We start from the raw sequence: 72,089 nt of genomic DNA, 5'->3' as shown, positions 1-72,089 counted from the left end.
ACCATCTCAAAATGGCAGCCTATATTATCAAAATCCCACGCTCTCATCTCATTACTACCATTGGGAAGGAGGTGCAGAAGCTTGAAAACCATGACCACCAGGTCAGAGTTTCCCGATGGGCCATGCAGCACAAGGTGGAATGGAGGAACTCAGGGGGTCAGGCAGCATTTGTGGAGCGAATAGTTTTAGACAATAGACAATAGACAATAGGTGCAGGAGTAGGCCATTCAGCCCTTCGAGCCAGCACCGCCATTCAATGCAATCATGGCTGATCACTCTCAATCAGTACCCCATTCCTGTCTTCACCCCATACCCCCTCACTCCGCTATCCTTAAGAGCTCTATCCAGCTCTCTCTTGAAAGCATCCAACGAACTGGCCTCCACTGCCTTCTGAGGCAGAGAATTCCACACTTTCACCACTCTCTGACTGAAAAAGTTCTTCCTCATCTCCGTTCTAAATGGCCTACCCCTTATTCTTAAACTGTGGCCCCTTGTTCTGGACTCCCCCAACATTGGGAACATGTTTCCTGCCTCTAATGTGTCCAATCCCCTAATTATCTTATATGTTTCAATAAGATCCCCCCTCATCCTTCTAAATTCCAGTGTATACAAGCCTAATTGCTCCAGCCTTTCAACATACGACAGTCCCGCCATTCCGGGAATTAACCTAGTGAACCTACGCTGCACGCCCTTTGTGTTGGAACCCTTCTTCAGTAGTCTGTTAGCTGTGGGGAAGAAGTTGTTCATCAGTCTAAAGAAGGGTACCGACCTGAAACATCATCTATCCATGTTTTCCAGAGATGCTGCCAGACACTCTGAATTACTCCAGCATTTTGTGTCCTAGTTATTCTTAAGCCTGGACATCCGAGCTTTGAAGCTGCTGTATCTTCTTCCAGAAGGTAGAAGAGAGAAAAAGGAAATGGCCAGGGTGGCAGGCGTTGTTGATGATATTCCCAGCCTTCCTCAGCTAACGTACCGTGAAGATGGACTGGTTGAAAGGACGTAATAAACCAGCCGGTGATGGACTGGGTTAGTGTTCACCACTCTCTGCAGATTCAAGCAGGCACAGGCAAGGTCAAATGGACCTAAAGGGGAATAAAGCTCCAGAGCCTGATGAGATGTATCCCAGGCTGTGACCGGAGGCAAGGAGTTTGCTGGGCCCCTGACAGATTTAAAAATCCACAGCCTACAGGTAACATGCCAGATGTTGGATGGAGAGAGTAAATGGTATTTTTATTCAAGAAAGGCAGCAGGAATAATGCAGATTATCGCTGGCCTGTAAATCAGTGGTGGGAAAGTTATTCTGAGGGATAGAATTTATCTATACTTGGAAAGGTCGAGATTAATCACAGATAGACAGCATTGGCTTTATTCGGGTTAGATCCTGTTTGAATAGTTTGACGAAACATTTTGAAGAGGTGATGAAATGCATTGATAAAGGCAGCCCAGTTGATGGAGTCCATATGGATTTAAATAAAGTCTTGACAAGTCTCATATGAAAACTGCTCCAAACGATGAGAGCTCATGAAATCCAAAGCAAGTTACCAGTTACCATATGGAATCTAAATTTGGGTGGCTATTCGGAGGCAGAGAGTGGTGGAAGGTTGTTTTAATGACCAGAAACCTGCGACCATTAATGTACTACAGTGATTAATGCTAGGAACCTGTTGTTATATATATTAACAATTTGGATAGCAACATAGGAGGTGCGATTAGCAGGTTTGCAGAGAAAAATTGGTGGTGCTGTTGATAATGAGGATATTCGCCATAGGATTCAGGGTAATACTGATGTTAATAAAATGGGAAGAGCAATGGTGTATGGAAGTTGACTGCCTTTGGGAGGACCATTAGGAATAGGGCAGACACAATAAATGGTGCGGTCCTATGGAGTAGCAAGGAATGGGGGACCTTGGTGTCCATGTCCAAGGACCCCTCAAGGTGGCAACACAGATAGATAAGCTAGTGATATAGCATAGTAGTCTTCTTTAGCCAGCACACAGAATATAAGAATGTGGAGGTTTTGGTCCAACATTATAAAATATCTGTTAGCCCACAGCTGCGTGCAGTTCTGGTCACCACACTGGCACGATTGCACTTGTAATGGTGCAGAGGAAATTCACCAAGATGTTGCATGTTTCAGTTATAAGGAAAGTCTGGAAAGGCTGAGTTTGGAGTGAGGGAGGCTGAGGGAAGACCTGATAGAGGTATAAAAAATTATGAGAAATTAAAGTACATGGTAGGATTTTTTTTTCCCCAAACCAGAGGAACCTAAAACTGGAAGACATAGATTTAACGTGGGAGATTTAGAAAGGTTCTGAGGAGGACGTTGAGGGTGGTTGGCATCCAGAATGCACTGCCTGAGCGAACGGAGGAGGCAGGAACTCACACATTTCAGAATTATCCAGACAATGATTACCAAAGCATAGAGGATTGGGACGAAGTGCTGGAAAACAATAGTCATGCAGATACACACTTGATGGTCAGCATGGATACGATGGACTGAAGGGCCTATTTTTGTGCTGTATGACTCGATGGCTCGAGAAACTGTGAGGCAGTAATTGGCATCAGACATGTCCAGATACGCTGTTGGTGAACTTAATTGTGAATCCACCAGTGCGAATATTAAACTCCACTTATTTTAATGGGACATGAATACATATCCAGACCTAGGTTTAATTGATAAAGGATCTGTGATCCCAATGATTTAGGGGTGGAGAGGAAAGCAATGGGAATTGTAAATTCATGACCGTTATTATATTTTAGCAAGTTTGATTTTTATTTTAAAGTTTTTAATTGCTTATTTCATTTATTCGTTTTATATGTTTCTGAATATTTGGAGAGATTTTAAACTGGTGATTTTTAATATAATTTTTAATATAAAATCTAAGCAAGCATTTTATTATGATATCACCAAGTACTCGAAGAAGAGCACGTCTCTCAAAGAACTACAATTAAGAAATTGCTCCTTGTAATTTTGGATCATTAATATTTCAGCATTACAAAACTAACCCAAAGGCACCACAACCTAGAAGCAGTTACGTTTTAGGTTGATCTCCTGATCTCCCGGTGGCTCAGCACTTCAACTCCCCCTCCCATTCCCAATCTGACCTTTCTGCCCTGGGGCTCCTCCATTGTCAGAGTGAGGCCCAGTGCAAATTGGAGGAACAGCACCTCATATTTCGCTTGGGTAGTTTACACCCCAGCGGTATGAACATTGACTTCTCTAACTTCAGATAGTCCCTGCTTTCCCTCTCTATCCCCTCCCCCTTCCCAGTTCCCCCACTATTCTTCCTGTCGCCGACTACATCCTATCTTTGTCCTGCCCCCTCCCCTGACATCAGTCTGAAGAAGGGTCTTGACCCAAAACGTCACCCATTCCTTCTCTCCAGAGATGCTGCCTAAGTTACTCCAGTATTTTGTGTCTACCTTCGATTTAGGCTACGTGCTATGCTAATCCTCCCAATTCACCTTTGGTAGTAAAGATAGACGCAAAGTACTGGAGTAACTCAACGGGTCACGTGGCATGTCTGGAGAAAAAGAATGGGTAACATTTTGGGTTGGGACCCTTCTTCAGACAGAAAGAAGGGGGCGCGGAGGGGGGGGGGGGTACTATATGCACTGCCAAATCAAGGAAGAGAAACAAGCTCATTGGAGGAGATAGACCCAATGCAATCATTGATGTAGCAGGTAAAGAGATGGGGAATAGTGCTGGGGTACGTTGGGAACAAGGACATTATTCCAAATGTACTCTGGCATGATCGCCCAACTCTTTATCCACCACACCATCGACAACACCAGGGCTGCTTCCTACACCTGAACAGAATTTGTTGATATTATCAACTTTACTGCTAACTTCAACCCTGCCCTCAAATTCATGTGGACTATCTTTGACACCTCTCTTCCCTTTCTCTTACAGAGTGTTGAATCTGTGGAATTCTCTGCCACAGAAGGTAGTTGAGGCCTGTTCATTGGCTATATTTAAGAGGGAGTTAGATGTGGCCCTTGTGGCTAAAGGGATCAGGAGGTATGGAGAGAAGGCAGGTACAGGATACTGTACGTTGGATGATCAGCCATGATCATATTGAATGGCGGTGCAGGCTCGAAGGGCCGAATGGCCTACTCCTGCACCTACTTTCTATGTTTCTATGTTTCTCCATCTATTATCTCCATCGTAGGGACCAAACTATTGACTGACAAAGTCTGAGGAAGGGTTCTGACCTGAAATATGTCATCTGTCCATTTACTTCACAGATGCTGCCTGACTCGTTGAGTTCCTCCAGCACTCTGTATTTTGGTTAAAAATAAATAACAGATTTTGTTCACTGAGGCACTGAATCTGTAGCTAAGGTAAATAGAATGGCTGTGTTTTGCAGGATGCATGTGTGGGGAAATTTTAATGAAAATGTAGAATTATTATTCGAGTGATCAAATACTTCAAAGTTTCTGTAAGTATTGAAACGACAGATGGTATGGATCTGATACATTTAAAGATTGAAATCACATAACACACATGCAGTTAAATCATATGTAAATTTACCGCATGGGGTGGGGCCATTCGGCCCATTGTATCTGTCTGGACACATTGCTAGTCCAATCGTAAACTGGTCCCACTCCCCCACCCTCTCCCCTTGAAACAAAAATAATCACTAACGTTGAGTTGATGTCAATTAATTTGACATAGTGCTTGCAAAGCTTTTTAAAAATAAATTTTATTCATAATTTGATTGACACCAGTATGATTGTTATCAGGCAAGTGAATCATCCTACCACAACCAGAGAGCAGTTCTGAACGACTATCTACCACTTTCTTGATCCTCGGACTATCCGTGATCGGGCTTTGCTGGCTTTACCTTGCACTAGACGTTATTCCCTTATCATGTATCTCTACACTGTAAATAGATCGATTGTAATCATGTATTGTCTTTCTGCTGACTGGATAGCGCGCAACAAAAGCTTTTCACTGTACCTCGGTACACGTGACAATAAATTCAACTGATTGCTCAAATTACAAATTACAAAACAGAGATTGCTACCTCAGGTTGCACTTTGTTCACTGGACAAGCAGAGCTTTGAGAAGATGAAGATTAAACAGGTTGCCAAACAGAAAAATGAATTACAAAAATGACTTGACAAAATGTGCACACTGGAGTATCGAAAGCTGATTGAGCTTTTGATACTCCAGACAGCTTGCGTCTACATGAAAGATACACCAATTGCTATTAAAAATAAAGGTTACATGCCTCATCTCAATTACCACAAAATTGAACTCTGCCAAGTACACAATGTTACCTTACAAGATTGAATTTTAATATTAATTTGAGATGAACCCCGTTAATGGAGTGAAATTGATTGTTTTTAACAGAAGTACAGAGGTAAACAATTGAAATCATTCAGCATGTTTTCTTGGTTACTTTTAAGAACTATTGTTGCAAGCTTCATAACCCTGAGTTCTTATTCATTAATTACAATTGATTGTCTGATTTGTTCCTAGGGATTCAAGTTGCTGAACCTGGATGATACACCCAGTCACCACGCTATGTACCAGTGCACCCGTGGAAGTCCAATAGAGTATTGATTGATGTTGCTAACAAAATCTTCATTGTGCTAGAACATTATGGTACATATGCATTTGACACTAAATTCAACCTGACTTCAAGTTCTTGCTTTTGTTTTTGTGTGAGATGCTGCATGGAATCAGGTGCTTCGGCCCACTATGTCCACCCTGACCGACCGTAGATGAACTGTTCATACTAGTTCCATGTTATCCCACTTTCTCACTCACTCCCTGCACATTAAGGACAATTTTAGAGAGGCCAATTAAGCTGCAAGCCAGCAGGTCTTTGTGATGTGAGATGAGCCAAGAGCACGCAGAGAAAACCCACGTGGTCACAGGAAGCAAACTCCACACAGACAGCGCCCGTGATCCGGATTATGTCCCCTCAGTAACTGCACCAGTCTCTTCTAGTTGTGTTTTCCCCCACAACACAAGAAGGTGGTGTTTGGTAGGATAATTGGCTGCTGTAAATTGTCCACAGTGGTAGAATCTGGAGAGGATGTTATGGGAATTGGGGAGAAAAGTCAGATCAGTGTAGGCTTAGTGTAAAACATCAGCACTGACCCATTCTATATGACTCTATGAACTCTGACGACTGAATAGTGTTCACACACTCAAATCCACCTATCTCCCTCAACAATTAATTAGAAACATAGAAACATAGAAAATAGGTGCAGGAGTAGGCCATTCGGCCCTTCGAGCCTGCACCGCCATTCAATATGATCATGGCTGATCATCCAACTCAGTATCCCGTACCTGCCTTCTCTCCATACCCCCTGATCCCTTTAGCCACAAGGGCCACATCTACCTTCTGTGGCAGAGAATTCCACAGATTCACCACTCTCTGTGTGAAAAAAAAGTTCTCATCTCGGTCCTAAAAGACTTCCCCCTTATCCTTAAACTGTGACCCCTTGTTCTGGACTTCCCCAACATCGGGAACAATCTTCCTGCATCTAGCCTGTCCAACCCCTTAAGAATTTTGTAAGTTTCTATAAGACCCCCCCTCAATCTTCTAAATTCCAGCAAGTACAAGCCGAGTCTATCCAGTCTTTCTTCATATGAAAGTCCTGCCATCCCAGGAATCAATCTGGTGAACCTTCTCTGTACTCCCTCTGTTGCAATTCTGTTGCCATTGAAGACTACACTTTGATCTAACCCTCCCGGGAGCCTGCCATTGTCATGATGTATGTACCCAACCTAAAGCCTTCCTTGCACCCTCTCACTGTGCACATTTATCCATGTTCTAAAATGTCTGTGTTACAATGCAAGCACCAGGAACAGTTGGGTGGTGCACACTACATAAGTGGAGATGTAGAAACCTTCAGCATCATCCTATTAATACATTTATTACACTTTCTACCCCCAAAGCACAATATTATTTTATTAGAATATTGTAGGACATTCATAAAAACTTAGTGTTTTAGGAGGTGTCCATTTCTACATTTTAACTTAGTCCAGCCAAGCTAACCCTTTACATGCTATACCTAAGAGTAATTTAACTTTCAAATTATTGGCTACTATTCAGAAACATCATAGAAAACACTGAACAGTACAGCATAGGACGGGCCCTTCAGCCCACAATAACAGTGCCGAATGTGGTTTGAAGTTAAACTAACCTCCTCTCGCTGCACATGATTCATATCCCTCCATTTCCTGCCTATTCATGTATCTATCTCAAAACCACTTATATGCCAGGGGTGGTCGTATCACCCGGGCAGCATGTTCCAGGCACCCACCAACCCGTGTGTAAACAACTTGCCCCGCTCATCTCCTTAAAATGTTCCCCCCTCAGCATAAAGTTTTACTTTCTCGACTTTGACATTTCCACCCTGGGACGAGGGTTCTGACTATCTATCCCATCTATGCCTCCATCATTTTACAGGATTAGCAATTAAAGAGTGGTCAGCACAATAAAAAAATAAAATTCAGATAAGAAATGCTGGGAACACTCAGCAGACTAGGCAGTGCCTGAGGAGCGAAAATTGCGTTAATATTTCACCTCGATGATATATTAAGGAAATATATTCTTAAACCAAGTACCAAAGTTATATGGGAAAATTTATTTACTTAAATTATTAAGCATTTCAGCCAATTGCGTTCAATGGAAATTTCTCAATCTGAAATCCTTTGTAGCAAATGTAATTGATATCATTTTAGTGGAATCCACTCAGAATTCTAATTTCCATATGAATTATATTTCAACATGGGAATTTAAAGAAACAACAAGCGTTGCTTTTTTTTTTTTTTAATGTCTTACCGACATAAGATGAGGTGTTGAGGCAGGATATGGCAAACTGCGAATTTAATCTCCCCCCTCTGAATTATATCCCCCTATTAATCCTTGTGGTCCGCACTTTTGTTTATTTAATTGTAATTTTAGTCTGCTGGTGCCGGCTCCTTGCTTTGTTATTCAAATGGCATCTAACAGGTTCAATGACTGCCTAGTTTAAGAATTGCATGCTGAGAGTACTAAATTGTCGGTCGTATTTGGAATTGACTTTCTTCCTGTCTATCTGTCTCTTGTTTATCTGTCTGTTCCTCCCGACACTCCAGCTGTGCTGTACTATCTAGCTTTAATTTCAAAAATCGCCCAGCACTTTGACTCTTGCTATTGAGGGCGTGCAGCATATGTTTACTAGGTTAATTCCCGGAATGGCGGGACTATCATATGTTGAAAGACTGGAGCGACTAGGCTTGTATACACTGGAATTTAGAAGGATGAGAGGAGATCTTATCGAAACGTATAAGATTATTAAGGGGTTGGACACGTTAGATGCAGGAAACATGTTCCCAATGTTGGGGGAGTCCAGAACCAGGGGCCACAGTTTAAGAATAAGGGGTAGGCCATTTAGAACTGAGACGAGGAAAAACTTTTTCAGTCAGAGAGTTGTGAATCTGTGGAATTCTCTGCCTCAGAGGGCAGTGGAGGCCAATTCTCTGAATGCATTCAAGAGAGAGCTAGATAGAGCTCTTAAGGATAGCGGAGTCAGGGGGTATGGGGAGAAGGCAGGAACGGGGTACTGATTGAGAATGATCAGCCATGATCACATTGAATGGCGGTGCTGGCTCAAAGGGCCGAATGGCCTCCTCCTGCACCTATTGTCTATTGTCTATTGACTCAGATTAGCCGAGTGGGTGTAAGTCACATTCCTCGGTTTATTTTTATTAATATATAAAATGTAAAGTTTCGTCGTCCCCTCCCAAAATAAAACATGTGCACTGAACTATACAGTTGGACATCCCCCGAGCAATGTTGTTATTCTGGTCATTAGCACATTATTGTTGGTGGAGACCTTGTCGAAAACTACAGTTCAAAACTACCCAATTGCTTGCAGCATCTTGTTGCAGGGAATATTTGATGGACCGTAACTAACTTCCACATTCACCCGAGTTGAACAACAGCGATAAAGCAAAGGTCTGTATCCCGGCAGCCAATGTTCTAATGGTAGGCTCAAGGTTTGTCCTGCTCCGTATTTTAATCCCATTTAAAATGATCATTTTTGGAGTAGACCATCTTTGGAGCAGACTTTCGCACAAGTTACATTCTTAACTGAGGTGGAATTAAGATGGAAAAGGAGAGTTGGGAGAAGAATGGTCCTACCTCCCTTTCCTCCTGCCACCCCCCCCCCCCCTCCACTTGAATCCCTCCTCTAGCCTCACAATTCACACTTATTCCCGAATCTTACAGACCTTTGCCTCCCTTTCGTCTCTGGCATTTGTCTACCCATCTGCTGATGACAGAAGAAGGATCTCGACCCGAATCATCACCTATTCCCTTTCTCCAGAAATGCTGCCTGACCTGCTGAGTTACTCCAGCATTTGTTGCCTATCTTCACAGTAAACCAGCATCTGCAGTTCCCTCCTGCACATGATAATCGAGCCCCCTCACTTGCATCCACATATCATTTGCCTGGTTTTGCCCGCCCCCACCTCTCTTTCGGCTTTCTCGCCACCACTAAAATCAGTCTGAAGAGGGATCCCGACCTATCCACGTTCTCCAAAGATGAAGCCAGAGTGGCCGAGTTGTTCCAGCACATTGTGTATGTTTGTTTTAATCTTGTAAATAGTTGTGGCGCTCTAGTTTCTTCTCGCCCCCAAAACATTACATTCCACCAACCTAATTTCTCTGCCCCACTCCAACACAACATGGGGGCCTTCAATGACACAGCTTTCTGTGCGACATGAACAGTGTGTTCGCGAGGCCCCAAGATTGCCAGTATTCAAAACTACCACCCATACTCAAGTTCCAATTTGTCAAGCAAAGGCTCCCAACAATGAGAAATCCCGCCCGGCCTGGACAAGTGGATTTAGGCCGGGATGTTAAACTTCTTCACTCTTGCATTCTAACAAAACCAGGATTAAAACTGGAAGTTATGTAAAACGAAATAAATGTATGGTGTTGATTTAGTATTGCCACGTGTACCGAGATACAGTGAAAAACGTTGTGCTCAGGGTGAAGTTTCTATTTAGTATTTAACGGGAATTGTAGATTTTAAAGTGACCTGCGTCATATTAAATATATTTTACATTTCTGGAGATACGGCTTGTCCGAACGCGATACACAAAAAGGTGATTTTCAGTTCCCGGAGTGCCTCCTGCTCAAAGGGGAATCTTACTCGAGGATGCAATCGATGTTTAAAAACTGAAATTGCTGTAACCAATCAGGTCAGACGTTTGCAGCGGGGGAAAAAAAGCAAGACTTAATCAAAGATCTGTGTGAAGTGTATCCCAAATATTCACAAACATTGCCTGCCCGCGTGTACGTTCAACATTATCTCTATTTCGATTTCCACTTTCCACCGAATTGTGTTGTTTTGTTTCAATGGTCGAGGAATCATCTGATTCAGCACATTCTGAACACATAACATTATACATTTGTTTCCATTTAATAATTACCTCCCCTCCGTACGAGTTGAATTGAAAAGCATATTTCACGAAAAGATAAAACCCGAGTTAAAAAACACGTAGACCACGCGGGGAAAAAACCCTCATAATCGTTGGAGAAGAAAGCTCAACATTAATGACACCTGGACTGCTGGAAATCTTCAATTCATTTCACTTTAATTTTTGCAGTTTTAACATGGTAATACAATGCTCCCAATGTTTTACATCTCTTGGTTTAGAGTGTATATAACCAACAATTTAAACTTTGTGAACAACTAAAATCATCAATTATTAGTATTGATACTGGTTTATTATTGTCGCGTGTACCGGCATACAATGAATGGCCACTTCGTGTTATCTATCTATCTATATATATATATACACACATACACATATACACACACACACACACATATATATATATATATATATATATATATACACACGCACACACACATATATATATTCATGCATATATATATATACATACATATATATATATATATACACATATATATATATATACACTCAAATATGTTGTGTGTGTGTGTGTGTGTGTGTGTGTGTGTGTGTGTGCGTGTGTGTGTGTGTGTGGCTCGATTGACCAACACGTGCCTGGATCGCATATATATATATATTTATATTTATATAACTTTAGGAAGATCAGGGGTGCGATCCAAGTTCTTGTTGGTCAATCGAGCGATAGTATCTCCATTGTTACCCTCCTTAGACTTTTAGTTCGGTTGCCACTCACCAGATCAATAGATCTGAACAACACTGAATGAACCACTCTTGACTCTTGACTAATGCTGGGTCCGAGCAAACTTGCTTCACGCCGAGGGATCTGACCTTCTTTAACTGCTTGAGGTTGGGAATTGGCGAATTTGTTCCTAAATCAATTGGCTGCGAAAGGGAGAACGTCTTGGAATGAATTTGTCCTGGGCTGCTGCCACTTCACCAAGGGTCGTTGGGCTTCAATGGGTCTGCGAGGGTCGAGCGCCAGAATCCCGGGTTATTCTGCAAATATCTATAAGATTTAAACATGTTTGTTTAAATTAAAACGAGATGGCAAAATTGCACCATAATTTTCAGCAACAATTAATGATTTGGCATGGTAGCCTGTGCCGAATATGTTTAATTATCACGAGTGCGGCTTACCGGGCTAAACAGTCGACACATTCATCTCGCCTGTCCCCATTAGGCACAAGGGAAGGATGTTCAGCCTCTCGAACCTATACCTTTCCATCGGACCATTACTGCCTTTCCTCGAGCTTCATCAATTCCCTTTTACCACGGAGACGCAAGGAACTGCAGATGCCGGAATCTTGAGCAAAGCAGAGTGTGCTGGAGGAGCGGGTCAGACAGCGTCTGTGGAGGGAAGAGACAGGTGGGCCCCACCTTCGGGCCTTGCAGACATGTGTCTATAAGTCACTTTGAAATATTCCTCTTGATCTAACCTCAACAATTGTTTGAAAAGAAAATCCCTGACTCGTTTACCTCCTTGTAAACATTGACCTAGTTTAAATTTACTGTAATGCTTCAAGCGAGTATTCCCTCCTTCCTCCCATTCTGTGCTCCGATTAATAATTTACAGGTTAATGGAGGTACGGAGAGGAAACTTGCTCACTTCGCCTAATTTCATCCAGTTAAGTACTTTGCCCATGTTCCATCCCACAGCAAGCGGATTGAGATCGGGCTTCAAGGACAGCTGACGCCAGCGACTGCATAAAGAACGACATTATTCATAATTGATAATTTTGGGGTGTCACCCTTCAATGGACATTTTAATACTTGTACAAAATATGTACATTTTTACACGCTTTTTTTTTGTTTCTCCTAGTAGCTGTATTCTGTATAAACAACAAAAAATTACAGTTTAAGCCAGAACGTAAGAAAGCGTACCGCATCTACAATGTGAATACCACCAGTAACATTTATCAACTCGCTCAGCCAAGAATTATTTATAAAGTCTAATGTCTGATCGTTTTAAGAATTCCTTGATAACTCCATTAACATAGCATTTATTTTACTTTCCACAAAAAAAAATATCGCTCAACAAGTAAAGATAACCTTTTCCAAAGTAAGGGATTCATCCCCTCTGAATTTATTTAAAATTTAAAAAAAGAAATCAACACAATACTGCGTTTAAAAAGGAGGCAGGTTTTAACTGAAATGTGTACTTTGGTACGGTTTGCAGATGTCTCTTGATCGAAGAATGATATGTAATCCGACGTAACTGAAACACTTAATGTTGTAAATCTCTTGGTAACCAGTTTAATTCTGTCGGGGACATCGTTTCACTTGCACGAAATAAACTTTGAACGCGACAGCTAACTATATACAAATATCAGAACAACTAGCTTGCACGGTGTTAACGAAGAAAAATAGAAAGTTGTTGACTATAATGATGCGTGGGTGGGTATAAATCATCTCTAGCGTATTCGGTTGAATATAAACGAAATTAACTTTATTATAGAAATCATTCTGGGAGATTTCTAGGGAAGACATTTACTTACATTTCGACATAACAAATGGATTATATCGAAGACACAATCTACCTTTATCTACCAAATTGTCCACTTCCTTGAAGTTCTGTTACCTTTGAACATAAACCTATCTGTCAACGACCTTGGGCAAACCCAAACAGATACAGTTCGCTTATACACAACTAAAGTTGGCTTCCCTTCCCCCGCCCCATCCCTCCCCTCCCTCCCATCCCCAAAATAAAATTGACCAATATTTAGTGTAATGCAATGGTAACATCGAAGTCCATAAATCTAGAAACGTCATGGTAAAAACACTCGATGGCGGTCTATTTGTTGACTGCTATGTTGTCCATGGCGTCTTGTAATTATCCCATGAGCTACGTTGACCAAAGGTCCATCGATTCACGTTGTTCTTGTTTTAAACATACAGAAATGCCCATTTACAAATAATACACAGAGTGAAGAATTTCGGGAGCCGGGGGGACAATGAGACGTTTGTTCCATCGACTTCACACGTCTGGTACAAGACGTCGACGTGAGTCTTCTCAAAGATGAGTGTATTGGTCGCAGTCCCAGAACAAAGATACCTTCAGAGTCACTTCTTGGAAAACAAATACTGCTGGGGGTCCGACTCTCCAATAGTCTGTGTCCATCCATCCTGCCCTTTACTGCAGTCTGGGCCAGTACTGGGACATGTCCGGCTCACTCCCCGGCACTTGAACGGGGACAGACACACCAGGGGAAATAAGTCCTGCAGGAATCAAATCAAAACCCACCGTTAAAACAGCATCCAACTACAACAACAACAACAACAAAACCTCCCACATCTTAATTTACTCCTTTTATTCTGCACGCGATGATTGTGTTTTTTTTCTTCCAATTTTACAATAACAACGGTGTTGTGCAACGATATAATATTGAAACGCCACAAAACAAAATCATCAGAAAAACAGAAGTATTTATTTATTATCGGTGCGTCCTAATTCCCCAAATAATTCCGTTTTGAAAAAAAACATAACTTGTTTATTATCTGACTTGAGTGCACCGGCCCTCTGGGGGGTTAAATGTAATAATGTTTGCTGCACTTGTGTAAGAGGGTTGTTGCTATTTTAAGTAACAGCGTCGCAATTAAACCGGGCCTTTATTTTGACCTATCCTTACAGAACCCCGAGACCCCTTCTATTCACTCCCTTTAACCTTTAGTGTTACTGAAGGACACTGTGTGTACTGGCTAAACATTTTTCTCTTAAATAAAACTGTTGTGGTAACTCCTATTTTAAATAACTGGTGAAATCTTATATAACGACGCCCAGCAAACCCATCCCTGGAGGAACAGCGCGCCGCATATTCCGCTCGGGAAGCTAACAACCCTCCGGTATGAACAATGACTTTTCCAATGTTTAGTAACACCGGTTCTCCCCACTCTCTTTCCCGTCTCACCCTCACCCCATTCTTGCCTTCATTTCCCCACCTATTCCCTCTTCTGCTCCCCCCCCCCATACCAGGTACCCCCCTACCTATGCCCCCGCCCTCTAGCTTTACATATCATTCCTCTTCTCTTCGTATCTGAGACCTCATTGTCTCCACTTAATCTCGAGCCTTTGTCTATTCGTTTGCCAATCAACCCCCACCCACCTGTATCCACCTATCACTTGTCAGGTTTTGCCCCGCCCTAGCCCAATTCCAGCTTTCTCTCCCTTATTGCAATCAGTCTGAGTTACACCATTTTGTGCCTATCTTTGGTGTAAACTAGCATCTGCAGTTCCATGTTGTTAAAGTTGTGCAGAGATGGGTTAATTGAGAAACGGGGCGGCATTAAAAGCGCAATTTCATAGACAATTGACTGGTGTATCTCTGAGCCAGGGCTGTTGAAGGTTTTCCAGTGGTTCTCACCTGTGGATGTGGCGCCGGAAGTGCCCATGGTCTGAGGATTCATATGTGACTGCATGTGAGGAGGCGTGTACGTGTCATAACTGCGTCCATTGACTGTCGGGCTGGTGGGCAGCATACAGGAATATGACGGCGTTTGGCTGGATACTGGCGACTTGTCGAAAAATAAATGGAAAACACAAGATCCGTTTGTGCATGCCGTTGAGAAAGCATTGAATGGCTCTTGACTCTGTTTGCTGTGCTCCATACTTACTTGCATTGACAGGTTGTTTGCCATGCTGAAAGTGGGCATTGGTGGCAGCGCGCTGTAAGTGTTACTTAGAGACGTGTCTGCCCGGCCCAGCATTGCGCCCGTGGCATAAGACGACACTGCAAATGGAAGAAGAGAACACGCTAGAACAGGCTACATTCTGTGCCATTGCCACCTCATTAAGCTCCTATCATCCGATACACGCATTTCATTTAGTACAGTGGGAAGAGAGGCCCAGTCCATGTTGGAGTCCAGTATACAGTATTTATTCACAAAATGCTGGAGTAACTCAGCAGGTCAGGCAGCATCTCGGGAGAGAAGGGATGGGTGACGTTTCGGTCCGGACCCTTCTTCAGACCCATCCACCGCAATTTGGTCAGTTTCAATCGGCCCGAAAACGCGGAAGTTAAATAATTTTCAGGTAGAGTTATTTTTGGGTCAGGGCTAATAGGATTTTTTACTTTTGCTAACTCTCTCGTCTGAATTTTAACCTAAGTCCCCCCCCCCCCCCCCCCCCATTCTCTCCTCCCCGTTCGTGATCTAATTCTCCCATTACTGCCAAAGATCTGGCTGGAGATTGGTTTCCCTCTCTTCCTACATAGAAGCGTAGAAATATAGAAATAGGTGCAGGAGTAGGCCATTCGGCCCTTCGAGCCAGCACCGTCAATCATGGCTGATCATCCGCAATCAGTACCCCGTTCCTGCCTTCTCCCCATACCCCGTGATTTCTCTAGCCCAAAGAGCTCTATCTGACTCTCTTTTGAATGCATCCAGTGAATTTGAGGCAGAGAATTCCACACATTCACAACTCTCTGGGTGAAAACGTTTTTCCTCATCTCTGCGTGAAGACGCAGTGGACCTGTAGACTCCAGATATACATTTAGTTGCAGATGCTGGAATCTTTAGCAAAACACAGAGTGCTGGAAGAACTCAGCGGGTCAGGCAACATCTGTGGAGAGAATGGACAGATGTTGTTTCGGGTTGGGGGCGCTTCCTCAAACCCGAAATGTCGCCTGACAATTCCCTCCACAGACGCTGTCCCTCCAGCACTTGGGGTTTTGGTCGAGCCATTGAAAATGTGTTGCCGAACTCGCCTTTTTGTTCTTTGGCAAATTTAATCACAGCCACCAAGCGGCCGGGACCGTTCTCCTCACCAAACGCCAAACCTCAGTGGGTCAACTGTCCCTTCGTAACGGGATGAGACCGCCGTGTTTGTCTTCTGAACCGTGGAGAGGGAATGAGTATAGTTTCCCCGACGCATCGTTAGCAACGCAGTGAAATTTACAATCTTCGCACCATAAATCGCATGGGATTTCAGAGATAATTCCCCATTTAATCCTGCGCCACACGCACTGTAGATGACTTGATAGTGTGTTCTCACATTGTGACCCAGTCCAAACTACCTTGATAGAAACAGATTGTCTCCCTTATCAGACAGCTTCCCCATTAAGGACAACTCATCTGTCCCTGGTTGAACACACTGAGAAAATTCGAGCTGCAACGGAATGTTTCCCATTAGCCCTGACCCAATTAAGGCTCCAATTCCATGTCGAACATATTTCTTTTCTTACGATGCCCTCGGGGGGTCTGTGGACAAATGGGCCGCAAAAGCAGATAACATTTTACCATGTTCTCTCATTATAATCGCTGCACTTTCCAGATCTTGGGGAATCATAATTACAGGATCAGAATACTCAATTGATTACAAGTGTGTGTGTGTGTGTGTGTGTGTGTGTGTGTGCGCACGCACTTGAAGTCTTTAAATTAAATGGACAGTAGTTGCTGTTTTATAAAATGTTGGCGTTCCTTAAAATATATTAGATACAGGAGCGGTTGATGTAAAACCTGCTGCTTCGCAACCCATTCACTCCTTTCATGACTTTGCACTGTTTTTTTGCACTTTTTCGTAACTGGATGACTGATGATGTGGTGGACTGAAGAAACGTCATCCATTCCCTCTCTCCTAGATGCTGCCTGACCTGCTGAGTTACTCCAGCGTTTTGTGATACCTTCTGGTGGTTTAGGTCAATGCGGCTCAAGGCCTGGATTGAGCCTGGGATTGAAGGTGGCCACGGAACACTGGAGTAACTCCGCGGGTCAGGCAGCAACTCTGGAGAAAACGAATAGGTTCCCCGACGCATCGTTAGTAAATTTACAATCCTCGCACCATAAATCGCATGGGATTTCAGAGATAATTCCCCATTTAATATTGCGCCACACGCACTGTAGATGACTCGATAGTGTGTTCGCTCTGTGACCCAGTCCAAACTACCTTGATAGAAACAGATTGTCTCGAGTCGGAATCCTTCTTGGGTTGAAAGTGGCCATTGAACTCACCAGGAGTCGTGGGCTGTGGGATGGGCTGGTAAACACTGGTGCTGAAACTGCTGCTGATCGGAATGTGACTCGGCGTGTTGCTAGCTTGTCGCCTTTGATTCCTCAACTTCTCCTCTCGCCTCCATTTTGCTCGTCTGTTGGAGAACCAAACCTACCAAAACGGAAATGGAACGGAAATCTTAATAAATAGCAATTTAAAGGGAAAAAAAATCTTAGATACATAGATACATAAAAAATAGGTGCAGGAGGAGGCCATTCGACCCTTCGAGCCAGCACCGCGATTGAATGTGATCATGGCTTATCATCCACAATCAGTTCCTGCCTTCTCCCCATCTCCCTTGATTCCGCTAGCCCTAAGAGCGCTATCTAATAACTCTCGTTTGAATGCATCCAGTGAATCGGCTTCCACTGCCTCCTGAGGCAGAGAATTCCACAAATTCACATCTCTCTGGGTGAAAAAGTTTTTCCTCATCTCAGTTCTAAATGGCCGACCCCTTATTCTTAAACTGTGTGTCCTCGGTTCTGGACTCCCCCAACATCGGGAACATGTTTCCTGCATCTGGCGTGTCCAATCCCTTAATAATTTTATATGTTTCTATAAGATCCCTTCCCATTCTTCGAAATTCCAGTGTATACAAGCCCAGTCGTTCCATTCTTTCATCATATGACAGTCCCGCCATCCCGGGAATTAACCTGGTGAACCTACGCTGCACTCCATCAATAACAAGCATGTCCTTCCTCAAATTAGAATCTTATTCCATACTTTTAATTGCGCTTGACGAATAAACACGCGGAGTTATTGGCGTAATGTAGGTCTTGCCAATTTACCCGCAGGAAACTCCCACAAGCGGTCAGGTGACAAAGACCACTTAATGTATAAACAAGGAACTGCACATGCTGGTTTACACAAAAGGACACGCCGGGCTGGTGTAACTCAGCGGGTCAGGCAGCATCTCTGCAGAACCTGGAACGGACCACTTGTACCATTTAAGGTACATTTCAATAAAGCTGAAAGTGGTGGAAATGGTCAAACAATCAGACAGCGTCTGTGGCCAGAGAAACCGAGTTGACGGGTCACGCTGATCACCTTTCGTCAGGTATTTATTCACAAAATGCTGGAGTAACTCAGCAAGTCAGGCAGCATCTCAGGAGAGAAGCAATGGGCGACGTTTCGGGTCGAGACCCTTCCTCAGTCTGAAGGAGGGTCTCGACCCGAAACGTCGCCCATTCCTTCTCTCCTGAGATGCTGCCCGACCTGCTGAGTTACTCCAGCATTTTGTGAATAAATACCTTCGATTTGTACCAGCATCTGCAGTTATTTTCCTACACTACCTTTCGTCAGTACTGTTTCTGAAAGATCTCCCACTTGTAACGTTAACTCTGCTTCCCTCTCAACAGGCCTTTCTTGCCCTATTGAATGCTTCCAGGATGGAAGATTTATTTCAGATTTACAGCATTGGCAGTATTTTGCTGAGACTCCGCCATTTTAAGCCCCAGCTCTCAGCTGGCCGCATCAACACCACAGCACTCCCCCAAGACTGCACACCAACGTCCGCTGGGTTTGTGCGGGTCTTTTTTGAAGGAATGAGCCTTCAGACTGACCTTAATTTGCCATTTGCTACCAGGATTACTTAAATGCACACATCTAACAACAAAACAAAAATAATCGGAAATAAGGGGAACGATCACGTTTTTTCAAATATATTTTAAAATGTTCATTTTAACATATCTGTGGTTGGACTTCTATCAGGGGTTCCATTCTGAGACAGAGTGGGACTGAAATCATCACTTCAGATCCACATCAGGCAGGGAAAAAAAGTTCCAGGTCCAAATCCTGGGAAATATTGTCACAACAATTCAAAAAGACGCTGATTTTTATTGGTATTTAACATGTTTCAATGCCAATGACCACAGTAACAGGCTGAAGGTATCACAAGGTAACAATTTGCCCCAGCATCTGCAGTTATTTTCCTACAGTAACAGGCTGGGTCACAGTCAAAAATTAGATTTTGGTTTACCTGTATCCTGGCTTCAGGTAGATCAATTTTGGCTGCTAATCGTTCTCTGGCAAACACATCGGGATAATGAGTTCTTTCAAATTCTGGGAAATAAAATGTTTTTATTTGTTTACAGATCTTGTCAAATATGTGCAAACATACAGTTAAGGAGCAGGAGTTGGGTGCTATTTCATAAAATCCTGACTGACGTTGCTGTTACATCAATTCCACATCCCAGCCTATCACTAGCAAACATTTCATCTTGTTGCTAATCACGAGTCTGTATAATTCTGTCTTAAAATATTCAGTCTCTTCTTCCATCATGCTTTGAGGAAGAGAGTACCAAAGTCTTGTGGCCTTCCAAGAGGACAGGTTTCACATGATCTGTATCTTGACTCTGCGTCTCCTTGTTCTGAGATATTGACCCCAGTTTACCATTCTCTCTTGAGAGGAAACAATTCTCCCCACTTATCAAGACCTCCACCTTATCTTCAATCAAGTCACCTCTCACTGTTCTAACCTGTCCAAATGTTCTTCATAAGACAACATTTGGGGAGGTACATGGGTTATCAGCATTTAAAAGTCATGTGGACAGATACATGGACAGGAAGGTTTTAGAGGGATATGGACCAAACACGTGTAAATCGGATTAGCTCAAAGAGGAATCTTGATCAGTATGTCTGAGTTGTGCCGAAGGGCCCATTTCCATGCTGTAAAACCCCCAGATCTTCCAAAAATAAAATAAAACGGGGGCGGTAGGAAGCATAAAATATGATTGATTGCTTTGCATGCTCCATGCTCCACTTTTCTCTTATTCTCTTGCAGACTGTCTCTCTCTTGCATACACAACCTCACCGGCTCACTGTCATGTTCTTAGAATGTTCTCTCTCATATTAATTCATTTTTATGTACATGCTCACACTTCCATGCTCACGATCTCACTCTTTCACTCATACATACTTTCATAAATTATTTGCCTCACACACTCACTTGCATAATCAGTTGTAGAATTATAGAATTTTAGAATAGAATTTATGCCCAATTTAGAATTTATGAATAATAGAATTTCATCGTTCTATCTGGGACATACGACAATGTAACACTCTTGACTCCTCTGCTTTCTGATCCACAAACTCACCCACCGCCAGTCTCACACTGCTCTTTTGCTAATTCACCCCTCCCCTCATGCTCTCTGCATTTCCATCTCTCTCGCTTCTCCTTTGAAGTCAAGCTGTGTCTATCCACATGCAGCAAGACCTGGGCAACAATGTTTGGGCTGATATTGATTAATAATATTTGCATTGCATCAGGGCATGGCAGTGATCATCTCCAACAAAAGAAAGCAAATACCACACTATGGCCTTCAGTAGCTGGATGCCCATCAAAATGAATATGCAGGGAATCGAGGGATATGGAGCAAATGCGGGTAGGTGAGATTAGATTATTTTGACATCAAGTTCGGCACAGACATTGTGGGCCAAAGGGCCTGTTCCTGTTCTGTACTGTTCTATCTTCTAACATCAAGGGGAGCTCAGCATAGACAAGCATATTAGTTGCATCAAATATGAAAATACTGTGGCTATAAAGACCATTCAAAGGCTGGTATTCTGCCATGAATGTCAGCTGATTGATATAACTTTACCATTTCAAACATTGCTTGCTCCACTATCAGTGCTTGTGGCTGCTATATGTGCATTAAACATTAAATTAATATGTGCACTGCAGCAACCCATCAAAGCTTCTTCCAAAGCTGCCAACTACAGTGCATTAAGACAAAGGCAGCATGCCTGTGGGAATATCACTACCTCTAAGTCACACACCATCCTTACTTGGAAATATATTATTGATCTTTCATTACTGTGGGTTCAAGTCCTTATAATTTCTAGCAACAGCACAATGAGAGAGCTTTCATGAGAACGTAAAACATTGAACAGGAGTAGATCAGTCAAACCTTCCCCTCAACCCCCTTGTTCATTGCCATCCAATAAAACATGGCTAACCTTTAACCTTTAACGCACAACTCTACAAACCTTGATTCCCTTAATGTGGAACAAAATCTATCAATCACCACACAGACTTGGATGTTGACCTCCCAGGTATGGGAAATATGTAATTAAGCTGGAAAGCGTGCAAATAGTAATGATAATATTTGCATTCTGAATATAAGAGTGCAAAGAATATCCAGGACTCAATGGCTTGCGTGGTGGGGAGAGGTTGGGCATATTAGGTCTTTATTCAAAACACAACATGCTGGAGGAACTCAGAGGGTCTGGCAGCATCTGGTGGAATGGAACGACAACATTTCAGGATGGCGCCCTTCCTCGGACTTCTTCAGACCATCCGAAAGTAGGACTTTGTCTTGGAGCTCAGAAGACTGACCTTATGAACTGTATAAAGTCAGGAGGGCCATTGATAAGGTAAATGCACGCATCATTCTCCCCAGAGAAGAACAATCATAAATTAGAGATTTCAGGTGAAAGGGGAGAGGTTTAAAATGGACCAGAGGGGTAACTTCCTCCAACAGAGGATGATGGGTATATGGAATGAGCTGCCAGAGAAAGTAGCAGAGTCAGGTAAAATAACAATATTTCAAATACATGAGAAATGTTTAGAAATATATTGGCCAAACAGGGGTAAATGGGACTAGCTTAAATTGACATTTTAGTCAGCATGGATGAGTTGGGGTGAAGGGGCTATTTCCACCCTATATTTCTCTATGAAACTCTATTACTCTGTGATTGCAAAGTTGTCTTTATTGTTGCCTTCTCAAGGCCAAATGTTTGCCAGACCATCTGTGTAGAAATTAAAAATTCGCTCTTATACACCCTCTCACTCTCTTTCTTTGTCTGTCCATCCCTCCCGCTCTCCCGCTCTCCCTCTCTCCCCTCTCTCTCTCTCTCTCTCTATATTGTCTCTATCTATCCCTCTCCCTCTCCCTCTCTGTATTAATGTCAAGCACTCACACAGTCAGTTGATCCACTCCCCTGTCTCTCCACTCCCAATGGCATTACCTTTCTCCAGAGCCTCGATCTGTTCCTGTGTGAACGATGTCCTGTTCCTCTGCAACTTCCTCTTCAGCTGAAGTCTCATCTGCGCCTCGTCTGAATCATCGCTGTTTGAGTTGATGGAATTTGTATTTTCGCCTCCTCCTTCCTGTTGTTGACAACCATCTGTATTAATAACGGAAGCAAGAATTAATGCCATTCGGTTTCCTACGTGGTGACTGGAGTTATCAGTGTCAATAACGGATCACAACTTAAGTAATAGTTTGTTTAGGAAGGAACTGCAGATGCTGGTTTACACCGAAGATAGACACCCAACGAAAACATTTCTCACATGTTATTTGATCATCGGGCTTTGAATACGCGTACTGTTTAAAATACAACGAATACGACCTCTTTATCCATAGTTTAATTGTTTTACATTTAAGAATAAATAAACACTGGTTAAATAATTTATTTGATATTATTTAATCGTTTTTATACATTGTACTATCTATCACTCCTCCTTTCCAACATTGGTTATTCCCATTATCAACACGACTAGATGGGCAAAATGACCTTGCCCAACATAATTCCATTCCATTCTTCATTCACCAATAAACATCTAATTAGTTGATTGTTTTCATGAAGCTAACGTAAAATTGATGGGAGTGGGGAAATTGCAACTTCAAGCAGGCATGGTTTATTGCTTTAGAGGTACCAGCACCTCTGTACCATTAGATAGGACACAAAAAGCAGGAATAACTCAACTGGTCAGGCAGCATCTCCGGAGGAAAGGGAGAAAAAGGTATACAGCTGACGTTGCGGGTCCGGTCTCTTCTTTAGACGGAGAGTCAGGAGAAAGGAAACGATGGATATAAACGGTGACACAGAGAGATGTAGAACAAATAAACGAAATATTATGCCAAAAAGTAACGATGATCAAGGAAGTGGTCCATTGGTAGCTGTGGGTAGGTAAAAACTACCCGAAACGTCACCTTTTCCTTTTCTCCAGAGATGTTGCCTGGTCCGTTGAGCTACACCAGTTATTTTTTGTGTGTCTATCTTCGGGTTAAACCAGCATCTGCAGTTCCTTCCTACATTCTCTACACTATTACATGGATCTGGATGGGAGCCGGCAGTAAACCCATGGGTCAAGAGGGCATCCGATTACTGCGACCAGGTGTGAAATCTCTCACGGTGTTTGGCACCGAGCGGGCAACAGGGACAGGTCACGGCAAGACGTTTGGACCTTCTGATAACTTGATAATTTCACCATAGAATCAACTAAGGTCGAGTTAGGAGTCGCCAGCCCTCGTAACCCTCGGCGTCTCTGCGACACTATTCGTGAAGAAGTCTTTAATTGCTGAGGTCGGTACAACGGCCAGTTCAGCTCCAGTCCCACTATCTGAGTATCCCGGTACTGTAATATGCAGACTACCATTTGAAACGAGAACAGCTCAGAGTTTCATTCTCAAACTAGCATTTCCCATGAATATAGACAGAAAATGCTGGAGTAACTAAGCGGGTCAGGCAGCATCTCTGTGAGAAAAGGAGTAGGTTACGTTTCGGGTCGAGACCCTTCTTCAGACTGGGGAGTCAGGGAAAGGGAAACTAGAGGTGTGAAAAGGTTCCGATGGCCAAAGAGTCCTGAGTGGACCCCAAAACGTCACCTATTCCTTTTCCCCAGAGACGCTGCCTGATCCGATGAGTTACTCCAGCATTTTCTGTCTATCTTCGGTGTAAACCAACATCTGCAGTTCCTTCCTGCATACTAGTATTTACCATATATTTCCTATTGTAGTTTTTTTTTAAATTAAACCTCTCTTCGCCAAGCCACCCAGTAACTTTATAGACGGTACATTCCAGAAGTTCAAACTCCGGAATTTCTCTCTTCGTTGATTTAAGTAGAAGTCTGAAAGCTCATAATCTTGGTCTCTCACTGCTGAGCCTGGCGGCAATTATATTATCAGTAATAACAGCCTATAATTTTCTTATATATAGAATAAAGGACTGTTCGTACATGTGAAACAGAAGTACTTTTAAAAAAGGAACAGAATTGTGACGAGCGCTATAATAAATCCAAAAGTTAACACTTTGGTTAACTGAAGCGACCCTGATTGCTTAGATTCATATTTGATTGTAATAGGGCAGGACTGTATTGAATGCCTAAAGAACCAAACAAGTGCGGAGAAGTGCATCTGTCAGCACATACCTCACATTATTAAACTCCGGCAACAAAGCAGGCACAATCCTGTAAACATATGTCAATATTACTGCTCAATCACATCTTTGCAAGGTTTATGAGATAACAATTTTCATATGATTCATGGTTGATCGAACCCTTTTAAAGAGCCGTTAAGGCTGAAACCCTGCGAGAATTATTGTGTCATGTGTCCATCGAAGTCAATGGTTTACGATGCACCTCTATTTCCACGCACACAGTCGCTAATTAATTTAAAAAAACAGTCTATGATTCTGATCCACTTGCATTTTAAACGTAGCCCATTAGGAACTCGCGGAAACCCGCGTTTCACAAGCCAAGCTACATTTGAAAAAACCGAGAGTTAAGGAATTTCCTTTAAAATAGAGATTGTCTCTATGTTCCTGACCACCATATGGGCGGTTTTAAAATGTCTTTTGCAGTGACCGCCAGCTCTTGAATAGCCTTTCAGATGCACAATGCCAGCAGAGGACGGAAACCATTAAAGTCCCAGGCCAGAAGGTTTGGCAAATATTCTTGGGCAGAATTTTGAGAATACAATCGCTAGTTATCGCGGGGAGGCAACAAAAGGATTCTCTTCAGGCGCGCAGTTCTCCACATTGTCACACAAGCATCACAGTCAACAGACTTTTCAGTGAAGTATGTTAACCTTTGTACGACACTATCATTAATCACTGTCCTCCGAGTTGGACTGTTCAACGCGTATACATTCTATAGGAGGAGAATGGGCCAAAGCATTCGGGCCAACAGTGTGAATGGGATTCTCTCTATGCGCCAGCCCGTTAGTTAACGAGAAAATAAAACCTTCTTTAACTCAGGCTGCAAAATTAACCTTTACATTTAAATGAGTTGTTACGTCCCTCAAAACTTTGTCGGGTTTTTCTTGTCATTTGTTTTGGTCGCTTTCTGTAAACTGTAGACCATTCCGCTGGAGTATGTTCACAGGAATCAAATCACCGTTATATTATGCCTTTGCAGGAGGCAATGGTGACATGTTTATCGACCCCATTATCCCCTGTTCTATGTACACATCTTTAACACTTTGCACCTGCACAACTTTGTGGCCGACATGATTTTTACCCCTGTTTGCCATCAACTTTACTTTCTATTTTGTTTTTTGTTTTTGTCTCCCTCTCGTTGCTCTTAGTGCAGGAATCTGAACGAACTTCTGTCCTTCAACGAATTTCCAAGCCTACACCCCTACACCCCCCTCCCCACCAAATATCCAGATTCCAATAACTCGTTCACCTGATATTCGTTGGCTTTACTGATTTTCTACCACACTCTGGCTACATCTCCTTCCTAACATTTCGAAGAGAAAGCTATAGTTCTGTGCATTACAAACCAAGACTGGCGATGGCCAGCGGTGAATTAGGGCGAATGAACACTGGACTCTGCTGTTTAACCTCAAATTTAAAACAAGTCATAATAAGCGCTCCCAACCTTCACTCTGATTGAATACAACATTTCAACTTGCACCTTACATACATACCAGCATAAGAATCTACATACTATAGACCAAGACTAAGGTTTCAATGCCCAATGGACACTGTATTTGAATACAGGTGAAGTAAAACACAATAATATTGTCAATTTCTTCAGACATAAACCGATTATTCTCGGTTGTCTTTGATATAAAGGGGGTACAGGAATTAAAAAACACACATGCCAAACGACAGACAATTAAGTTATCTTTCTTTTATGTTTTTTTTTAGGGAGGGCGGTTTGAAATCTCCGAAAGAACCAATTGTATACCTCGATCCCTGGTGCTGTTACTCCTGAGAGCTAATCCGTAAAAAGAAGGATAAATGTGCGTCCTTTTATCCCACAGCCAGACCAACTGACGCTGGGGTTAGGATTTGTTTTTTTACAATAAGGCTCTGGGAAATAAAATCATTCCTTAGTTTCTCAGTGTCTTAATCATTCACGCGGAAAACAAGCAAGGAGATAGCAAACGGATTGCGGCACTCTAGCGCACCAGCTCAGATGCGAAACACACTGGCTTTCACTATAAACCTTGTGAAAGAAAAGTGTCTAAATCCTGTAGAAGGCTTTAAGAAAAAAAGATTAAGAAAAAACTGTCACAGCGATGCTTAAACCCTTTAATTCGCTGGAGAATGTCGCACTCCCTGAACTAAAGGACAGAGTTGATAAAGATGTCTCCCTTAAACTACTATCACACCCGATATTGCTATATTTTTTTTCCTCTGCCGGTTGACAGAAATCGTCTTGAAACCATACCCCCTCTTTGAGATCTAACCCTGACTTGCGCTTCGCATAATGGACTTTTAAAAACCTACTCAAACTTCGAGGCACGAGTAGGATCTGGAGCATTAAGAAGTAGTGTGGATATTCTTAAAGGAGTACCGCTTTTTATTTGGGACACACATCTGCTCCGTGTCGCTTCAGCTGGATCGAGGGGAACAATTCGTTAGAACTTGGACATTAAAGCAATTATTCCCTCCTCGTGTCTCCTACATTTTTAAAGCGGTATCACATTGAAAAACTGCTGTGGGTAATATTGCATGCATGGTTGAGCCAATTGAACTAATCATCAAGGCCCGAATTCATGTTTAATTTCATGTAAAAGTTCGTTTGCAATATATTCCCGTATTTTAATAATAATATTGGAAATAATATTTGAATCGCCATATTTTTGTTCATCCCTCTGCAAGACTGCAATAAATAAAGGTTCAGATAACTTCGAATATTAGTCGAACCAAGTTGGCCAGAGGGATGGAAACTCTATTAAATATTTCACAATGAGGAAGCGAAGGGACTTTATAGGCGAACTTGCTTCCGTGTTTATGTTTACTTCGTTTATTTTTTTTTTTGTGGATCTTCTGATTTGGGTTCAGTTTCAATATTTTCTCGAGTTCCTTTTCAGACTATTTAGTGGATGGTAGCTCTTAATCATCTCGGAGAGAGGTGTGATTACAGATTTCCTGTTGAGGTTACAAGTTGCTTTGCGCAGGGAAAGTTAATGGTCGGAATTGATAATGCGATTAAGACATAAAAAAATTTTAATGGCGAAATGTAGAGTTGCTCTAATCCAGCCCAATGATATCTTGTAACAGATGATGGGAAAGCCTTCCTCTGCTGAAAACAGCTCGGAGATACAATCGGCTGTCATTGGTAATATAATCCCTCCTCGGTTTAATGTATAATAGAACACGATAATTACACTTCGGGATCAGGGACCGACAAGCTGAGACTAGTAACTGGTGAAGAAGACACATGGAACTGCAGATGCTGGAATCGTGAGCAAAACACAAAGTGCTGGAGCAATTCAGCGGGTCAGGCAGCATCTATCTGTGCAGGGAGTGGACAGATGACCTTTTGGGTTGGTGCCCTTCTTCAGACTGGTAACTGACGGACTCGCAATAATGCAGTATCTGCCTGCCTCGACACCAATCAAGTTCTCGTTAGCACAGGGAACTGCAGATGCTGGTTTACAAAAGAAAAAAGGCGCAAAGGGCAGGACTAACTCAGCGGGCCATGCAGCATCTCCGGAAGACATGGCTGGGCTACATTTCGGGTCAGGGCCCTTCTCCTGCCAAGAATCTCGCTTGCGATTGCAGCCAATTTACCCTCAGCAAGTTCGCACAGTGCGACAGGGACCTGCCAATCGATTGCGTTAAAGCGATTGCAATCATGACATTGCGTACATTACAACGTTTAAAATAGAAGGAAGCACGATAGATGGGAGACCTTTGTTTTTTTTTTACAAAACTAACGGCAGAGTGGATGCATATCCTTCAGAGAGAACAAATTATATCTCAGCCTGAAGAAGGGTCGCGACCAGAAACGTCACCCATTCCTCCTCTCCAGAGATGCTCCCTGTCCCGCTGAGTTACTGCAGCATTCTGTGTCTATCTGTGATTCTGGAGTAAACCAGCATCTGGAGTGCCTTCCTGCACATATATTTCCCTGCTGTCGGCATACGTTGAGTATACTTTGTGCGAGGAATATTTCCGAGTTCACAAAGGTTATGCAGATTTTTGCTTTGTTGAGGCCCGAAGTAAGCCCATTAGGTTCTGCCGTGGAGGAGATTTATTAAATAGGCGACCAGGGTTCGGGCGGAGAGCAGTCTGTGCTCGGTATGGAATCTCCCCGCGGCCTGCATGGTCCTAACTACTTGAAACAACTGTCAGACAAATCCCACCTCCACCGACATCATTATCGTGTAATTGCAGTAAACAAGTTTGGATTTCCCCAGCTATCCCTGGGGATTCCAATCAACATAATTCACCAAAAATATCCAGACAGCCTTAGCAGTCACTTCTCGTTTATGGACCCCCCTTGCAAGCCCTAGTGCTGGTGGAAACACGCCATGGGACAGAGTAAATGGTGGTGATTACATATCCGTGATTTTAATCTTCACCTGTACAATAAATGGAATGTGGCTACTATATGGCATTTTTTTAAAAAGGAAGTATCCCAAAGTGTAATTTTATTGCAAAAAAAAATCGACTTATCTATCAATTTATTGAAATGACACCAGGACCAATGACCCGTGCCTTCCTGCATGTAATTCCCAGCGGGCCGTACAGTGAGCAGCATCGAAACGAGGGTTTAAAACAAAAGACCAAGGTTATAGAATTTAAAATGCCTCGAATGCAAGTTAGGGGCGTTAGGTTTGTATCGCTTTCTCCCGAATCACCACTCCGCCACTTCACATCTAGAAGTGCTCCAGACTGCAGAAACAACTGTACTTCTACACCGAGTCTTTCAGCAAGAGTTAGGTTCCAGGATTTGGGGGGGGGTTTTCTCTCACTGGGACGAGTTCAAGTTGTTTAGAAGTTTGGAGTCTGGACTTCTGAAGCGCCCCTGTGTTGCAATACATTGGCTGCGTCGATGGCTTCATTAAGAGTGCTGTAACAAGCTGGGGATATTTTACAGAAAGCAATCCGCTGCTGTGTATCTTTTTAGTGCCCTTCTTATATTGTTTGCTTCTCAGAAAGCTGACACGTCTAATTGGCAAGTGGTGCGAGCTGGTGTCCAGGGGTCTCACGTGCAACATTTCTACAGCTGTCTCCTAGAACTAGACGCTTATTCATGTTGCTTAATGAGAAACAAAACGCTCTCTAATGAGCAATTACATAGCGACAGAATTGTTCCCATAACAAATTCTTGCGTGTGGCAGAAACATCCTTTGTACAATATATTCCGCACACTGTTGCTGAATCTGCGAACAAAAAGCAGGTTGTGGACGGAATACCTCCTCCCCGAGCTGATGACTGCCATTCACCGGTTCACTAATGACACACGGGATACGGGAGAAAAGTGCCTCACTCGCCACTCTCCCTTCCCTTCCCCGTTGTCTCCTCCCTAACCTCCCCCCCCCTCTCTAACCCAGCGAGCAACATCACTTCCAATTACATTGCACAATATCTCGCCGCTATCGCGATAATAAACATCGGCTAACCTTAAACATGAACGGCGTTGACATCAACCGCAGAAATTTGAGTACAATAATGTAAAGTCCAATAACCTGCGAAACTTTGAACAATTGGTCAATTGTACTTGTTTCATACAAATGTTTCTCAAAGTATCGGACAGTAAATAGTTAAAGGGACGCAATTGCAACAAACACTGTCGTTTGTCAGAGACTTTATTTTTGCAGTCTCTGTCCTTGGAGTAGTTTATGTTCCGACCTGTTTCGCTATTTGTCGTCTACAGGGTTACTGTGTGACAAGATAAGATTACTTAAATAAGTTTGCACCAGGTACTTGGCTTCTTCCAAATGTGATCTAGGTTTCTCTTCACCTTCCGGCACAGTATTCAAGGTTAAGGGCATTCCCCAATGAAGATATTTTAAACTAATCTCTTCCTCTCCCCTATCCGGGATTCGCTGCCCTCGTTTACCCTCGTTATTCTTTCGATTCCCGTTCTATTAATGGGCTTGGACGTTTTTGTTTCTTATCGGCATTGTCACGCACTTTAAACTTGTTTCTAAATGAAGATTGTTTTTATATTGAAGTGGTAAAAAGATGAAAGCGAAGGCGCTCAGTGAGTTAAACAGACCCCTCGTATTAAAATACGTTCTAGTTATTTAATGTCAGCGTGAATCTGTTGTTACTTAGGATGATTTTTTAAAATTTTAAATTAGGGTAAAAGAAGTAAAGTTGCAGCCAAATGATTGGGTCAACTCTGGGTGAAGTAACCCGGGCTATGAAGCTACGCCGCGCATTAATACTTAGAATTCTTGTCCGAAATTGGGGAAGGGACGGGGTACGACAGGATTGCAATGGCGACATTACATGAGCGAGTTAATCCGCTCAAGGCAAGGGGTGCGGGCTTACTCCAATAAAAGTGCAAATCAGACGCATATTGTTGCATATTGTTATTCGCATTTACCGGCCCCGCCGCTTTGAACCGGGAGAATAGTCAACGGGCCATTTGCCCATTTTATGCGTTGGTTCGTTTCGACAATCATCATGATCCGAATTAATCTAAGGGTTTGAGGGCAATATAGAAATGGCATCCTTTGATTTGATTACTATCGCTTGTGTATCCGAGTTTTTCTATTCACATTGACCGAATGTAATAAATTTGCTCCACTGAGCCTCGGCAATGAGAGCAGCTGAGAAACACATTCCAAAGATTACAAATGATTTGCCGTTAAAGGGCCGTTGAACAAACTTCAACTGTCTGGTTTAGCCTGCAGCGGGTCACCAACTTAGATGTTCATCTGAAAGCTGAATACTTGGCATTATATTTCTATCATCGTCTGTTACACTTGGAGCATCTTGTACTTTGGACTATTTAACCGCTTACAGGACAGAGCGCATTGATCATAGAACAACATAGTGCAGGAACAGACCCTTCAGCCAACAATGTCCGTACCCAACACGATGCCAAGAGAATACAATCTAATTTGCCAGCACAGGATCCATATGCCTCCGTTCCCTGTTAAAGGTTGGCCTTTACAGGAGAGTCCACGCTGTGTTCCTTACCTTGGGTTGGATGGCCAGGTACGGAGCTGCCCGGGTACCAGCCTGGTCGGGTACCCCATGCACCTGTCTGCCCGTTCAGCATCCTCAGCTTATCATACATTCCATCTGCTCCCATTTGTTGCTTTTCGCTAGCCAGGTTGCGGAGGACTCGGTTAATCGATGACACCTGAAAGCGAATCAGCCACTCTTGATCAATATCGTTAAAACGAACAGTTTGGAAGGGCCAAACATCAACGATGAAGGCGATTAATTTGAAGATTTTATCTAAAATTAAAAGATAATTTATATACAAGAATTAAGGTTAACAAATCAATATCACTTGATCTATGAAATGCGTTTCATATTAAGAACACGAATTCTTCAGATTTTGTTGTTAAGTCAAGCATAACTACTTAGCGATTTACGTAACTAGACAGCCATGTATATCCTTAGAAATATATATTTTTTATTCGCAATCACCGTTGACCATGTTTAATTAATGTGCAAAATTACAACTGAATCTACAGCAATTGATTTTGAGTGTTGCATGATCAGCCTTTACGCACCCTCGTCAATTAACTAACAACTTTAAAACAAATCTTGAAAATAATTATGGAATCAGTATTGCAAAACTATTATAATTTTGCTGAATATAAATAAATTTACTCCACGTCTTTGCGTATTTAGCTTTTAAAGAAGATCGTTTTTTAAAAAAAGATTGGGTTAAAGTGATCTGTGAGGAAAAAAATCATCAAAAGCATAAATTTCTGTAATAAAACCGACGTCTATGAGATCTCGATTTTGTCCCTGAGCTGTGGTCTTGTTAATGAAATCACACATATACTAAAAAAAAAAGTCCATGTCAAATAGGGTGTTTTTATGTGTGCACTCGTTAACGGTAATAAATAAACCATTCCCTCCGTTAAAAGTTAATTAAATGTTTTACTCACACTTGGTATATTGTCGTTGGTACAGACCCCCTCAGAGAGCAATCTGTCTCGAATTTCCCAGGCGAAGATCGAGGGGCACTCGCGTTTGTACTGAGCGATCTTGGAGACAACTTCAGGAGTTGCTACTCGTGGCTTACTCCCTCCGATTGCCCGAGGTCTGATGGATCCTGTTTCATAGTATCTGCCCAGGATTTTACTGACACAGCCGTTGGACACCTATAAGTGCACAAGCATAAATTGGAAAGCCAAGACATCAAAGAATGTTTAACAAATGAAATGGCTCTTTTAGTTTGATTGTATATATTTATGTAGATATTTAAATATAGTTAAACAATGTTGAGCTTACTTTTCGATTATCCACTACTTGGACTTTTGCATCAGTATGGGTCTACAATACAAAAATATACCTTAAATGGCAATGGGAAACGTACCAATATTGCATCAATTTGGCGTGTGCCAAAGTTATGAAAAAAAGTTTCAAACTTAAATTTGTTTTGCATCAACATTGGGTCTACAATACAAAAATAAACCCTTAAATGGCAGGGGGAGTATTACCATTTTACGATCAATTCAAGATAATTTCTTGCTCGTTTGCCAATTTCGAAAGAAATTACTTTGAAGGTACGAGTGTAATTTGTAGGAAGCATTTTTGGATTGTAGAAAACCCTTTTCTAAAAAATGTTTCAATAATCTGATTGCATATGCAGTAGGAACACTAACATCTCGCATGCAGCTTAGAGCGATATGAAATGACACAAACTACAAACATGACAGATAGAAGGTTTACCTGCAGGATTCTCGAAATATCGCAAGGCCGGGCTCCACTGTGGGCAAGTTCCACTATTTTTTGTCGAGTTGAATCAGGCAGTGGTCTACCATTAACAAACACACCGCCGAGCTGGTTCACTCCACTGTGACCTAAGGGTAAAGCAACAGCGAACATACTCAACGGCCGAGACGACGTTCAGCAAAGTTCGCTCCTCACATCGGCCTTGGTTAATCCCGCCAGATATCCCAATTGCAAAACAAAAACTGACCTATAAACGCGCTCTTTCCCTCTGAACACAGAAACTGCCAATCAAAATACCTGACTAGCAAAGAAGGCGTCGATTCAATTGCCCCAAACCGAGAAAAAAAATGCAACATACTAATCGACCCAAACAGCGCGTTAAAACCAGTGAGCCAACAAAAGCAACATTTTGTTTCGCTAAACCGGACGAGAGAGCACTTAATCGAGCGATGCAACCAACAATTCACCGCAAATTCTCATTGCAAACTCGTCTCAACCCAAGATTGCAAATAAAGGCGCGATTTTCCTGAAATCACAACTGACGTCCAATGCACCGAACACTAAACCACTGCATTTGCCCATCAGAAACAGAAGTGGGGCAGTAATTGCAAGCGCGTGAAGACTCCGGACCTGGACCTCAGACAGCTTCTGTGTCCCTGGAGGAAGCTCTTGGAGAACCTGTTCTTCTCTCTCTAGGAACGCCTGCTAAATTGGTCCAAAAAGCCACGCCACTTAGCCATAAATAAGCTCCGAATATAGGAGGGAAAATGATGGGCTTTGCTGACATTTGTCTCCAAAATCAAACTAGCTGCACGTCAACTTTGAGCTTAATTTCTAGAAATAAGCGGAAGTCTCCTTGGATAGCGCACGAAGGATAATTGAAAAGATCAGCCGCAAACACTTGTGGCAGGCATGTCACTTCGTGACACGGTTCCACTTTGAAAATCGCATCGTCACGACAAATAGTATCATGATAAAACGTCTCTTTCTGTCCGAATTTGTATATCATTCATAGCGTATTGCACCGCGCTCGTTACCCTGAAAGGACGGCTTCATTTTAAGGTTGCTTTGGGGCAAGGCGCGGTCACGACGCCGGGAACGCGCGCCCTACTTAATTCAATGCAGCTTCACGATACAAATACACAAACCATTTGACTTTTCTTTTTAAAGTACTCGCAAGGGGGCTTTCTTTGTAAGATACGTACAATACCCATTTCTAGCTCTTCCTGTTTTAACATTGATTTGTTGCAAATGAACAAAATTCAGCTTTAACGCTCAATCCTCCAATATATATATAGACAATCTCCCCAAACAATCAAATGTAGGATTAATAATACAATTATCTTTGGAAAACTTAAAGGCAAAAGGAACTCTCAATAACTGTTTTCACATACATTGGTAGTATGAGTGTTTTAACGATAATATCGGTAATTAACCCCAAATATAAATAAATCCACAAACCACACAACCAAACGGAACACCAGTTCTGGAAAGACCTTGGCATTCTCAAAGAACAGCAATAGGTGTGAATCTTTCAAACAAACCCGGCAGCCTCAGCTACCTGGGGTACTGACATGTAACATGTGGGAGTATCCAATACTCTATCAAAAGACTCTCTGTATATTAAGTGGTATGCCTTACACCGACTAACACACACTAAGGCCTTTGCAGTATCTCATTCATTCCCCTCCCCCATACCCCACCTGCTAATTTCCGGGATTTTTTTTTTTCGCAAAAAGAAGGGTATATTCAGTTTGTACAAACTGGACATTTTGATTTTTCTTTTTAAAGTGCATCTTAATCACAGTATTAATCTCCCTGCTTGGAGGGGCAGCAGTCGCCCAGTGGCGATGATAATGCGTCCTGTATTCTATTGCGAGTCATCTAATACGAAAACATATGGTGCCAATTTGGATACGATGCAGCACGCACACCCAGGAGTTATTAGCACAAAGCCCGAAGAGCCCAACGCGACCTTTAGACAAACTGCAGGCTTCACCCGAACGATATCTACTCAGTGATTTGCACAACAGTTTACTCGATAATACATACACATCCCATTTCAATTAATCCCATTAAGATTAACAACAAAAAAAAGTGTCCGGGTTTATATTTACACCTACTTTCTCGGTGGCTATTTCGATGGCGCTTTTTTGGTGGTTTTCACTGACTTAACAACTCGTTTTATTGCCCATAAATGAAAATAGTAAGAGTTTTTTTTCCTGGCGGGAGGGGTGAAATTTGGAGTCAATGTTGGAGATTAAATGTTGTAGATAACTCATGGGACGCGACCGTGATTGGAGTTGAACAAAGAACACATAAGCATTTGAACCTCCCAGATCCGTCCCATCGTGGAGATAGAATAAAATAGGAACTGCAGATATCAAATGTCCTTACAAAATAAGGAATCGTAGGCGACTGACGTGATCAAATGTCGTTTTCTATTCAATTAGTTGGTAAATTAAGATGGTAATTTTTGTGAGCGTTTAGCAGTACACACATTCACAGCGGATAGTCAGAAACCCTGCACTCACGTTAACTTTGCGATAGGTATCCCAACAATGTATACTTTGCCAAGCAAAACACAACAGACGAAAGGTCTTTCTGCACAGCTTTTTACACAATTATTATTAATTATGGGAGTCTTTAACCCTTGAGTTGCGAGAAGAGCTGCCTCTTCCACGGATGAACATTAATATTTGATAATTATTGGGTGATTGATAAAGGTCGGTGAGGCATCACTTACTGTTCTGCATGTTGGATTGTTACACCAATGTCCCACGTGGCTTGTTTATGGTGCTCTATTAGTAATAAAAAGTATGTGTTAATCAGTTAATGTCACAAACTCCACAATCGTTCAGAAATCTAATCTACAATTCTCCACTCACAGAACGAATTTAAAATAAAATAAAATAGCCAAGAGCGCTTACTGTAGAAATAGAAAACGGTAAATTATAAAGTTTAAAAAAAAAAAAGTTTAACGCCAACGATCGTTTACTGATATTTAAAGGTCGCTTGGAAATTTTGCTACTTAAATTCTGCTTGGATAATGAAAATAGTAATCACGCGAAACGTGCCTCAAAACTGTGTTGGCAATCAGTGGTCGCAGACATCTGTTTACCACTAGTTAAAGTCTTCCCTCTATGGGAAAAAGCAAAAAAAAAAAAGTTTATTAAGACAACCAGGAAGTAGTGTTAATGTAATATAATCGATGCACTTTCGCGAATTTCACTGTTTAAATTCCAGTAAATCGCTCAGTAAAGATCCCGCAGTTTATAGGTGTCTGGCCCTGGCTACGGGAAGCGTAAACTTTGTACCGGGGTCTGGTCTTTTTAAGATGGTGTACTATACTTACTGAACGTTTTATTTTATTTTTTACATATTCGGAGGTGCAACGGATTTCCGCTGGAATCCTCCCGTGCACGGGGAACAGTAAGAAGAGGCATTTTATTAAATTCAATTCAAGAACCTCGACAAATGCACACTGTTAGCCTGAACACACGGGGATCCTGTTTCTTGATTCACGCTCGTCCTAATGACTTCAATTTGTTGCTGGTGAAGCTGCCTGGTGCAATAATGTTGTGTAATAACGACACGAGTGTGGGCGGAAAGTGGTCTCATTTTAATACCTTTAAAATATATTTAAACTCAATTGTTGGCGTCCGGTTTGGAAGCGAAAATAAACTCTGAGGGGTTGTGTTAGGGACATTATTGAACGTTGTTCCACGCACTTTGGACAGTCTAGAGTCCTGCGCTTTCTTTGCAACCACAACTAGAAAGGCCTTAAGGTACTGTACACCATAACGCACTTTTGAACTTAGTTACTCCTGATTAACTTTCTTCCCCGGTCTTTAGATCTTCTTTATACTGAGGTATTCTGACACACGCTGTCTACCTTGCCCGGCTGCTTAAAAAGCTGTAACGGGAGGGGGTCAGAACTGATCGACAAAGACTACAGAAAGTGAACAATGCTCTTTATTCTGCTTACAGCCCATGCCCATCGAGCATGCACCCGACACTCCCTCCCCCCCCCACCCCCTCCCCCCCACCCCCTCTCCTCCAGCCGCCCCTCCCTCCCTCCCGGACTCCCCAAACAGCAACACTACGTCCAGCTAAACGCAGCGCGCTCTTCAAGACTTTCAACTTCCAACACCGAGCAGTCACCGAGCAGAATTATCATTTTCTTTTGTTTCCTTCTCCCACCCCCCCTCTCCCCTCTCCCTCCTCCCTCGCTACCCCCTCCAGAAATAAAGCAAGTGATTTCTGTTATGAGTATCTGGAGGTAATTGTGTTGCTAGTGCGGGTTGTAAAGGGTTGTAAAAAGATACAACAGCTCCACGGGGCGCTCAATTGCGCAGAGACAATTATAATAAAGGTCCCATTGAAGGGGTTTGCTAAAAGCGGGGTACAATAACGAAATGGACCAGCTTTAATTTTCTTTTTTTTTTACCTTCCCTTTTTCCAAATACTTCATTCTGTTTCCTTTACCACCATGAGCATGACGCGCATCCCCCCCTCCTCCCCGCCCCCCCCCCCCCCACCCCAACACCACCCGCACTTATTCTATCTGAACTCAAATTCCTGGACGCTCGCTTTTTATTTCTCCTCCTCCCTCCCCTCTTCTTTCTATTCATTAGAGATCGGTGGAATATAATTTATAGACTAGCTTTGTTATCTATTACTGCACGCACACACTCACAAAAAAAAATAAAAAAACTTCAAACAAATACTTTCTCCCAGCATGCCGGCTCTCCTGCGTAAATATTTACAACAGCGAAGGGTGACTACCTGATTACCCACAAAAGTCAGCGCGAAAACGATGCCCAGGCGCTTAACTTCTCCAACTGAAAGCAACAGAAACCGTCGCTGACCCGGAGACTTCAACAACCTTCATTGGCCTTTCCTCGGTTTAAGTAGCGGCTGGTGCATTTGCAACATTTGATCAACATATACACAAATACATCGCTTTATTTTTTAACGATGATGGATTTTCCTTACCGCAGGGGCTGGAAATGCCTTCCTAATTAGTCGGATCGCAAAAAGCAATTTATCACTCCCTCCCCGAAAATTTCACACGCTGTTTTACAGCCTTATCAAACTGTAGTTTTAAAATAATAGAAAACTGAATCGCCAGCTGATAGATTTCAGTGCCGTATTTTCAGCCCACTCACTGCTTACTATTGTCGACTCGGTGCAGGGAGAGAAAAAACCACACAAGTGCTGATCAGGCAAATGTTTATCAAAGGCCCAAATAGAGTCCCATCCTTACCCCCCTTTCATTTCTACGCCGAACTGCGGGTGTCAGTCCACCGATTGTGATCTTCCTCCGTCTGCCCTGGTGCAAATTTCGACCCAAACTGGAACACAGTTTTGGCTGCCCAGCCGCTCACGGCTGCCCGAGGGTGTATGTTTTGAACTATTCAATGAAACACCACAAGCGCACCAGAACAGTCATAAAATCCCCGCGGTACCTATTTCCATTTCTGATTTTTTTTAAATAATAATATTTACTCTTGGAAATTCTGCAAAGAACAAGCTTAAACCGGGATTTATTTACCATTTCCGTTCACACTGCCATTTCATTGTTTTGTTTACTGTTAAGACGCACGCACGTTGCAATAGAAATACTTCTACCCATTTACAAATAAACCTGTGCTGATCTTTCTATGACGTGTTTATTAGATTGCGCGGCCTGGTGAAGTCCATGTTAATTTATTTGGATGGCGAGCAGTTAGTTCAGAGTGAGATTTGTAAAGTCCAATGCTAAATGTCTTACTGGCCCTTCTCATTGAAGCTGAATTTGAAATTATATTTTAGATCCAAATGAGCTCTGAATTTACGACTTCCCGAAAAAAAAAAATCACAAACTGAGATTGTTTTTCTTTCGCCGGCCTGTGCCATCTTTTAATTGTCGGCAAATTAATCTCTCTAAATTAAACAATTTTTGCAATAAACAAGTAGCGAAGAGGGTAATATTTATGGGATAATTTCAGGAGAAATGCAATGGAGAAGGGGGAGACTCCGTTCGATTATTTTGCGTTTTAGCAGGCAGACGTGCAAGCGGTGCTAGTTGGCTGAACATTAATTCCCGAGATGGGAATGAATGTTAATATCGAGGTTTTAAACAAATCCCAACGTTGGTACAGAGTAAATATGAGTTGGAAACACTGAGGAAGCGGCCCTAATGAATCTGCTGATTGCTTAATTCAAACTGACACAATACATCATCGGGTCATTGCTTCTGCATGAAACAGCTAGCTTTGGCCTAGAGTGAATTATTTTGCTCTTTCTTATCATTAATAAACACCAACTACTTATAAACATGCAGAAAAAGTGACGACAGAGAAACCCATGTTCCAGTATCTCTAATACATTGCCGGCCCAATGTCAGAGAGCTTGAGTTACATTCGCTGAGGGAAATTTTACTAAATTCTTTGGTTCATCTCTGAGAAATGTATTTATTTTATTGTTAAAATAAACGGATGCGTGGCGGCCGTCCACGGTTAAAATAAATCGGCAGCTATTAGTACAAGCCAAGCAAATGTACACAAATGAATATTTCCTTACGTTGAATGGGAGATTAGGGGGAATAAAGCTAGGGGGAATAAAGCACTCCACAAGTTAAGACCGGCGAACGATTGAACACCACGGCGGTAAATTGAGCTAAATTCCCATTCAATTTCCGACAGATTCCCCAGCGTTTTATATTCCTGATCGAAGATTACTCATGCGCCCAAAGCCATATTTCAAAACAAGCTGCCAACGATAAAAAAGCTGGTTAAAGAGTAAAATGTGTTTGCTAAATCGGAGTTGTGCAATAAATAAAAGGTTGGAACTTACAGGAAATGTATCTTTCCTCGCGATTGAGGATTGTGAAACAATGTATTGAAAATTCAACAACCAACATTAAAGGAGAGCAAGTAAACTCACCTTTACGGGGCATTCCGACTCCTTGGCAACATGTCCTGCAAACAGTTAAGATGATGGGCCACTTTTTTTAGCCTTGCCAATAAATTATAGTTTCCCCCCACACACACATAACCAGACACACACACACACGCACATGCACACGCACACACAGGAGTAAATTCTTGCGAAAGAGACAGAGATTGACAATGAAATCTGCTGTCACGGAGGAGATGGGGGGTTATACAGGCACACGGGGGGGGGGGGGGAGAAACGGGGGAGAGAAAGAGAGAGAGGGAGAGAGAGAGAGAGAGAGAGGGAGAGAGAAAGATAAGAAAGGAGAAGCAATGAGGAGTGTGTGTGTGTGTGTGCGTGTGCGTGTGAGAGAGAGAGAGAGAGAGAGAGAGAGAGAGAGAGAGAGAGAGAGAGAGAGAGAGAGAGAGAGAGAGAGAGAGAGAGAGAGAGAGAGAGAGAGAGAGTGAGAGAGAGAGGGGAGAAAGAGGGAGAGAGAGAGAGAGAACACACCTAGCTGATTGCTGTTTGTGCTAGTTGTATTAATGTATGTCTGAATTCGGGAGGTGCGCTCGCCTCGCCTCCACTTCACTGGCCCATTAGCAGAGAGTGACCTTTGTCATCATCAGCTAGCCAAACACTTCCTCCCTGCGCCTCTCCAGAGCGGGAAATGCACTCTTTGAAACACACTCATCACTCCACGCGTTTTTTTTGCACCACATGCAAATGCACACAAATAAATATTTCCTTATGTAGAGCAAAGGAGACGGCGGGTAGGGCTGGCCCGGGAGTAGATCCTCGCTGTTGCGTTAGTCTCAATGGGAACACTCTATGGAGATAGTTTGTGTGTAGAAAAGTTTTTTTGTCCCATTATACGGCGAAACCGTGGCGTGGCGTGGCCATTTATATATGCACAAAAATGCCCATCAAAACACAATGTACACATCCCCCGAACAGCTGACAAATCCCACGGCGTTATTTTAGACCAATTGAACATTTTTCACTCCATTAATAGGGAAAGTTTTGTGGGAACCGAATGATAACTAAAATGATTTTAAATATCAGGAACCAATCGCTTTGACAACCATGGTTCCTAAATGGATAGGCTTCATTTAAAAGGATTTCATCTTTAGACCAGAATGACCTTTGTAAAGTAAACACGCTACTTGACTGTGGGTATATTTAACATGGGTGTTGTTCATTATTATTTCTTTCTTAAAAAGTAAACATGGATCGATGATGAATTATCAGACACCTATCTCTGGAAATGTCCCTACGCCGGGAGGAAAGAGAGGGTCCCAAGCCCCCTTGACAGCGCTGATTAAATACACATTTACTTTGTGGATTCGCGACCTGGTAAATAGGCCTTAAGTGTCTTCAGAGAAAACACTCACAAGCTTGTCCACGCGCCCTTTGTTTGCTCGGTGCCCGCTATTAGCTTTTCGGTGCCAGTGGTAAGTTAACCTCAACTTTTCTGAAGGAGATAGTCAACGTTTTGAGTGAGAATGGGGGAGCATCGAACACATTTCCCATTCTCCACAGAGCAGTGTGCCCAGCCTGTTTCAGAGCTGCTCGCCGCAAGATCTCACGATTTAATTGATTATTTCCAATAGGCCTTTGGCATCTAACTGGCTGCCAGAAATCGCGGGGGAAGCAAGTAAATGACCACACACCAGAACTATATTTGTTGAATGCCCAACTATTACTGCACACCTCAGTAAACACCAAAGAACCCCCCCAGCGCCTCGTTTGAGGTTACAGAGGCAACACCAGTCTCGGCTTGGGGTGTCTTCATTATAGATCCACTTGCAATGGAGGGAGGGAGAGAGAGTGGGAGAGGGAGGGAGGGAGAGAGGGGAGGGGGGGGCGAGAGGGAGGGGGAGAATCGGTGTGGGAGAGGGAGAATAAGAGACAGAAACAGAGAAAGAGAGAGAAAAAATCAAGCAAGCAAGAGAGAGAAAAGAGGGCGGGGGTCTTAAAACGCGGAAAGCATAAAATGAAGTCGTGGTCGCATACACTTGACTTCTCTTGACATGTGAAAAGTGCTAAAAGTCAGACCTCATCAATAAAGTATCTTGAAAGTGAATACGAGCACTGACAACCATTGCATTCCTAACTAAAGTACAATGCGGAGACAAACGACTCTGCCAAACACTTTGCATGAGTCTGAAAAGGACGCCTCAATGGGAACTGGATAATGAGCTAGCCAGACCGTCATGCACTGTCATCTCGAGTCGTGCCGAGATCTGCCACTCTCTTAATATGGATCCAACACAGTCAATCTTTCCTCCAGCTAACGCCAATATTGCTGGATACCAGTGTGATTTTTGTTTTTGGAACTACGTCCTTGTCGAGGTCATCTGCGAACGGTTGGCCGTCCGGAGAGTGGAGGGAGATGAGCTGGGGGTGGACGGAAATGGGGAAAAAAAGTGTTTTTTTTCCAGGAGAGTTATAAGTCACGCTGTGATCGGGTACAGAGTTTGTATGGGAACGTCATCCTTTTTACAGCGAGTGTGGAATAAGAAAGATGGAGGTGGGAGGGGGTGCTTGTAACTTCTCCGTTCTATTATGCAAAAGAAGACAGCACTCGTTTCACATTGAAGAATTCCACTCTCTGTAACACAAATATAGTTTGGGTTACACGGGCCCCGGTGGCGGAGTATCGGAGACTCGCTTGCATTCTCCCCTCCTGAACTGTAACTAACGCCGAAGTAGGGGAGAAACATACAGGCGAAGCGAGGAAAAGTTTTGGAGCCAGGCGCGCACACAACTGCAGGCGTTGAACAGACAGTAGTATGAAAAATAAACTTTTGCAATTCAAATCTGCAACAATCTATTGGCCAACCACCGATAACCGGCGATGGAATTATGGCCTGACAAACAGCGCGCAGAGACTTGCCGGCCTGATAATTTATTCCAGTAGCAGACAGAAGTCCACACACTGAAACTCTTCCGAGTTTCGCACCAGACTTCAAACAGAAACTCCACAGTCGCAACAAAATAAATGCACATGACTATTTTGTGAAAATGAAAGAGAGTTACAAACCCGTTCCTTGTCGTTTGGCTGCTGGAATGGGGACAGCTTCGAGATCTTTGCAAATTAGCTGGAAACAATGGGGCATTAGTCAGACTGTGATTATTTGTAGAGTGGATTCCGCCCCGCCGTTCTTTTTAAGACAATTTAAAATGAATCTCCACCTCTTTTTTTTAATTGCGGACGTTTAATAAAAATGCTCGCTTCTTCGGATTCTTCTCTTTTCTGTAACTTGTTGGGACGAGAGATTTAGTTGGGGAATAAAGGCGTCGCTTCTCAAGAAACAAAATTAGAAGATAAAGTCGGTCCCTTTCTAAAATCCGCAGGAGACGATGGTGATTTTTTTCTCTCTCTCTCTCACCCTCTTTCGTTGCAAGCTCAATTAGCGCAGTTGGGATTAACACGCACTAATACGGGCCAGAAGACCTTAATCTTGTCGCTATTTCCCCCCGGGGCAAAACGTTCTTTGTGGGCCCCGAAAAAAAAAGTTTTAAACACACACAACACCCACACACACAAAAAACAAAATACGCAGAGAGGGAGAAGTACTGAATGCAACTGACGTCATTCTGTGGGAGAAAGGGATTTATTAAAGCGCATCGGCTCCAGAGCCTGGGGTACATTGGCTGCTATGGATTTACCAAGGAGTTAGAAATAGGCGCTAGCAGCCAATGGGGAAGCACTGGAGACATGGTTTATCATTACAATAAATCTCCAATTGTTCGGGCTGTACATTTCCTCATTGCCTTTGGTGCGCCGTTTTAAAACTTCATCTCTGCAATAATATACACACATACATTTTTAAAAAAATCAACCAGGCCTGTGTGGCGTGTACAGCTGTTGTATCTGACTAAGTTCCTTCCTCTTAAAATGTGCAGAGATTAAAAAAGTTATGAGGAGATTATTACCTGATCCAAAATTCTCTTCTCTGTGGGAGTGTTGAGGTTGGGTGTGTGGGAGAGAATGGGGGAGGGGGGAGAGAGGGGGTGGGGGGGGGGGGGTTGATTCTGGAGGAAAAAAATCCCTTCCACTCCCCCTCTCTGGAGTTTAGGGGAAGAAACGGAGTGACGCCATTTTACTGAACATGGCTCTCTCCAGCTTTTGCAAGTAAGGGAAAAAAAATGCAGTTTCAAAAAGTCTGCTAAATTGAAATATTCTGAGCAGTTTTACCGCCGAGGACGCATTTGAATGAAACAGTCGAAAGGCACCCGTCGGAAGAAGGGCTAATTAATTTTATGTAAATCGCAGGGGCTTTAATAAAAGTTAAAATGGGAATCTCACGCGGAAGTTCTGCTGTATTTTTGATGTGACACCGACTTGCAGAAGATAAATCGTTATGCCGACTATTACTTTTGTTATTACTAGGCCGCGGGCTCCAAGTAAAAACGTTCACTTAATTATTATTTTTTTAATTTCTCAAAGAGATCAAGTGGAAAGAGAAACCCGTGGACAAGATGTCAAAAATTCCCTCCCTTGTTAAGAGCGATTAATCTAAAAGGCGTTCTTCTCTTCCCCCCTACGCCAGTGAATGGAAAAACGGACAAGAAAGTTGGCGGACAGGGCGACGCAAAACAGCGAGAATGATACCTAAACTCGGGAAGCAGGAATATATCTCACCCAAAATTTCAAACCAAAGTGTTCGAATTTAAGTTGGTCTGATTTGTGAATGAAAATAAATATAATCCCAAATAGATTCTGTGAAATCGTGCAGTATAAATACGAAGAGGCCATGAACGGCGGAAGGGTTATATATTTTTTGCGAGGCCCAGCTATGATTTGAAACTTTCTCCAAAATAGCATCCCTTCTCCGTCTTATAATAAACCGTGTTCTTAATTCATATCCAAATGAATAATAGAATCCATAAGTATGAACACATGCAAGGAAGAGTGAACGGGCACCCTGTTTAAGCTTGCCGCTTTGGTACAGAATTAATCAAATATTTGTTTCATTTTTTTGTGATAGTTGAGATTATTACTATTTTTTAAAAAAAATTAAAAATCAATGAGGGATTAGATGACCATGACTTCACAACAGGAGCCCCTTGCCTGCGGTTTAATGAAACTAATCGTTACCATTAATGCAGGTTGCTGCGGTTCAGTGCGATTAAATACCTTTTGGCTGGAAAATAGTGTACAAAATCACCCAATTAAAGTAATTATAATAAAACATGCTTCGCTTATCTATGTAGACATAAAGGCAGAGGTTGCGTCAGCTCATAGACTCAATACAAAACCCCCAAAATTACCTTGTCGGAAAGTATATGAAACCATCTGTGCAATACGTTTGAACAGGTCTTCTGACAGACAATCCAACTTTGAATCCCGCTAGAATTCAGCGACTTTCTGGTCCATAATATAGTTTTAAAAAAGTCTGGGGAGAATTGACTCCCCTCCCCAGGCCTCGATGACAATATATCGTCCCAGCAGAGCTGACAAGTTGCTAAAGTAACGTTTTAACTGTAACCCCCTCCCTTCCTCCTCCGACCCGCGATCCCACTCAACCTCAAGAAGTCCAAATCACTTAATGGTTCTAGTACAAAAACTGACCTCGACTCATTGCATTAGCAAACCAATCTACCAAATTCCCTTCACAATCCACAGAATACTTAAAGTCCTCTTGTCTGCTCCACTCGGTAAACGGTGGAGATGTACGATTCTGACAACTTATCCCAGCACCCATGCCTTGCGGATACTTTATGCCTGCCTGTGTATTGAACACAAAATCTTTTCTCAGCTACAACACCGACACAAAGTGAAATCAAGCCTATTCTCTCCGCCTGAACTCTGGAGAGGCTTGGCCGTCTCTCCCAGCTCGTTAGTTTTCTGGTACCCTTCGAAAAGGCTTCACGAATATTGAAAACAAAGTCGATGTTACCCAAGCCTGGGAGGAAAGACACCCAATATTCCACCAGCCCCGGAAACTTATCGCACATGGAAGATCTACGCGTTTTATTAATACGTACCTCGGGAGGGATACTGGAACAGGAATGATCTCAAGAGATCAGGGAGAGAGTCTCTTTGAGAACATATTCCCGGAGAAACATATTAGGTTTAAATGTGCATGTCTCTTTTGGTTATACGGGCAAAGGGGGCTTATACTCAGGGTAATTATGTTACAGGCCTAATCTCGATATGGCAGCTGGATAAACAGTATCTCACATAAACATCTCTAATTAGGGAGGAGGGTTTGTAAGGCAGAACGCTCGATTTATTACTAAGGTATGGTCCACTACAGAGAGGCCCTTGTACAGTAGCACCTCCATCCAATACCTTGCTCCAGCCGAGTCCACGAGAACGACCCTCGGATATCTCTCTGAGTGATTTATGATCCTTACAAAGGGAAAAAGTGAGATGAACACAGCGAGCTGCTTAAGGTGAGTTGGTCTGTTTTTCTTTTGTTTAACCCCCAACTATACTTCACTCAAGAGTTACTAAAGTTCTAGTTTTGATTGCCACAAAAGGGGCAATTATCTTGACCAGCCAAAAAGTAGAAACCTCCCCTTAAACTGGGCTAATGATTTACCTTCAATAACGTTTTCTTTACATTTCCTAATGTACTTTTGTGCAACCACGGTTGATGTATACAACTGCTTTAAGATCACCCGATTTATGGAACTTTGATCTACACTAAGGCAGTACAGAAATTCCTCTAACGTAAACCCGATCCTGAAAGCCGTTAATTATAATCGGTCCGAACGGAGACCAGGGATCAAGTCCTTTTCTTGAGGTGCCTCTCGAGGAATTAATTCTCTCGTTAGGCGAGTAAAGAGCATTCTTTCGCTGTCGTTACTTTAATGCTGAGGTGTGCTAACGCAGGCGGGCCAACCATGTATATCTTCTTCCACGACCTAAGCATTTCAAAGATGGAAACGGGAAGAATTGGCAAGGCTAGAGGGTTGCAGCGTCTACGCGCCACCTGTTAACTTTGAGAGCAACTTTGTTGCCCGTCTCTTCCCTCCCTCTCTCTCTCTCTCTCTCTCTCTACTCAACCCCTCCCCGAACTGAACGGTTGTAGCTTCCTGAAACATTACATATTTTAATGATATCCGCCTTGACTGATTACAATTGGCACCGTGCCCCTCTGCAAAAGGCCCCGCACACGCTAATATATCGAGATATTATAAAAAAAAATGGGCTAAGATCCGGCTCAGAAGTTCAAATCAGCCGCGTGCAGATCTGAACTGGAAAGATGTTAGAGGAGGATTTCTAAACAAAACAAAAATACAAGCGATGAAAGGATGGGAAGGGAATGGAGAACAGATAGGGGAGGTACTTGCGTGGAGCTGAGGAGAGCGAGGAGCGGCGAGGTGAAGGGAAGGAAGGTTCACAGTACCTGGATCAATGGCGGTGATCAGAAGGCTCTCATTGTCTTCCGGCGAGGGTGACTTGGAAAGAGTCAGGACAGGGTTTATGTCGCCTTGTTGGTTTTTTTTTTCCAGAGCGGGCTGCCGTTCAGAGTTTAAATGTCACGGGGACCACGGATCGGCTTTTCGATCAACACAAACTTTCCCCCTTAATATCAGCGTCAGGTCGCCGCGGATTGGAGCAGGCGCCTGCGTGACGCGGTGGCACCCTGTGCAAACACAAGGAGCCGGCTCGTTTTAAGTGGAAATGCTCCTCGGTTTGGGAATCGTCCCACCCTTCCCCGCCGCTCCCTCCTCCCGCGTTGTGAAATATGGAAAAGACCGGAAGCACTCAGGGAACGCTGATTACTCTTTTGTGCCAAACTTATAAATGCCCCCTTTAAGAAAAGAGCGGCCTCGTGCTGTTTCCCCCAATATGGCTATTTATCCGAAAGCAACATTGCAAGTAATGGCGATAAACTTTTCATACTTCAGTGTACGATTGGTGTTGGCCGAAGGGAAGTCAGGAGAATGCATTCATTTTATGATCATAGAAGTATGATCCGAATTCCATATTTGATATAGAAACATAAACATCCAGTTCTACAACAAACACATTGGCGATCTTTAAATGCCAATTTCCAATGCAGCAGTGTCGCAATGATCGTATAAGAATCGACCAAGTTCTGCAGGTGTTTCGTGGCCAATTCCGTTCTCTGTACGTGTCATCCAATTTATTTTGTGGTACACACGTAGCACCGGGTAGAGAAAGTGATGTTTATCTGGTGTGAAGTATGAGACACCAGCCTTCATATAACAATTATTCACGCAATTAAGTCCCACTGCCTGACATTAAGTGGGGAAAGATTCGCCAGGGCTAATAATTGCTTTATATAATTTATCATTCACCTCAGTTCCACGGCCGGTTTCTCCGTGATTTAGTTCGAAGTCACCAATAAAGTAAACATTGATCTATTGGCGCTCGGTTCTGTTTATTGAAAGGGTTCAGTCAGGTAGAAAAATCAACTTTCTACGTCTGCCTGGATACCTTCATTAAAACGGTAACTCGCCTCAACTCAATGGAAATAGATGGAAAGTGCAAGCCATCAACCAGCTTACCTGACTCTTCTTCTTTACCACTCCCCGTCTCCACACGGTCCCTGAAAATATCTTAAACACTTGTCAACAGAAATGAAATCAAGCCTCACACTTCCTGTCTAATATAATGCGCTGCTAAGTGACTGATGATACAGGTTATATTCTTCGGAACATCGCGAAATGCAGGGACACTTGGATAAAGGGCCCCGAGTCGCACATCTCCTTACAAATCATGACATTTATGGTTCCCCGGCTTGTGACAAAGGAATATCTGAGGTCATTCAGTCTCAACATATAAAAATACAAACACACGTGTCCATACAGACCCAGAGCGCGTGGTCTGTATGTCCTTTAATGTGCGTTTTCGTGTACATCTGACTCACATTTCATGCGCCATGCACATTTCAGACTTACATGTACATTCTTTCAAATAGATACACGCTCTTATATAGACACAATTAAGTGTACTGAAGTATCTGTCTCTGTGTGTGTGTGTGTGTGTGTGTGTGTGTGTGTGTGTGTGTGTGTGTCCGTCCGTTCATGACTTGTCTAATGGGTGCGTACGGGTGCATTTGCACATCTTTAACGATTTGTATCAGCTTGTTCGAACATTTAATCAACCAGGCATCTCATTCAATGCCAGTATAGTTTTTTTTACTGATTTTCAGATAGGCCATTATTTACACATATTTTGCAGAGTAAATAATTGATTAGGATCTACCCCCTCAGCGCCACGGTTTACTGCTCTGAACTAAACATTCAAAGAAAATAATCTGCACGCCTGCACCGGTTTTCCTTTCTCTATACCGACTGAGTTCGATTATCAACCTGAAAGTTGTATTGAAGGATCGCAGAACAAAAATAACCCTTTGGGTATGTTATCGCGAAACAAGCGATTTTCTGTTTAAACAGACGTATCTTCATCCATCTGTGTCTAGATAGTTGTATGTATTTTTATATAAAAGGCAATAAGTATATTTTATTTTATATATTTTATTTTATATATTTTATTTTATATGTTTTATTTTATATATAAATAAAATATGCACACATACATTGAATAGCACAAATGAATAAAATATACAAGCATGTGTATAATTGCAGGAGGATTTGTGGAGCGGTTAAGGCGCTTTGCCTTTAGTATAGTTACACGCCAATATCCATTTTCTAAATTGGGCTATTGTCCACTTCTTTTTATAGAAGGTAGGATATTTTGTCACGTTTTGGCTTTCTGTTTTATGTCAGACTAAGTGAAGTAATGGGTTTTAAAATAAACGTGTGTATTTACCATGTCAGGAAGGACACAGGAGCGAGTAGTGTTTACCTCCACTCTGGATATGACTTGACAATATGTTGGCCAGTATGGCAGGAAGTCAGCGGATAATGTTTCAACAGTTTTATTTTAATGAGGAACTGTCAGCGAAAGGTGCTTTGCTAATGATGCGACCCGTTGCTATTAGGCGCGCTCTGAAACCGTGCAACCGACCAGGGTGCTGGAAGGAGGGGCTGGAAATGGCGTGTTGGCCCCTTATCTGTCTCTCGGCAAAGGTAAACGGAGTTAAAACAGCCAGGTGTTGCCTCTTCCTCTCTAAACTACACAACTCTTCAAAACGAGTTCATCCGTGAATCAATCTGTACAGCCTGACCCGTCGCATAAGCGCGGGATTGTTTACATGGCTTACATCACGAGCATTTGATGAGTTTATTTTTCTGTGCATTTAACTGTGGCTAGATGTCAGAGGGAGCGGGTGGCGACTTCTAGTTAATGTGGTGTTTTAAATATGGGGTACTTCATCTGCGCGTATTTTGTGCCAAGTGACACGATCTGAGGATGGCTGACATTAGGTGTAACGCTGGGTACATTTGAAGCAAGTAGACACCAGTGTCTATATTTAGAGCCTTGCTACACCAGGTGATAGAACACTTTAATATCAGGGACATAAGCAAGATTACGCCACGTGTCCTTGATGGGAAGGTGGTAGATAGGTAATTAACAAGGGGGATTTTTTCACTTGCTTATTCATTGAAAAAGAAAGGTTTGCATTTATGTAATGCCACCCACAACTTCAAACGGTTCGTAAAGCACGTCAGAGCGAAGTGACTTGGAAATATAGACACCTTTGCCGTGATTAATAAGTTTCTACATTGAAACTTAAACACAAGCCCTGTTCAGACCAGTTTTGGGGGTTTGGACGAGGTAATAGTCCATGAAGAGTGGAACTTTAGTTGTAAGTGGGGATGAAAGATGCCAAGTGTTTCGTGAATTCCATAGTGCCCGAAGGGGCAATATGTCGAGTAGAAAGTAATTGTCTTTATTCGGTGACAAGATTCTCGAAGCATCAACAAAAAATAAAACAATATCAAATATTTGGAGTCAACTGAGATATCATCACTCAAATGCGCAGCTGCGGGAAGCACCTTTATAACACGTCCGTTAAAGTATTTTCCTAATATAAAACTGATGAGTTGGTTTAGGGTCCCAAGATATTTAACTGTCAGAATATGATCAGAACAGCAGTAAATAATGCTTAAGATGTCACATTCGTATTTGCAGTGTCTTTATTTGATATCACTTAGCTGACAAAATTACTAGTTATTCGGTTTGCCTTTTCACGCGGGATATTGCTATTTTAGACACCCTACATAGAACGTGATATCTTCGTTTTCAAAATGTAGGTATGATCCATTATTGCCCCTGATAATAAATTAATATGCCGCTTGGATTCCTGCACGATTTCTGACTCCTTGTACAACTTAAGGAAAAAAGATAACTAGAAGTTATAGTAATGGGTTGCTGGGACTGATGTATGTATGTGGCCATGCACGATGCTTCTGCTGTGCGGCCAACAAAAGGAAGCTGCTGTCTCTTTAATTATGGCATTCTTAACATGAGGTGCAGCATTCGCTACAGAAATTTAAATGATTAACCTGCCTATTCACGCAGTTTAGGCCACACCGTGAAGCTGGCCCGCGCAAGCTAAAATCGATTGCCAAAGAGCGGGAGATGACTAAACCGCGGACACAAACAAGCACAGAGGGATTTAAAAAAAAAGAAAATCAAATTTGCCGGAATAGCTATGGAAGCTGGAATTGAACGAAAAGGTGTGACGGGAAGCGAGAAGCGCTACAACGAAATACGGAGCCGTTTCACCAGCAGGTGAGATGACGAGGAGTGAATCCATTTTAAGATTTCATACCATTGCATCTTTATGTAACACAGCGGGCAGCATCCAAACTCGGTGAAGGAGCTGATTTACAGCATAGAAAGAACAATTAACTCCACCAGCAGTGTAATCCGAATGCACCCCCTCCCCTTCCCCACCACCACCTCCTCCCCCCACAACTAGCCCTCGCTTAGCACTCACGACCTTGAATTTGACGAGACTGTTCCTCGCTGGGTGGGGCATTTCTGAAATCCCTCCAGTTAAATAAAGCAAGTATCCCCTCCCACCCCGACATCTTTGGGAAAAAAAATACTGTAATAGTTAGTAATGTAAATAGAAACATATTCCGGATAATGGTAACAGCGTAGGTATCAGAATTATTTGGGCACATCATGAGAAACTTTTATTTTTCTGCCGATCCATTTAGTTCTGAGCTATAAAACACAAACCGAGTCCACACAATTACTGTTTATGTTTAGTTTGGGAATCCATCCGTTTGCTGCAGACTGACTGCTGAGGAAATTCGCGCTAGATATTTCAAAGTGGGGAGGGCGTTTCAAGCACAATGAATACCAGGGCACTTTCTGCGTGGGCCCTGTCCTTCAGGGAAACAAAACACAACACAGCTAACGAAAACTAAAACGTGGTGACTCTAACTGAACAATTCTCAAAGGTTCTTGGTCGGAGTCGGTGTCACTGGTGGGTTTTGGACATGTCTTACAGTGAGCTGTTCTTCATTCTGAAGAAAGGTCTCGACCCGAAACGTCACCCATTCCTTCTCTCCCGAGATGCTGCCTGACCCGCTGAGTTATTCCAGCATTTGGTGTCTACCCCTGACATTCACAGTCACTTCACCTCACTGTCGTCGCTGCACCAGGCCCCTCTTCGAAACACACGTTGCTTTGAATCGGGCATTTGCAAAGATGTTGATGTCTAAATATGAGACCCCCATACCAACCGCCCCTACCCCCCCCCCCCCCTCCCGCCTGCTCCAAAGAGCCTCACAAAACGTCTATTAAATGTCAATTCCTTAGATGTTTACAGCGGCGATCCGGAGACCAGAGGTCACCGGTTATTTTAATATTAGCAGCCGGCAAGTGGTTACTGGAAATTTATATTAAGCTGAAAGCGCCTGGGAGGATTAGTGTTAGTTTGTACAACAAATATCCGGTTACAAAATGCTGCTCCCGATTATCGTTCAAATGTTATACCTTATAGTTAACTTGGATATACGCCGCCCTGTCTGAACAATCCGTCCGAAGAAGGAGATCTAAATCGCACCGTTACTCAAGTCCCAAGCAAGTTTATTTAGTTGGCGTTTAATAAAACCCGCCGATTTAATAAAACACACGCCATGCATTAGCACGTGTTTTTAGAAAAACTGCATTTGGTGTGCATGCATGTCAACAAAGTATAGTTATTCCTATTTGTAACTTCGAAAAGTTCAGGAGGAACCTGGTTGGCGTTAATGAAGCACTCAAAGAGTTCTGGGTTTAAGTCTAGGGTTGCGATATTGCCATGTTCTCGTTGCGAGGGTGGCTACGGGTTTAACGTTGTTCCTCTTCAGCTGTTGCTTTTTATACGACCCCCCTCCCTCCCCCAGTAAACAGACGCTGAAAAGTAATTGTACATAACTGACATATGGCAATCCAAATGGCAAGTGCACGCTCAACAATAATCGAAAACAACGTTTGTGATCGAGCGCCGGGGATTCAGGTGCTTTGCTGCATGGATTTTGGTTCAAAAACACATACACACTCACACAAACACAGGGGCATAGAGGCAAACACACACGCACATGGACACATGCAGACGCAAACGCACATAGACGCTAACACACAACATCCACGAACGCAGGCACATACGTTCTTACTCTCTGCTGGTAAACACACATGGACACGCAGGCACAGACTCGACACAGTTATAGACACAACATAGACGAGCGCAGACGCACTGCCAAACGCCTAAACAAACATAAGCACGCAAGCAGACTGGGGGACACAAATACACACACACACACACACACACACACACACACATACACACACACATACACACACACACATACACACACATACAGACACATGCGCACACACACTCACACACACATACACACACATACACACACACACATACACACACATACACACACACATACACACACACACACACACAAGCGCACACACACACACACACACACACACATGCACACACACAAACACACACTACACACACACACACGTGCGAGTAACTCCCACCCACAATACAAACTATATATAAAAATCATACAATAAATCCCCAAATATCTGAATGACAATTGCAATCCTTAATCTTGATATATTGTTATTAGTGCAAGTGGGGACGCGTTATTCATTTCTCCCCAAAGACCGTTTCACGTGGCTCTCCAGTACTAGTTGCATGTTTTATTTTAAAGTCTGACCAAGGTCTTTGATTTGTTCCCTCTCTCCGAACACCCCCACACCCCCACACCCCACCCCCTCCCACGCCGTGATTTCGGCTGAAGCATTAGCCGAATTCCCCGGGGCTGATTGAACGCAATTTGCTGTTTGTGGACAGCTACGTCCTGTATGTTATAGATTCACTGTTTCCCGACGTGACAAGGGCTGAGTTCGATCTACAATTGTAGTCGAAAGCGCAGTGAGCCGAGAGAGAGCCTCCATCATTAAAACCTCCCCCTCCTTTAGGAAATAACAGGATGATTCATTTACACATAAACACTCATAAATATTCCATTAACAACCGGAGAGCACCTGTTTAATGAAAGCCGTGGCGGTCTTCTCCGGGCTTGGAATAGGCTTTTTTTTTTGCTTCCTAACTCGAGTATGATCAAATTTAACTTTGACCATAAATCGGGAATGACAAGTGAGTTGTAACAAGGGGACTTGCACTCAGTCCTTGACCCTTATAATTGGATTAAATATAGACGGAAACACAAAAATATATATACTGAGATTGACACCTGTCAACTGAACTTTCACGTGATTGATTATGATGCTTGGTGTAGGAAACAATAATGAAATAAATTGCATGGATAAAACACTACATTTGTCATTTCTCTGCCGGGAGAGAGAGCGAGAGAAAGTGAAGGGGTGGGAGAGCAAGGGAGAGAGGGATGGAGAGAGAGAGAGAGAGAGAGAGAGAGAGAGAGAGAGAGAGAGAGAGAGAGAGAGAGAGAGAGAGAGAGAGAGAGAGAGAGAGAGAGAGAGAGAGAGAGAGAGAGAGAGAGAGAGAGAGAGAGAGAGAGAGAGAGAGAGAGAGAGAGAGAGAGAGAGAGAGAGAGAGAGAGAGAGAGAGAGAGAGAGAGAGGAGAGAGAGACTGGGCTAACATGTTTTGTAAGAAAATAACTGCAGATAGTGGTACAAATCGAAGGTATTTATTCACAAAATGCTGGAGTAACTCAGCAGGTCAGGCAGCATCTCAGGAGAGAAGGAATGGGCGACGTTTCGGGTCGAGACCCTTCTTCAGACGACAAATAAATTTAAAAAAAAACACTTTAAGCAGAACTTTCAGAAGGCGCTTCAGATTCACCCATTCATTAAGCATCAATGGTAAATAAATTGGCATGTTCTAAACCACCAATTAATTAGACAGCTAATAAAACCTCCCATTCTTCCCCCCACCCCTGCCCTCCATACCCCACGTCGCACCCACCGGAACCGGTAAAGCGAGTCTCCCGTGAATGGAAAATGCTTCAACGAGGTAACTTTAGCCCAGGACCTGTTACTATGGGTCTATTTGTTCCCGCCACGCAGTCTGCACCGACCCGTTACTTCTACCCACCCGTCGCTCGTTGCCATGACACACCTCAGTGACAATTATAGATGCGAATCACTAGTTTTATTATGTTTACTGTTATGCGGACCGGTCTGATTCCCCACTTCCACCGGACAAATATCTAAAATATTGTTTATAAACATCTATGTCGCCTGTAAATGCATCTAAGACTCTCAATGGTCCACTAACTCTTGAGTTCTCAAAATCGCTGACGCCAACGTAACATGAAGGATCGTCAGTGTATTACCCCATCCTCGAGTACACTTTTCTGTGAATATTGGCCCTAGAGACACACAAACCTAAGGCAAATAATGGTAATGTGACACTGTCGATTATTCCGATAACTAAGGTAGACAATACGAAAAAACAACAAATCATTGTTAGTGGGAATGGGTGACGTTTCGGGTCGAGACCCTTCTTCATTCCCGAAACGTCACCCATTCCTTCTGTCCAGAAATGCTGCCTGTACCGCTGGGTTACTCCAGGATTGTGTCTGGCTTCGGTGTCAAACAGCATCAGCAGTTCCTTTCGACACAATTCGTTGCTAGTGCGTTAACTTCATATCACAAGAGTCAACCAAGTTCTATCTGATAAATTACCTGACTTATTTTAAGGTGAGAGGGAAAAGATTGAACAGGAACCTGAGTAGTTGAGACGGGTACAACAACAACAACAACAACCTTTAAACGACATTTGGACAGGTACATGAACAGGAAAGGTTTAGGGAGTATGGATTAAAAGTGGGCCAAGCTTAGATGGGGCATCTTGATCAACATGGACAAGTTGGACTGAACGGCCTATGTCCGTGCTGTAACGTCGTACTGCAAGATGTGCTGTGAAACATATTGTTCTATTATATTGGATTCACCTTCATAGAGAATGGCATTTGAACTAAATCACTGAGGTTTCTAGAGGCAGTATGAACATTGAATTTCCAATTTTAAGTAATACCCCCTAACTACTCCCTGTCTCTTTAAAGTGCCTGCAGACCATTTCTCCAACGGACCTCCTGAGTTACTCCAGCGTTTTGTGTCTATCTCCAACTATCTACCAGATCCCCTTCCATCTGTCCCCTTCCGTCTACCCACCCCCCTCCCCTCTGTTTTTTGCACTTCACTCTTCTCCCTGTTGGGCCACAATTTTGTATCCTTTTTACCTCTGGCATTTGTCACTTACTCCACCCCTCTGCCAATCACCCCCCTCCCCACATCTCTCTTCCCAGGTTTGTCCCGTCTCTGCTTCTCTCTTCCAGCTTTCTCCTCTCCATTCCAATCAATCGGACCTGAAACGTCACCTATTCATCCCCTCCACAGATGCTGTCTGGCCTGTTGAGTTATTCCAGCTCTTTGTGTTTTGCTCAAGATTCCACCCTCTGCAGTTTCTTGTGTCGCCACATTCTGACCCAGGTGATAGTTGAGCGTCTCCCTACAGAAGCAAATGTCAAAATGGAGATGAAACAACGAAATGTACTGTTGACCACAGGATCAGTTCAAGAACACACTGTGCTTCAACGCAAAAGAGAAGTACGGCTTCACATACTTTAGTTTATCAATTTGCCCAAGCTGAGATGCACACACGAATCCGAAGAGCAAGAAGCCACAGCCCTCAATACAAGAGTTTTTTTAGACTCTAGATACCATACAATCGGACACCGTGACAGTTGGATTGAAGAAAAAAGTTCCAACATTCATATTAATTATGCTAACATTTGGAGATATCTTCATGTCCATAAGTGATAAGAGCAGAATTAGGCTACGGGGTTCATCAAGTCCACTCCTCCATTGCATCATGGCTGATCTGTCTAATCTTTGTTGCAATAGTTAGTATTTGCTTACACAATGGGTACAAGAACGTAAGGCGCTGGAGAGAAATCAGTACTTTTACTGCGACAATTCAATTAGATGAGACAAATACAAAAACTGTTAGAAAAACTACCTTGGGCAAAAGTTTCTAGTTTCACAAGTATAAAAACAGAAAATGCTGGAAATGCTCAACAGGTCAGACAGCACCCGTGGAGAGAGAGAGAAAAAAAGGGTTTATGTTTCAGGTTGAAGTTTCATTCACCTGGAAGATTCACATGGGTAATTTTGTTGTAGTCCGTGTTTCCAGCATCTGCAGTGTTGGTTTTTCTCATTGATTCTGCATTGGTTACTGTACCTCAAAACCGCGCCATGTTCAAAACTACACCGCTGGTGAATGTCTGTAAATGAATATATAGAGCAAGAAAGCACTGCAGATGGTACAACGGGAGAATGACACTAGAACTGAAAGGGCGCAACAACAGTTCTTCCGGGGCTCTTTATTCTGGGGAAGTGATCTTCTTTTGATCTAATAGAGGTGTACAAACCAAGAGAGGAACAGATCGGGTAGACGCACAGTCTCTTGCCCAGAGTAGTGAATCGAGAACCAGGGAACATAGGTTTAAGACGAGGGGGGGAAGATATAATAGGAACCTGAGGGATACCCTTTTCACACACAGGATGGTGAGTGTGTGACAATAGTTGCCGGAGGAGGTAGTTGAGGCAGATACCATCGCAATGTTTAAGAAACATTTAGACAGGTACATGTTTAGATAGGACATGTTTAGGGTCCTAAGCAGGAAGGTGGGACTAGTGTAGCTGGCACTTGTTGAGCGGCGTGGGCAAGTTGGGCGGAAGGGCCTGTTTCCACGCTGTATAACTCTACGACTCTAAGTGGAACTAGATTAGATGGGGCATCTTGGTTGGCCTGGTCAGTTGGGCGAATGGGCTGTTTCAGAGGTGATCTAATAGCGCCCTCGGTAATGATGCACCGTTGCGCTGGTTGAGAGGATGTTTCCACTTCCCGGGAAGAACAAACTAGCCCCCACAAGTATAAGGTTACCATGAATACATGTAATAGGGAATTTGGGGAGACCTGTTTTACTTAGAGGCCAGGATATGAAACTGACTCATGGGGAGAGATTGAGCGAAGATGATTATTGCATTTCGTTCAAAGAAGTAGTTTGTGGGGAGAAGGGATCAGATCAAGACAAATGGATGACCAATAAGCCACACCTTTAATTAAATTCAAGAGTCAAGTGCTTAATTGTCGTAAGTACCGACAACAGTACAATGTCATTTTTACTGGCAGTACATTAATAGGCCCGAAAACGCAACAACACACAGATAACATATAACAATAAAAACGCAATCAATGAATAATTTTCTGTAATTTCATGCAATTTGTACTAGATTGTAGAGAGTAGCTGGATCAATCAATTGCATCTGGAATAAATGAACGGGCAAGGGGGTGCTGGTATCGCGGAGTCGTGGCATTAAATTCATTTAATTCGGTTTCAATCTCCCATTTAGCATTGAGTGACATGGTATTTTACAAATAGCGTTCCAAAGTTCTATACTTTTATTTGAAATTTAAAAAAAAAATCCAAGATGGACGATAACTTATCCCAGAATTTGAAAATAAAAGGCAGACGCGAGGAATCTGAAATGAAATCAGCAAATGCTGAAAACACCTGGTAGGTCAGGCAGCATCTGTGGAAAGTGAAATAGCGATGAGGTTTTAGGTCGAAGAATTGACGGAGAAATGTTGACTCTGTCTCGATTTATTGTTGTTGCCCCACCTGCTCAATGTTTCCAGCATTTTCTGTTCTGTTTTAATCGATGAAATATCTCATCCCGTCATTAGATAATAACCCATTAAGGGGTAAAATCACAGGGAGCAAGGGCGATTCAGATACAAAATCAAAGATATTTTGTGGCAAAGAAACGATTCGCGGAAGCTGACCGCGTATTTGTATAATTTTAAGCGGGAGCACGCAGATTGCAGATTTCAAACCAGACTCTTTGTGCTGCTGCAAGTTACAATTTCATTGTTCGTTTTCGGGACATTTGACAACAAAACACTCTTAACTCTTTCACTATATAACTGTTACTGGTGGAAGTCGCTCTTGTTCTGGCAGGCGATTGCTACATTAATCTGTATCAAGCGAGCAAGCCAAGTTCGATGAAGATCTAATGATAGACACAACGCGCTGCAATAACTCAGCGGGTCGGGCAGTATCTCAGGAGAAAAGGGATGGGTGACGTTTCGGGTCGGGACCCTTCTTCAGGCTGACTCCCATGTCACCCATCCGTGTTCTCCAGAGATGCTGCCTGACCAGATGAGTTATTCCAGCACGTTGTGTCTTTCTGTGGTATAAACCAACATCTACTGTTCTTTGTTTCCACGTTTCGAGGAAGTCTAGTCCGAGCAAGACTACTCTGTCAGTTAATTTTTCTGACATAAACACTTTGCAACAAGGATAACATTTTGTTTTGCACGAATCACGTTCGAGAGACGCGTAGGAAGGAACAGCAGATTCTGGTTTACATCATAGACACAAAAGGTGGGACAGGCAAAATCTCCGGATAGAAGGAATGGGTGCCTTTTCGGGTCGAGACCCTTCTTCAGGAACGTCACCCATTCCTCCTATCCGGAAATGCTGCCTGTCCCTCCGAGTTACTCCAGCATTTTGAGTCCATCACTTTAGAGGTACTTCAGGTGTTGCCGATGCTATTAAGGCGTGAAGCGTCGCATTTAGTATTTAGTGATCCCGCTCCAGAGAGGCTGCCTGGCCGGCTGAATTACTCTGGCTTTGTGGCATTTTGTGAGCGTTGAATTTGGCAGTCGAAATGGACATTATCCTCCACTAAACTGGCCTGGAAATATGTATCCCTTCTATGCCAGATCCAAGATAGACACAAAATGCTGGAGTAACTCAGCGGGACAGGCCGCATCTCTGGCGCGAAGGAATGAGACCTTTCTTCCACCCGAAACCTCACCCATTCCTTCTCTCCGGAGATGCTACCTGTCCCGCTGAGTTACCCCGGCATTTTGTGTCCATCTTCGGTTTAAACCAGCTTCTGCAGTTCCTTCCTACACATTTGTTAGCCAGATCAATGTGTTCATGGTAGTAAAAACAGCAAGATGACGAACGGGTAAATCGCTCAGTGGAGTTCAGAGGAATTCCATTGAGTGAATGATTGGCCTGGACATGGCGCTAGGAATGGTTGCTTAGTACGTTAAATGGCAGCCTCAGGAACTAACCATAATGTTGCTGTCTGCTCATAATTTCCATTTGAGTTTTTTTCGCTTTTATTTTTAGAGATACCGCATGGAAACAAGTCCTTGGCTCACCGAGTCCACGCCGGACATTGATCACCTGTTTACACTAGTCCTGTGTTATCTCACTTTCTCATTCACTCCTTACATCGTGGGGGCTGCGTTACAGAGGCCAATTAATCTACAGACCCAAGCGTCTTTGGGATGTATGAGGAAACGTGAGCCCATCCCTCCCCCACCCCACCAATCCAGCAAGCTTCTCTCCCATCTGCAAATCCCATATGTTTCTTGATCCCATCTTTCTGCTCCAATCTGCTCTCATCTTCCCACATCCCTCTGCATCACCTTACAGTTCACTCCTCATCTTCATCCCTTGCCATGTACAACCCAACCCAACTCTTGGCAATGGTGACAGTGGAATGCACTGTTATCTCTGAGCCAGAAGGTTATTGGTTCAAGTGTCCAACCATGGACCTGGCTACCTTCTTAGGTATAACATCAAGGAAGTGCAGTGAAAACCTTTGCTGTACTCTGGTCAATAACTATCTTTTAGCCAGTATCAAATGCTTTAATATTTACCAATATCACGTTTAGGGGACTTTGCTGATAAAAATAAACAACAAAGCTTTCTCTATTGCAACAGTTTAAAACATTTTTTTGGATGTTCTGAGCTCTAAGAAGTTATATGTTCGAAGAAGGACCCCAGCCCAAATCATTGTCTATCCATCCCCTCCACAGATGCTGCTCAACCTACTGAGTTCCTCTGGAACTTTGTGCTTTGCTATATGTTTGTTTTCTGTAGCTCAGTTGATCACTGGAGGGGAATGATTCAAGTTCCCTTCCAGAGATTCAGAAACAGAAGTTAGGCTCTCATTCCAGTGCAAACGAAATCCACTTTCCACATGAAATATGGATGCAGAACAATTCTTGAGACTATTTGGACAGCATTGGTCCCCAATCCCATTGCATCAAAGGTTCTACAATGTGCCTTCATTCTCTTCACTCCACGGTTCAGTACTGATTTTGCCAAATGCTCATCCCTCAAAATATGCTGGTTGGCAGGTTAATTGGCCATTGTAAATTCAGTTTAGCATGTCGTTGAAATGGTCAAGTCAGGCGAGGAATTGATGAGGACGTGGGGAGAATAAAAAATAGGAATAGTGAAGAATGTGTAAATGCATGCTCGCTAGTTGATGCAGTTTAAGGACATGTTTCTGTGCTGTGTGACTCTTTGACTCAGTCTTTGCTACTAAGTCATCATTGCCAAAAAGGGAAATAGGTTATCCGGTCATTATCACATCAGCCAGTGTTGGATTTGGATGTGTGTGAGTTGGCTCGCCATATACCTTATATTGTAATCTTGAGCACTCTTCAAACTTACTGCTTTGACTAAGACTGCGAATGACAAATCAGAAATCCAAGTTGTCCTTTCATACTTATTGATTCCTTCAACTACAGATTTAGTGGGTGTAAGTTATTCTCTCCCGTTGACATAATTCAGACTTCCCCCAGAAGCGGGTGTAGTGCGGTAATTGAATAAAGATTACAAGCTTGTGCACTTCAAATAAAAGCAAACACTTCATATTGTTACCAAAGGATTTTAATATGCTATTCTTTGTAGCATTAATTAGCACCTTATTTACTCTGTTTAGTTGTTCGTGGAGTGATAGACATTTCCTCTCCGCTGCTGGCAGATGTGCTGTAGTTGATGTACTGGGCTGGTGTTTTGCTATAGATACCCAGTTTCAGACAGGCATCTGTATAATGAAATACATAAAACGAGGAAGTTCTGGAAACACTCAATGTCAGGCACCATCTGTGGAGATAAAAAAAGAGTTCAGGATTTGTTACGTCAATGATTTTCCATCAGACCCAGAAGAAGTCAGAGATTTATCAGAGAAAGAGATTTTGTGCTCTTTTGTGTATCTCCACAAATGGTGCCTGACCCGCTGAGTTACTCCAGCACTTTGTGTCCGTAAGACTTTGGTTTGGCTTTCTCATATAATAATGTCCATTTTGCAGACATTAGAACAGGAATTAGACACCTGGCCCATTGAGCTTGCTCTGCTATTTATCAAGATTGAAGTTGATCTTCCACCTCAATGACCATCGCTATCACCACCTGCCAAACAACCTCACTCACCCCCCACCCCTTACCTGTACACACAGATCATTGCCAGGCTTCATCCTGCCACCACCTCTCTTACATCTTTCTCCCCCCTTCCCTGACCCAAAATGTCACCACTCCATGTTCTCCGGAGATACCGCCTGACCCGCTTAGTTACTCCAGCATTTAGTGTCTTTTTTTTTGTAAACTAGCATCTACAGTTCCTTGTAGTACCATATCATTTGATTCCCTGATCACTTCTCACCTGCCAGGCTTTGTCCTACCCTCACCTCTGTTTTCCAGCTCTCTTGTCTAAATTACATTGTCTCGATTCAAAACGTCATCTGTCCATTCTCTTCACAGATGTTGTGATCAGCCATGTTCACATTGAATGGCGGTGCTGGCTCGAAGGGCCGAATGGCCTCCTCCTGCACCTATTGTCTATTGTCTATTGTGACACCTGCTGAATTCCTCCAGCACTTCTGCTCAAGATTCCAGCATCTGTGGTTCCTTGCTTTTCAAAAAATGATCTCGGCTTTGAATGAATCAAGTCCCTCCACACCTTTCTGGGATAGAGAATTCCAAGGTTCACCATCTCTGAGTCTGACCATCTCAGTCTGATGAACAGTAATCCCAGTTTTAACTGGCCAACCTCCCATTCTTAACTGGTGCTCCTGGATTCGTCAGCCCAGGGAACCCCCCCCTCTATCCAGACATCAAGCTCTTTAACAGATTTATGTTTCCATGAGATTTCCTCTCATTCATAAGCACTCGAGAATACAACCCCAGTTGACACAGCCTCTCGCACATGGCAAGCCCATCACCCTGGAACCAATCCCGTCTACATTCACTGCATTCCTTCCATGGCATGTGTATCAGAGGACGAGACCAAAACTATGTCTGTTACCCCAGCTATGGTCTCACCAAGGCCCAATATAATTGCAATAAAACGCCTTACTGCTGCAGTCAAGCCTTCTCATTATAAAAATGAACAAACTACTTACTCTCTTCCTCGACTGCTGCACTTGCATGTTGGCTTTCAGTGAAGCAGCCAAGGTATCTTATCATATCATATCATATCATATCATATATATACAGCACGAAACAGGCCTTTTCGGCCCACCAAGTCCGTGCCGCCCAGCGATCCCCGTACATTAACATTATCCTACACCCACTAGGGACAATTTTTACATTTACCCAGCCAATTAACCTACATACCTGTACATCTTTGTATCTTGAACAACAGAACTACCCAATCCCTCACCATTTAACAAGTACTCCGTTTGTTAGACTTTAGAGGTTCCCAAACAGACTGTTGGTATTTTTCAAAAATAAATTTCACTGACTTCATTGATGTTTGCTGGTTCTAGAATTGGTCCGCCAGTTAAATGCAGAATCCACTTAGCACACAGGTGACATTTAATTTATGAACATGGGTCTGTTGCTATACAGTAGATTAGACTACAATAAACATTCATAACTTTGCCTCCCACACTTCTATGACCTCTGGACATCCCAAGGCACATTGCAACCAGTGATGTAGGAAAATAACTGCAGATGCTGGTACAAATCCACGTTTTCACAAAATGCTGGAGTAACTCAGCAGGTTACCAGTGAAGTACTTTTGAGGCAGAGACAGTGTGGACAGCCAGACCCAGGGTGGAAATATCAAAGACTGCAGGGCATTGCTTAAAGGTGAGAAGGGGAATGTTTAAAGGAGATGTGTGGTGTGGTTTTAGAGGGGTGTGTGCCTCGAACATACTTACAAGGGTGGAGGTGGAGGCATTTAAGAGGCTTTTAAAGAAGCACATGAATATGCAGGGGATAGAGGGATATGGATAATGTGCTGGCTGAGAACATGACCTTAACTTGGCCTCATGTTTGGCACAGCAATTGTGGGATCAGAGCCTGTTCCTCAGCTATACTGTTCTATGTTCCATCTCAAGCCTATTGTACGCCCAAGTCTCACAAACAGCAATGAAGTAATTACCAAATAAAGTGATTTTTTTGAAAATCATTTAGGGCTCAGTATTGGAAAGAGTGCCAGAACTGTCTTGAAACTGTCTGAAGAAGGGTCTCGACCCGAAACGTCACCCATTCCTTCTCTCCCGAGATGCTGCCTGACCTGCTGAGTTACTCCAGCATTTTGTGAATAAATCGATTTGTACCAGCATCTGCAGTTATTTTCTTATACTGTCTTGAAACATTGTTCTTTGGAACAATGTACAGGATCTTTTATATTAAACTGTTCCGTTTCGTTTAGTTTAGGTTATTGTCATGTGCACCAAGGTACAATGAAAAGCTTTTGTTGTGTGCTAACCAGTCAGTGGGCAGATTAAACATGATTACAATCGAGTCATTCACAGTGTAAAGATACATGATCAAGGGAATAACATTCAGTGCAAGATTGTCCAGTATGGTCAAATTAAAGATAGCTCAAGAGCCTCCAATGAAGTAGATTGTAGCTCAGGACTGCTCTCTAGTTGGTGATATGATGGTTTAGTTGCCTGATAACAGCTGGAAAGAAACTGTCCCTGAATTTGGAGGTATGCATTTTCACACTTCTGTACCTCTTGCCTGATGGGTGATGGGGAGAAGAGGGAGTAACTGGAGTGAGACTTATCCTTGATTATGCTGGTGGCCTTGCCGAGGCAGTGTGAAGTGTAGATGGAGTGAATAGAAGGGAGATTGGTTTGTGTGAGAGAAAGGTTGGGGCACCAATTTCTAATAGATGGCACATTCTCATGCTGCACAAGAGAGACAAGCCCAATTGTCTGGAATGACCATTGATTCTGTAACTGAGTGGATCTGGGATTAAGGAACTGCCCACAGCTGAAACTTCTGGTCTGACAATAACTCGGATCAGATTGCAAACTGGAATCTACCAGCCTTGTTATGCAGTCGGCAGAAAGATGGCCTGCTGATAATAAGAAGTGTTATGCCCTTTGAAGCTTCTGTTCCAGGTTGGTCGATTCTGAGTGTTCTGGAATTTGGAGGGGAGGATTGCAATTTTCGTGCGCATCCACAAGTAAACACAATTCAAATGTACAAAGGTAAAATTAAAGACTCTCAGCACTTTTTTTAAAGCAAGTTCAACAATGTGAAGATGCACATTTGAGGCAGCCTCAAACCTACGCAGAGTTTGATGGTTTCTCTGATAGAATATCAAATCATTGCATATTGAAGCCAGATTAGAACCTGACTCTGGTCTGACCTGAGTTGTACTGTCAGTCTTAGTTGCAGTGAAGAAGAAGTCACGAGATAATGATGCAAAAACTGACATCATAACTACACGCTTGGTGCACTTGCAAAGCAGATTGTCAGTCTCACAGTGAAGGTATATTGACATTTTCACATGAAGAAGCACTCAAAGTTGCTTCATATCCTCACAAAAGTGGCATTTAATTGAAGACCAGGCACAACAGTGTATAAATTGGGAGTGTGTGGCAGATGGCAGAATGGGGTTGTGGGTTTCAGGTATTAGCTGTTATACTAACAGATCCCTGATGGCCTTGCTCATGGTGAGTTTGTACCATGGTGGAACAGTAGGATGTGACTGTTGGTGGAGGGCTTATTGTGTCACCGAAAGAATTTGGAAATAAATTTGTCTTCAGATAATTTCTATATTTATTCTTTCCTGAGAATCAAGTAAAAATTGTATCTCATGCTGTTGTTTAAATCATCATTGGGATCTGAAGGTAGCTGGCAAAGCCATATCTCGTCCATCCCTAGCTGTTATCAAGATGTTCTACCAAGCCATCTTGAACCGTTGCAGTCCTTCTGGTGAATGTACACCTTGAGTAGCGCTGATGAGTAGGGCTAAGGATCCAATTTCTGGATTAGATCCATCACTGGGGCTAATCCAGGATTTAGATCCAAAGATGGTGAAGAACTGGCGGATATAGCTTCTTCCCCTTATTCCCTTCTGTTATCAGGCTTTTGAATGGTCCTTGTGTAAGTTGGGGTACTGTCCGAGTAACCCCTAACCTATTGCGTCCATTGGACTTAGTCCATGAACTGGTCGCCACAAAGCTGAGAACTATATTTTGCTCTCTGTACTTAGATCTAGTGATGGTGAGGGACCGGCGAAGCAGGTTATTTTCCTTATTCCCCTCTGTTATCAGGCTTTTGAATGGTACTTCCATAAGCTGGGGTACTATCTGATTAATCTCTACCCTATTGCATGTATTAGACTTAGTCTGTGCAACTGGTGTGCCACAGTGCTGAGAATTATATTTTGCTCTCTGTGTCTTCCCCTTTGCACTACCTATTGTACTTGAGTTTGACTTGATTGTGTTTATGTAAAGTTTGAGTTGATCTAAACATAAATACAATCAAGTCCAACTCAAGTACCATAGGTAGTACAAAGGGGAAGATACAGAGAGCAAAATATAGTTCTGATTCCATAGCAGGCAAAACAAACCCTTTCACTGTATCTATGTATTTGTGACAATGATAAGCCGTAGCCTAAACGTAATTCAGGATGGTGTGCATCTTGGAGGGATACCTGCAGATGATGGTGTTCCCATGTGCCTGCTGCAACAAATCCCAACAATACAAATTAAATCCTAACTTAAAATGTGACGCAGAAGTTGGTTTCGAGGGAGCCTGGGTAACTAAGGCCCTCCTGTGCCACCTTTCTTTTATGCATTAGACGTGTGCAGTGACTCGCACAAACACAATCAGACCGTCCAAAAATATTCTCCAAATTGGGAAATATTATATGAAAATAATAGGAACACAGTTGCAAGGAAAGTTCAGTGCTTCAGCAACATGGTTCTCTTTATCTGACTGACACCTTTCAGACAATAGACAATAGGTGCAGGAGTAGGCCATTCGGGACTAGACAGATTAAGGGTGGCACCCTGGCACAGCGGTAGAGTTGCTGCCTAACAGCGCTAGAGATCCGGGTTCGATCCTGACTACGGGAGTTGTCTGTATGGAGTTTGTATGTTCTCCTGTGACTGCATAGGTTTTCTCTCGGTGCTCCGGTTTCCTCACACACTTTAAAGACGTGCAGGTTTGTAGGTGAATTGGCTTCGGTAAAATTGTAAATTGTCCCGAGTGTAGTGTTCAGGGTGATCGCTGGTCGGCGTGGACTCAGTGGGCCGAAGGGCCTATTTGCGCGCTGTATCTCTGCAGTCTAAAGTAAAGTCGAAAGTCGAAAGTTTGGTTCCCATGCATTGAGTTGTCCCAAGCCACCATGATTACAGCAAACAGGTCCCATCAACGTTTAAAGGCAGGCTATGGTTAATGAGGGAAATGCCATCGATTAGTTCTCCAGTATGCAGAGAGAGCAAGAGATATTGTGTGCAAGAGATTGATTTGATGGTGCAGACCCTTTAGTATGGCATCTTGTTCTGTGTGCACAATTCTCCATTTATTGTACACAGAGAATACAAGTTGTAGTTTGTATTCTCCATGTAGTTTGTAGTTTGCAGTTGACAGTTGTAGTTTGCCTCCAATTTCTGCTATAAGTGAAGAAAATTTACGCCCCCCCCCCGCCAGAATATGATGTAATTGGGGATGTGAATGATGCAAGTAAAATGTCCGCCATGTTGGGGTGAATCTCATGCGGCCAGGCCAATTTCCAGATTATTACTATTTGACCTGGAAATGATCACTGCTGCTGTTTAGGCCGAGGATATAGCTTTTATGTGCAATTCATACTTAAAAATGATGCACCAATGGGTGCAATTGAGTCCAAAGAAGCATCCCGACCCGAAACATTGCCTATCCTTGTCTTCGAGAGATGCTGCCAGGCTCACCGAGTTATTCTAGCATTTCGTGTCTCTTTTTAAATGCGTTTCCTAAGTACCTATGCATTTCTCATTTGAGAAGGGACCAGTGGTTGATTAGAACTGATTTGCACCTAACCCCACGTTGGGTTGGGCATTTTTGAGGGATCTTTTCAGGAGATCATGTCTAACTAACACGGGGCCATGAGGACAAGAGGAATAGGGTCATGTGTGTCAGGTCCTGATCTTTAGTTGCGAATAGAATGGGACTGCTCCAGGTATACCAGAACCCACTAAGCTCAGCTGACCATTCCACGAGAGAGCACAGTATCCCCAGCTTAATTTGAAAATCATCATCCTTTCCTTCAACTAAACTGATGTCGTGTCTGCAAACTTCTGCAAGCCTAAAGCAATGTATTCTCATACGCCTGAAGGAATCTCTGTGGATCAATGTCTGAGCCCTTCCACCTCAGCTGTCAAAGTACTAAATGCCCACCTCAGCCTTTCTACCTTGCTGTATCTTCTTTTCCCCCAGGGCCCGACTTAAAAGTGTGACCAAGTTATTGGTCTTTTCTAAAGCCTTTGTTGGTTTGTATTGATTGAGTTCCCGTAAAGCTCCTTTGAAAGTTTGGTCTTGTCGAAGGCAATAAATAAATAGATGCTCAATGGAATTTTCCTTTATATGGATAGATTGTTTTTTTGCACGAGTATTACTGTTATTAATTTATTGTAACTTCTATAATTTTGCTTATCTGTCTGTACTTCATTTACGGGCCCATTATAGACAATAGACAATAGGTGCAGGAGGAGGCCATTCGGCACTTTGAGCCAGCACCGCCATTCAATGTGATCATGGCTGATCATTCTCAATCAGTACCCCGTTCCTGCCTTCTCCCCATACCCCCTGACTCCGCTATCCTTAAGAGCTCTATCTAGCTCTCTCTTGAATGCATTCAGAGAATTGGCCTCCACTGCCTTCTGAAGCAGAGAATTCCACAGATTCACAACTCTCTGACTGAAAAGGTTTTTCCTCATCTCAGTTCTAAATGGCCTACCCCTTATTATTAAACTGTGGCCCCTTGTTCTGGACTCCCCCAACATTGGGAACATGTTTCCTGCCTCTAACGTGTCCAACCACTTAATAATCTTATACGCTTCGATAAGATCTCCTCTCATCCTTCTAAATTCCAGTGTATACAAGCTGCTGCAAGTAAGAATTTAATTGTTCCGTTGTCGGTACATATATCGATTGAACGGTCTTGACTCTTGAGATCAATGGTGAGAATTGTGTGGTAGACCCAAAGCAATGTCACCAACATTTTCCCACAGATTAAAGTACTTCGACATATATCTCCCCACTTTCCATCATGGGTTGCACATATTAAATTGTGGCTGCTTGCCATTCTTTAATGATGTTAAAATTTGAAGGACAGAACTACAGGATATACTGGCATAACTATATTCATGCCATGATGACTTCAAGGGAACTCAAGAAGCATAATGAAAAAAGAGTGGCACACTGTGTGTGAATTAGATGCCACATTATATATAGGGATACTGAATAGTATAAAATAAACTTTCTCATTACGTAATAACCATATCATGTCGTTGCTTAATTGAGTTGCAGTGTGAAATGTATAATCAAAGTCTACATCCACAAACAGAATGCAGATGTGATGAATTTTATTGCTTTTGTCTCACGTACAGCTGTATTATTATGTTTTTTGCTACCCTTCAATTCGGTTCCTTTCTCCTCTGAAGGCAGTGATTTACAATGGGTACAATTCCATCAGTTGTCCCATTATCCAAAATATTGTACCCAAGCATCTTCATGCACGTGACTACAATTTTAGTTTCAAAACGGTTAGTTTTAATTTGCAAATCCCGCTTTGAGCTCAACCCAGTACTCACATAAAGTCCACACAGTTACGTGTCTGATGGCTGGAATATTAAATTATTTTCCTCTTTCTGTCTCAGAGTCACCAAGGATAATTGTAATTACATAACATCTGACCTGGCTGGGATGAGCCAGCCCAGCTCAAAGCAGGAATCAGTTCAGAGGGCTTCTTGCCTTTGTAGTCAACCACTCATCATGTGATACATTACCCACTGTGCTATCAGGGAGCTGAGATAATTTGAGGTTTAGATCATTGTGAAACAGCGAGATTAAAGAAACTGAACCAACTCCAACTGTGGATAAAATATGTGGGATGGGAGCCAGATTTTTAAGATAATGAAGAAAATTGCTGAGGCAGACGTAAAGCATTGAAAAGGCATATGAGAGAATAAGAACCCAGGGGAATCAAGAGTTAAACCTAACTTTTAAATAAACTTTCCTGGTAATCACTGACTTATGGAATAGACTGCCACCTAGTGCAATTATAATGAGTATGGTGATGCGTTCTGATGGGAATTGGACTAAATCATCAAATAGTTGCAACAGATGGATCCGGGCAGAAGGACACAGAGAAGGATATATGAAACCAATCAAGGCAAGAGGCAGAGTTTTGTGTTGAATAAAAGATAAAAGTAGTCACAAAGATTTTGTGTTGGGATTATTTCATGATAAGAGTTGGACTTGTTTGTCTATAATTTATCAATTGTGACGATACACAAGTTTTCTAATTAATGCTGACAGACTTCCAGCCAAGAAATACAACCAACCTTTTCAGTTGGATAAAACTTTAGACAACATCAACTGGAATTCATTAACCAATTCTTTCCCTTGCCACTCCATTTTTGATCTTGGTAGTATAAAATGTATCAAATTTATGCTTGGATATGTCTTCAAATATTGGAAAATGAAGATTGCAAATGGAAATACAGATAATATCGACAAATAAAATCACATTTGCTATGCAATCAATAATATATCAGTTTGAATTTCCATTTGAAAGTAAAGCAAGTAACATGAATTATCAGGTATCTGTTTCCTACATTAATACAGATTAGTGCATACTTCCTACATCATCATGCTGAAATGTCTATCCTTACCAAAGTGCTCCATTCAGACCCATACAATCCATATTGGCACATGTTGAAAGCCCGGTCAAATGGTTTGAGAATGGAGATTACACCAGTTTAACTGCAACATGAAACCAAAACTCATAACGCAAAGTAGCTGCTACTTACCTCTACAAATGACTATTGACGCCATTGTAATGTGTATTCAAATTCACCGCAGCTTTGTAATATCTACAATATCTATCTATGATATTCGTCTTTTGTAAATAATGACTTGATATTCAATGGTGAAGTGTTACAGTAGAGTTATGCCATGATTGCTTTTGCATCACAGCATCATTTCATGATAGGGGAATAACCAGTACCAGAAGACCATTTTGTTCCAAAATGTTGAATAATTGTGAAAAGGCTTTTTCTTCCACTACATATGTAAAAAGGCATGGTAATTTTGCATCTGTTCACTTTCACCCTCTGCTTTCATTTCAATTTGGATTTTCAAAATTACTCACGAGTAGCAAACTGCAGAGACTGCATGAAGCTGAAAGTGAACGATAAGCTTTTGAA

At 42.7% G+C, this 72,089-nt stretch overlaps 1 protein-coding gene across 10 annotated transcripts; it reads right to left on the bottom strand.

Moving 5' to 3' along the window:
- Positions 1-13,152: 13,152 nt before the first annotated feature.
- LOC144602442 (paired box protein Pax-6) lies at positions 13,153-47,746 on the bottom strand. 10 transcript variants are annotated; one of them, XM_078415582.1, is made up of 12 exons: positions 47,567-47,746; positions 36,359-36,422; positions 36,028-36,082; positions 33,279-33,409; positions 32,838-32,879; positions 32,492-32,707; positions 31,563-31,728; positions 22,410-22,568; positions 19,420-19,502; positions 17,402-17,552; positions 14,818-15,183; positions 13,153-13,675 (listed from the first exon to the last, which is right to left on the bottom strand). In XM_078415582.1, the coding sequence occupies exons 3-12, from the start codon at positions 36,035-36,037 to the stop codon at positions 13,590-13,592; spliced, it is 1,410 nt and encodes a 469-aa protein (XP_078271708.1). In that variant the 5' UTR covers positions 36,038-36,082; positions 36,359-36,422; positions 47,567-47,746; the 3' UTR covers positions 13,153-13,589. The 10 variants fall into 10 exon arrangements, with proteins under 10 accessions (XP_078271708.1, XP_078271707.1, XP_078271706.1 ...); XM_078415581.1 differs by lacking the exon at positions 47,567-47,746 and adding an exon at positions 43,246-43,809; XM_078415580.1 differs by lacking the exon at positions 47,567-47,746 and adding an exon at positions 40,212-40,567.
- Between the last annotated feature and the right edge of the window lie 24,343 nt (positions 47,747-72,089).

This window comes from Rhinoraja longicauda, chromosome 18, assembly GCF_053455715.1.
Source record: "Rhinoraja longicauda isolate Sanriku21f chromosome 18, sRhiLon1.1, whole genome shotgun sequence".
Lineage (NCBI taxonomy): Eukaryota > Metazoa > Chordata > Chondrichthyes > Rajiformes > Arhynchobatidae > Rhinoraja > Rhinoraja longicauda.
This window is presented reverse-complemented; position numbering and strand designations above follow the sequence as displayed.

Bases quoted from the DNA above. Each gene is read 5' to 3' on its own strand.
- LOC144602442 (XM_078415579.1), bottom strand. From the start codon at position 33,434: ATGTTCGCTGTTGCTTTACCCTTAGGTCACAGTGGAGTGAACCAGCTC. The intron at 22,569-31,562 runs GTAAGGAACACA...TTATTAATACAG, and splicing joins ACCTGGCCATCCAACCCAAG to ATGGTTGTCAACAACAGGAA. The intron at 13,676-14,817 runs GTGAGAACCACT...TGATTCCTGCAG, and splicing joins TTCCGGCGCCACATCCACAG to GACTTATTTCCCCTGGTGTG.